General features: G+C 40.8%; 2 protein-coding genes across 8 annotated transcripts in view; both read left to right on the top strand.

The window, feature by feature from the left end:
- The first annotated feature begins 1,023 nt into the window (after nt 1-1,023).
- Nucleotides 1,024-57,380, top strand: atf7ip (activating transcription factor 7 interacting protein). 6 transcript variants are annotated; one of them, XM_036949369.1, is made up of 15 exons: nt 29,520-29,687; nt 33,980-34,024; nt 34,965-35,510; nt 35,718-36,222; nt 36,498-36,685; nt 36,855-36,992; nt 37,213-37,284; nt 37,797-37,855; nt 40,133-40,191; nt 40,367-40,987; nt 41,923-42,027; nt 42,217-42,312; nt 49,838-49,911; nt 52,734-52,831; nt 53,466-56,353. In XM_036949369.1, the coding sequence occupies exons 1-15, from the start codon at nt 29,523-29,525 to the stop codon at nt 53,632-53,634; spliced, it is 2,940 nt and encodes a 979-aa protein (XP_036805264.1). In that variant the 5' UTR covers nt 29,520-29,522; the 3' UTR covers nt 53,635-56,353. The 6 variants fall into 6 exon arrangements, with proteins under 6 accessions (XP_021423419.2, XP_036805264.1, XP_021423420.2 ...); XM_021567744.2 differs by lacking the exons at nt 29,520-29,687; nt 52,734-52,831; nt 53,466-56,353 and adding exons at nt 1,024-1,604; nt 56,363-57,380; XM_021567745.2 differs by lacking the exons at nt 52,734-52,831; nt 53,466-56,353 and adding an exon at nt 56,363-57,380.
- Nucleotides 57,381-62,378: 4,998 nt separating this feature from the next.
- The window catches only part of LOC110495101 (glutamate receptor ionotropic, NMDA 2B), a 119,680-nt gene continuing 109,969 nt past the window's right edge, over nt 62,379-72,089 (top strand). Inside the window, exons 1-2 of one of the 2 annotated variants that reach the window (XM_036949373.1) lie at nt 62,379-63,118; nt 70,912-71,413. In XM_036949373.1, coding sequence (XP_036805268.1) covers nt 71,405-71,413 — 9 coding nt within the window. In that variant the 5' untranslated portion in view covers nt 62,379-63,118; nt 70,912-71,404. Of the gene's footprint in view, nt 63,119-64,354; nt 64,658-70,911; nt 71,414-72,089 lie in introns of those variants that run through there. The other variant, XM_036949372.1, reaches the window with a different exon arrangement.

The raw sequence follows: 72,089 nt of genomic DNA on the forward strand, positions 1-72,089 counted from the left end.
GGTTGTGAATGTGCGAGACAGATTTTTAACATGGTGATTCAATCAAATAAATCACCCCCCCCCCAAAAAATAAAAATTAAGTGGTTCGCTATGGAAAGTGAATATAATCAATTCCAGAAAAACGCACAAACCAGGAGATTAACCGAACAAATTAAATACAGTGGCTACACAATAAAACGTGTTAATATGATAAATAAAATTCCAGACATTTCAGGCATAAACATTTTAATCACATATATATTTTTAAAGACCTCTATTGGTCATTGGTGGAACTACAGTGGCACAAGCAGACATTTTAATTGAGAAAGAGTTTGCCTGCAGAGGGGCCAGTGAGTCAAAATGGCCGACCTGAAAATAGCTCATAGGATGTGCGAAAATAAGTAAATGTCAGTAAATGTAATTTTTCTCAATGATGAATAAGTTTGCATATGTTATTTTGGCTCTGGATGTGTTTATTGATCACCTACATTGTACATATAGTCCTACTAAATCACTTTAACCTATGACCAGAACAATTTAGCACTTGAAGCAGTTGAGCATCTTTTTTGTTCAGTCTGGCCTAAAACGAGTCTTACCTTTACGATTTAGATCCTACATTTGAAGCCACAAAACTAACAAATCACCACTATCTATAGACAATTACATTTTTAGACACTTATGTTGCTATGCTACTATGAAAAATTATAGCTTTTGAACAGTTTAAATGCTTAACAGCTACCAAGAGAGCCCACAGATCACAAGCACTGGAGTTTCAGATGAAACTTTTCTAGGACGTGGGATGAATTTAAAAAAAAAGTACAATACATAATTTCCACCAAAGATGTAATACTTTACTATAATTATAAGCTATTATAAGTATACTTGTGTTGCCAATGTTCTTAAACAGACTCCTCCCACTTATGAATTCCACCCCTGCTCCCTTCATACTTCCCTCACCCTTCCCCCATCAGAAAAGACCACACCCCATCCCCCTCTTCTTGCCATGTCAGAAAACAGTCTTTAGCTTTAGCTCTTCCCCTATGGCAGTCTTGTGACTAATACTGTCTATTCTCCTAGTAGAGCAGGTAGTCTGTGAAAGTCTACACAAGACTTTCTTACCCTCACAGATCTAAGAAAATCACGTTAGACCTGGTTCTGTTCTCTCTTCAACATATATAATTTCCTTCAACTTCTACTTACCTTGTTGAATTTTTAAAAAACTTCATAGACGACAGTATTCATACTGTACCTGATTTTTTTTAAAAAGCTACTCCTACCAGCTTTCACGTTGTTTTCTGTCATGGACGACATCTAGTAGGAGGTGCCTAGACTGCTCTCACGCACTCAACCCCCTCCCCTTGACTACGAAGGAGGAGGAGCTGGCAACACAGTGGTGGATGACTGACTGTTGTCGCTGAGAACAGTCTGCATGCACAGGTTTTGTTTTGGTGTTGTTTCTAGCCAGTGTGTCCGCGTCACTATCACGCACATATTTACGTTTTTCCCCTTGGTTCAGTTTGCGATCCTCTGCACATTATAAACCGATATTGTGAGCGAGGAGCACATTCGGCTCGTGCGGATACCGGCTATATTTCGCGGGAAACAGGCAGAATTCAGAAGCATCGGTGAGTTAGCTAGCATGCTAGCTGTCTGAACTGTTTTTACAGATCATTCCAACAGTTTTGTTTTTGTCTATTTAAAATGTGTCACTTTCTCTATAAAATAGACTTAAAAATGTTTTAAACATTTTTTTTCTGTCATGTTCTTGAACGAGTAAGTGTAAAACATTAGCTTGCGATGTAGACTGGTCTTGGCAGGGACATGGACTAGAAAAAAAATTGAGGTGGGGTGAAGGGGGGCGCTAGCTAGCTAACGTTAACTGTTAGCAAAATCATTTTAGATTTTTGCCTATTGAGTAGAGAACTACAATTGTTTGTTTATATATATTTAAAGATATATATATATGTATGTGTGTTTATATATCTACCAAAATATATATATTTAAAAAAATGTGTGTGTGTTTATATACACACACACGCACACATTTTTAATATATATATATATTTTTTTAAGTGTGTGTGTGTGTGTGTGTGTGTGTGACACACACACATTTTTAAAATATATATATTTTGGTAGATATATATTTTTAATGTCTGTCTATACACACACTTTAATAATAATATATGTATGGGTGCGTGTGTGTGTGTGTGTATATATCTACCCAAAAATAGCTGCAAATGTAATCATATTTAGTATTTCTTATATATGCTTTGTATTTGGCTGTACATTTTTTGTTGTTGCCCAAAATGTTATGTTTCTTTGAAGACCAAAATGTGCTTTCATCGAAAAACATGTATCAAGTACAAGTGAATGTTGCAAGCCTAGGCAGCTAAAGCGGTTTGTTTCACAGCGTAGCTTGTTGGCACGCTAACTACCATACTTTATATTATTTGGTGTCAAAATTTGGAAATGCACACGCCATCTACAGGTTATAGTCCATCATAACCTAGCCCAGTGATTCTCAATTGATAGGTCGTGACCCAAGGAGGTTTTGAGTGTGTCGCGGATGTCTGTGGAGTATTAAAAAAAAAACACCTCTTGACTTAAACCAGGTAGAACATGTGTAGTATAGCAACACTATTTTGGTTGATTTTGTGATCTAAAGCCAGTGGGTTTATTAACATTCTTAATCAAGGACATTGTCAAAGTTGTATTATTGAAAATGAAAGCTGTGGGAATGTTGTTTCCTTGTCATATAATTACTGCATTTACTATCAATATAGCATACAAAATTGTTTTTCAGATTGTGTTTTGGCAATGCGAATATTGGGTCCCAACTGAGACAACCGTCCTGGGGAAAAAACAGTTGAGAACCACTGATTCAGCCTATGTCGATGCACTCAGAATCTAGACAACCCCATTGGTTGAGATGATGTGATCCCCTTCAACCTTGACAACTTCTTTATTTATGGTGGCCGTCATTTAACCATGACGGCCACCAAACATTGACAAAGTTGTGAGTGCGAGTCACTGGGGCTATAACAATAAATGTTGCTTCTTGCTATATAAATTGGAATTGTCAATGATAGTAAATTAAAAGATGTATACAATTTTTGCAGGGAAGCATGGAAGAAGCCTATGTAGGATCGGGTGATGCTGGAGGGTGTCAGTTGAGATGTTGCAGTATTACAATGAAAGGGGTTATCTGGCTTAAATCATTTTAGTAATCAGACTGATAGCCTCTTTTCAAGATCAGAATATTTGCAAATATTGTCAAGTTTGTAAATAGCCATCCACCATTTCAGTTTCAAAACTAGCATCCAAACAAAGAGCTAGTAATGTCTAACTACCATGAGATATTGAGACAAAGTATTGGTACAGACACTATGGAAACACAGACACAACATTGAATGACAAAAGGGAAGAAATGGACAAGACTGGTCAGGATCTTTTCTTTAGAGCCACTGTATGAGGAGTCTCGCAATAACATGTCTAATGTATGAGTAGGGCATAAATACATTTAGCATATGTCTAATTCACCACCAGTAGGAACTTTAGGAAACAACCTTAATGTGACTGCAAAGTATTTCCTGACATTGTTACAAATTGGGGATCAAGCACATGGAAAAAACCTAGCTAACAGCAACTATGGTGGCCATTTTGAGTTGCTGCAATAATAAGTGGCACCGTCAGAAAATGTGGCAGCGCAGTGTTTGTGTGTGGGGGAGGGGAAGGGATAGTGAATAGTTAGCACTCAGCTAGCTGCATTAGCCTCCCAGGAAACACACAATAATTATGAACATAACTACATGAAAACATTTTAGACAATCTGTTACTTTCAAAGTCTTGGGTCTTTGAAGAATACTGCCATTTTTGTTCTTGTTGGCTGTGTATAAGGCATTTTCAATATCTGCTCCCAATGTGCTCTCTATTGCAATTGGAACATTCTTTCGTCTCAGGTCTACGGAAATAGAAATGATGGTGAACAGACACAATTACTTTCCGTAACACGTTTTCATTACATTGGAAAGATTATTATCAGATTAGATGTGGGCATAGGCCTAGAATTAGCTTTTCTCCTTCTGTTTCCACACAGTCCTAAAATGAACAGTTTTGTAAACTGTGACTTACATAGAGGGCAGACATCTCTCTTGGGGACATATTTTGCGCTGGAATTGGAATGCTCGTCTCACTGTATTTACTAGCATACGTGAAAGGCTGTTCATGCTTGAAGAAACCTAGTGCACCCCTGGAAGCATCGTTTCAGGTAGGCCTAGATGTTTTTTACGCAAATTGTAATGAGTTTGGAACCACATTGGTTTTGAGGTAGTCTGTCTACTAGTGTAACGTAAGGCGTACGTAGAATTACAGAATTAATAGGCAATCTCCTTTAACGTGAACTATTTCAAGTTGTTTTTGATAAATATTGAAACACCTATTATTGGTTTAGTTTCTTATATATTTTTTTCTTTTTGAACGTAAAAAAACATGTTTTTAATGTTCTAGCATTACTCTCCCCTCTTGTCTTGTTATTTGATCTCAACCCCCCCCTGGCTTCTTAAAGTGGTACGGCCCTGGTTTGCTGTACTTTTCCACTCAGTACACAGTCTGTCTGTGAGTGACTGTGTTAGTGAGGGGGAGGGGTGTTGCAACTTCTCCTGTGTAGACCAATCGTTTACCGGATAGGTGTGCGTTTTTGTTTTGTATATTTGATCTATTGGTGCAACTTTCTGCGTGTGTGTTTTAGGCAAATTTGGGCTTTAAAAATAAGTTATTTCAGGCACACTGGTGAGTTAGTTTATGTTAATTTGTGTAGAAACTGAGATTGCATTTGTTCTGGGGGTTTTTCAGTTCCCTAGTGTAAAGTAGTTTATTACCTTGAACGTTTCATTGTAAATATGAGTACCAGTAGTTCCAGTTTGTTCACACCAAGTGTGTGTGCCCCCTCATCCACTTTAGTCTCCCCTCTGAGGAAGATGGTACAGTCCTGCAGACAGTTATCCCTCCCCCATTGCTTTTCCAGGCTTCCATATGCCTGCGGTTTCGGGGCTAGCTGAAAAGGAGGCAGAACTCAGGACAAAAGCTAGGCTTAGCCTACCTGTCCTTGCGGTTGTCATAGACTATGTTAATATTTTATATTGACTAGTTAATAGCTATTAGGCGATTCCATGCCAGCGGGAGCGAAAAATATTTTTGTTTTCTCTGATTGTTTTGGCAATTCTCACATAGAAACTTCATTGGGAGGAAGGATGTTTGACATGTTTTTTTACATTTGTATCACAAATCATATGGTGAAAGTGTACATTTAAGGCCTTTTTTTTAGACCTATACATGTTTCCTGTAAGACTATGATCTATGAACCATACATGATACTTCGGAATGTACACATACTCCATATTTGAGAGAACAATATAAGGAGGAAGATGTTGTCTGGATAATGCACGGTTCACAAATCATCGTGTCTTACAGGAGGCGTGTATTGGTCTAAAAAGGGCCTAAATTGGCCATTTTAATCATGATTTTTCTCAAAAATGGTTAGTGATACAAATGTTAAAAGTATTTTCAAACATCTTTAATCCCAATGAAGTTCTATGTGAGAATTACCAGAAAAATCTAATGTACCCAAAATATTTTTCGCTGATGTGGAATCGCCCTATTGCTAGATTAACTACCTTTGTAATAATACATCATTGTTGAATAATTACCTAATGTTAATAAACCATATGCACATTTTTGTAAGAAAAAACAGGTAAGTGTTCTTGTGTCAAGAAGAGACATTGTCGTGTCATCCTAGTTTCAGATAAATAACTTTGTAGAAATGACTGTTGTAAGTTTTTCATATATAACGATAGCATGGCGAGTTTCTCCACATAGACACTATTTTGAATTTGGTTAACGAAGGCGTTGTTGAGTTTATTTTGGTTAATTTTTCAATCTGGTTCAACAAGACAGTTAACTGTTTGTGGTAGTATTGGACTGTAACTGGTTCGAAACAATCCCTCTTTCACCGTCTGTCAAACCAAGATGTCTGCCTCAAGCGACCTCACCAACCCTGATCAGTCATACCCAACCTGTCTCGGGATCCAGCGTATGATCTAGCCTTATAATAATATATACCATTTAGCAGACTTTTATCCAAAGTGATTTACAACAGTGTGTGCATACATTTTAATGTGGATGGCCCTAGAGGGAATCAAACCCACAACCCTGCGACACTCCTTGATCAACCAGTTTCAGAATCGAACAGCCAGTCAGTCTATGGATGAACTATAGAGATCAGCTGGAGATAATCGCTGGCAGAACATAACCCAAGGGAGGGACTGACACCAATGCAGCACAAATATGAGAAATGTGCAATCAGTTCTGTGTGGGCAATCAGTAGCAAAGCAAGGAACCCCTGTCTGGCCTGGGAGGAAAACAGTCTCCAGATACTCACTTCATCAGTGCTTTGTTGTACAGTTAAGGCCTTCAAATTTTACAGACATTACAATAATCGGAATACCATTCAGATGCCTGTATTCTGTGATTCCATTTGTTTTTTTGCATCGTGGAAGGTATTTAGTTCAGAAGTATGAAAGCTCAGAATACCAGTTGTGTGCGTAGTATTTGAAAATATGTGTTATGTACTTCATCTCAATCCGGAAATATTTAGGCTAGTGAGTGAGGTTGGACCACTTGAAGACTGCTTCTACGTTGTGACTGTTGCTGTGAGTCGCTACAGAACTGTCGTGTGGGGGATGGGCAGCATAAAAAACGAGAGCAACATTTCACTCAAGATAGCCTACACTTTACAGGATTTGTGGAGTAACATTTGTGTGAAGGCCTACAGGTCAAGTCTATAACAGAACTATAAGGTGCAGCCACTCCACCCCACCCTTGAACGTTTTACCCGTTCATGTGATAGACATCTTTAATGGTACTTTACATAACAGAAATATAGACCTAACACCAGCATAACGTCCTAGCCTAATCCCATTTGTGGTCAGTTAGCAATGTAGGCTAGTCACTTACATATATTTATCTAATATGCATGTAGGCTAATGTAGGAAACGTATGCCATATATCACTCCTTGTTCTGGATCCCCGGGGCTATTCATGCCAGAGTTCTTCAAAACTGAAGGTCGGAGTTAACACTGTAAAGTAGGAAGTAGAGTATTGAATGATTCTTCCCTTGTCTAAATAACATTGCTTAAACTGGTTTCAGCAGGTTCTAGCTGGTTCCTTTTACACTGCCTCTGGATTGGCTAACGACCTGATTGAGAGAGCAGGGGGAGGAACGTGTTCCCAATGTGGTCTTGAGTCAATATTTATGTTAGTCTTTGGTGCTTTGGACATTTCATGAATAATTTATTGTTTTATATCCCAAGGTCATTTAAACAGGTGGTTATTTAAATACTTACAATTTTTTTATGTATGTGTGTGTCAAAATGTCTGATGTACAAACTTGAGAGAAATGATGTGTTTATTGTCAGCGAGGAACGCATGAACCAACCTACAGTATGGACGACAATCAGGTCTAATTATAATTACAACAATTATTATTCTGCTTATCACAGGAGTCATTCACATAAAGCCATGCACTGCTATTGAATAAAATACTTCATGGCACTCATTAGACCTGTAAAGAATATTATGTACAGTCTTGCAGATCTATAATAAGTGTCTATAATAAAAGTGTTCACAGAACCCCCAGGGTGTAATGCAGCGGTATATGTACTGTGTTGCTCGGGTCTAATGATTGCACCACTATCAGTTACTAGTATAGGGCCCTATAGAATCTGCATTGAGGAGAACAAGGACAGAATCACGGAATCCAGATATTAAAACAGAATTTATCAATACTCAAAAATATATTGAACTTAGTAGGAAATCAACTAAATGTATTGAACTTATTAGAAAATCCATTAAATTGCCCAAATTAATCATAAAACATTTCCTGTACTTTCTGAAAAGATACAGGAATGCCCCTCTGTATGTGTGTGTGTGGTGCGTGCATATGTCTACACTTTGTGTTGCAATTAGCGATGATGCTAATGATAACCTTCTTCTGATAGCGATGGAAAGGCTTTCCTAAAAAAAACAACTAAATGTTAACTACAAAGTAATATGCCTACCTGGCAGAATGATATCATGATTATTTGCATCAATCCAGTGGCCATTTTGTTTTGCACGCACTGCAAAGTGCTAGAGAAATATTGCTAACCAAACAAAGGTCTCTTGCTGGTGCATTAATGGGTAACTACACCCCAAAATCAAAATGTCTTCTATTTTTCTCAGACCTCGAGTGGTCTCCTGATGAGGTTTAAGCATAATTGTGGACTTAGAATATCCAATTTTTTGTTTTTCTATAAATAAATGTGTGATTTTTGAGAGCGAAAACCTGGATAATCGCCGTGGGGGGGAAACTGAATTTGGGAAAAAACTAAATGAATCGGGCAAAAAATAAAACATATTTTATAGTGCCCTATGTCTGTAGGCTACTTCGACATATTGTTTTTGTGGTAGCTGGTTAGCAAGGAATTTTAGACAGATTGGGTAGTTCAACTTGGAATAGAACAACCTTGTGGATAAAGATGCCAGGGATTTTTTGGGGTTTGGCAGGGTTATAGATCTAAATTACACATCACAAAATCTAATTTGCGACAAGATTACACATCAATCTTATTTGCCTTGACGATACTTGAGGAACTCTCGTTGTTTTTTAAAATCCACGATCGACAAGAGGGAGACTGAAATAAATCAAGCCCAAGGCATTTTTTATGACAATATAGGTCAGTTGTTTGTATTGGTTCAGACAAGACTAAATGAGACCTAGTTACATAAGGCTTGTTATGTTGTCAGCTTTATGTAAAAACAAAAACAGTGATCCACAGGGTGCCATGCGTCAAAAATGTGTTGCTAGATGTGACCAATGTTCTCGCTAAGCTGCCCTCTTGCACTCAGTATTTCGTACTTGCACACAGTATTTCTGGCAGTGCCGCACACGGGAAAGAGAAGCCTGTGCAGATCCACGCATGGTGTATCATGCCAATGGGATTCGATCTTGCAACCTTTCTTTGTCCAACGCTCTAACCACTAAGCTATCTGCCGCCCCACCGTTCTGACCCTGAACAAGGCAGTTAATCCGTCAATTGAAAATAAGAATTTGTTCCTAACTGACTTGCCTAGTTAAATAAAGGTTAAAAAAACCCAAATGCAACTCCCATCTGGTTGAACATTCACTTAAGGTCACCCAGCCTTTTGGACAGCTCTCAATTGCATTTTTTTTATTGAATTTAATTCTTAATTTAACCAGGTAGGCCAGTTGAGAACAAGTTCTCATTTACAACTGCGACCTGGCCAAGATAAAGCAAAGCATTGAGTATTGTCTTTGTCACAAAGCACCTAATCAGAGGGAACATTAGACCGACAGGGACTTGGGCTTTCCTACAAACCCAGAATTTGTGAACAATCTTATTGTGTGAACAATTCGGACAGCTGTCATTAATTTAGCCCTTCTTTAACTACTAGAATATAGAGTATCAATTCCAAGCTTGACTGAATTCTAGAGGCACTCTGAGGTCAATGGTTAAGTTCTAAGGAGAACCCCAATGGTGAAAAAGAGGACACAAAGCTCAGTGAGTAAGATACTGGAGTAGGTCTGTAAACTGCATGAGAGCTGAAAAAGCATGGAACGTCTCTGTTCAAATCAGTATCTCAACCAAAGAGTCAGCAATCTTTCGGTTTCATTGTTAGCGATAGGTTATGAATTGCGATCTTTCGGTACAATCCCCATTGTATGTATAATTATGGTAAGAATAAAATTATACCTTAAAGTAGGAGGAGTTTAATCTCTAGTCCTCCTGCACAAGTGAATGTTTCAGCCAACAGCTGCCAAGTGCTAAACCTGGCTGTGCACAGCAGCAGCACTGGCAGACATTTTGAGTTTCTGCTGGCAGTCCTCAGGCAGTCTATGAAAGAGGAAGGGAGTGGGGGATGGGCATACTACGCAGTGAGCTATTAGCTGGCTAGTGTTCTACTGAATAACTGTAATATCAGCAGCATTTTTAAATTATCTATTTTAGGTTTCATCTTGTAATCCAATAAATATGCAGGAAACAGAACATAGTTTACTCCTTCTTGAGAGTCAGGACTATCATAATTTTTTATGCATGTTCGCTTTATCATTGTATTGCTATTGCTATTAGTGATTTATAGTCCTTTTTAATTAAGTAAAAGTTATTTCTATATTTTTATACTTATCACTTCTCAGATTGTGTTTTCACCTGTGTTACTTGTGTATCTTTTCTATCTATAGTATGCTCAGCTGCCATAATATTCCATACTGGTGTTCAGGTACAAGGAACATGATTGATCCCTGTATTGATTGATATTTGTCAAATTGTACAACTCGTAAACATTGATACATTTGATTATGGTGTCTAAGGTTATGTACTCTCTCAGGCTTTTTTTGAACATAACAGTTAAAGGTCCTTATTTTCATTTGCGTTCTTATTTTAGGACAGAAGTAGTCTAGATATCTAGTGGTTAATTAAACAGTCCTCTCTAGCACCCTCTCTAGTTGGAGAAAAATCTTCTCCCCCTTCCTCTGTCAGAATGGTTTAGTCCTAGCTAGGCTGTAATTTTCCATGTAGCTACAGACTGCTAGTGTGGGGGAGGGGTGGTGCTAAGTGTGTCAGGCTGTGCACTCTAGTACTGACTGCGCTGCTAGCCTGTTTTTTTGCGTGCCAAAAACCAAGCTCTGTGCTGCATGCTTCTGCCAAAGTTACAAAAAAATATATATTTACTTTTGTTTTAATAACTTAAGATGGCCACCCTGGGGTAAATCCCAAAGGGAGAAAATCCTTTTGTTTCCATCCTTTTGTTCTGAGTGTGTTACACTGTGCAGTTTCTCAGCCTGTGCTGGGTCAGTGTTGCCTGTGCTGGCTGTCTTGAGGCTGAGGTTGATGGTTTCACTGTGCGCACAGCCTTGCACAAGAACACTCTATGCTGAAACAGATGGAACAGTCCAACCTTAGCCCCCCTCACCCTCCTGCTTTTTTCTTCCTCCCTCTGCTGTTGCTAGTACAATCAACACAGCCAATCGAATCACGCGTACGACCACTGTCCAACGGAAGGCCTTCTTCTCCATACTACTCCTGTTCAAGGTTTACTTGAATTTCTTAATTTTTTTAAAGACTGTTGTACAGCTATAATGATGTTGCTCGGTTCTGACTATGATTTTTGGCCTATTTTTTTAACGTTAAGTAGTGTTATGCTAACCACGATTCCGAAACGTAGATCTAATAAGTTCTGTTTACAGAAGTGCTGTATTTGTGTTTTGTATTAGTAGAAAATATTTGTATATATTTACTGTAGTAAAAAAGTATAATTTTTGGCATTTAGATTGTCATGCCCTGCTATTTACGTGTGAGAACATGAGAGGGTTGGGGGAGAATGCTAGAAGCCTTAAGTATTGTATTAGCAGCAATGCTTTGCAACCAGTCCGAATGTGTAAAAATCTTTGTCTGACAAGTGAAAAAGGTCTTGAATCATCATTGGCACCGGAATAAGAACAGGAGCTTTAACAGGGATGTAATATCTTTATATCTACCAATATTCTCTCATATTGTTTTTTTGGCCAATGGATTCTTATGGGAATCTATAAAAATAAAAAAGCGACCAGACCACAAACTGGCTCTGATCAATACTGGGATATGAACACTGATCAAAGTTCATGTTGCGCTGGCTCCTCCCGCCTTACCACTAATTGAAAAACACACCTGGGGTTTGAAAGGTATAGGGGCGGCAGGTAGCCTTGTGGTTAGGGTGTTGGGTCAGTAACTGAAAGGTTGCTGGTTCAAATCCCAGAGCTGACAAGGTAAACATCTGTCGTTTTGCCCCTGAACAAGTCGGTTAACCCGCTGTTCCCTGGTACGCCTTCATTGTAAATAAAAAATGGTTTTTAACTGACTTCCCTAGTTAAATAAACGTTCAAAACGAAATGTAAAATCATCTTGGATCGAGTCCAATTAACAAAGGTTTCATTATTCAGATGCTGCTGTTTGGCCACACACCCCTCTAGAATTGTTATGAGCTATGAACAGAACACAGTAGTAGTCAAGTACTACTAGCCTAGTAAATCACTAGTGTTGGTCAGAGGAGACAAACATTACCAAAGGAATAGAAGCAAGGACAAAATGGTGATGATGGAGTCTTTTTTTTACTCCAGTTTGGAGGTATACAGTGGACAGTTTATAGCTATTGCAGACCAGAAACCAATCATCTATGGCCCACATCAATCAGTAAATGCTGTAGTATATAGTACAGTGGAGGACTAGCTTGAACCGCATAATGGTAGCTTCAGGAGAAAATATACCCAAACTAAATACATTTAACCTAATTGATCAGCATAAATTAACACAAAATGATGTGGGATGGATGAGGAAGTAGATCATAACTACTTTGAAAAAGAAACTTAACCTACTTTTTACACAAATAAAAACGAATGAAACAGCCTGTGCAAATATGGCAAACAGAGCAGATAACATATGAACATATAGTTGATGTAACTTGATACACTGTTGTACTACAGTGGATTGGATAAGTGTTCAGTTAGCAGTGTGTGATGGCTCAGTCTAGCTGGCTGTTCAAACAGCAGAGTTGGCGGACATTTTGTTTTTTCTGCAGTGAATCCGGAACGCGTGTAATGAAAGAGGAATGGTGAGGGAAAGCCTACGCACAGTTTGCAGTAACATTGGAATGTTAACAGAGCTGTTGTAACATAGCAGTGATTTTATTCGTTTTGTATCAAGGAAACTCATATCAGAGATGAAAAAATAACATGTTAATAATTATTATAGTAAAGTTATGAGGCAAAATGTTACCGAACATATTATTTTTCATCTTCCATTCAAAGGACATTTTGGTCAAATAAGTATCTCAATCAAAGTGTCAGCGTTCTTTTGATTTCTTTGTTCGCAATAGGAGTCCATAGAACACACAAAGAATGTCATAAATTGCGATCGTTCGATACATTCCCTATTGTATGTATAATCATGCAAAGAGTAAAATGATACCTAAAAGTAGGAGGAGTTTAAACTCTCGTCCTCTTGCTCAAGTTGATGTTTCAGTCAACAGCTGCCAAGTGCTAAACCTGATTGTCCACTGCACCAGCACTGGCAGACATTTTGAGTTTCTGCAGGCAGTCTTCTCACAATCTATGAAAGAGGAAGGGAGTGGGGGATGGGCATACTACGCAGTGAGCTATTAGCTGGCTAGTGTTCTACTGAATAACTGTAATATCAGCAGCATTTTAAAATTATCTAATTTTGGTTTCGTCTCATAATCCAGGCACTATGAAAGATACAGAAAACAGGTTAGACCTGCCTCTCAAGAATGATGTTTTTATTGGTGTTTACTTTATCATAGTATTGACATTGCCATTAGTGATTATAGGCCTATTAACTAATTAAAAATACTTATTTCTAAACAATTATCATCTCACTTTCTTCTCAGAAATTCAAATGACATTTTATTTGTCACATGCACCGAATACACCAGGTGTATACCTTACAGTGAAATGCTTACTTACAAGCCCTTAACCAACAATGCTTTAAGAAGTTTTAAGAAAAATAAGGATTAAGTAAAAAATGTAAAATATAAGTAACAAATAATTAAACAGCAGCAGTAAAATAACAATAGCGAGGCTATATACAGGGGGTACCAGTACAGAGTCAATGTGCGGGGGCACCGGCTAGTCGAGGTAATATGTACATGTAGGTAGCATTAAAGTGACTATGCATTGATAATAAACAGATAGTAGTAGTAGTAGTAGTAATAGTAGCAGCAGTGTAAAAGAGGGGTCTGGGTAGCGCTTTCATTAGCTGTTCAGGAGTCTTATGGCTTGGGGGTAGAAGCTTTTTAAGAAGCGTTTTGCACCAAGACTTGGCGCTCCGGTATCGTTTGCTGTGCGGTTGCAGAGAGAACAGTCAATGACTAGGGTGGCTAAAGTCTTTGACAGTTTTTAGGGCCTCCCTCAGACACCGCCTGGTATAGAGGTCCTGGATGGCAGGAAGCTTGGTCCCAGTGATGTACTGTGCCGTACGCACTACCCTCTGTAGTGTCTTGCAGGTCGGAGACCGAGCAGTTGCCATACCAGGCAGTGACTCAACCAGTCTCGATGGTGCAGCTGTAGAACGTTTTGAGTTTCTGAGGACCCATGCCAAATCTTTTCTGTCTCCTGAGGGGGAATAGGTTTTGTCGTGCCCTCTTCACGACTGTCTTAGTGTGTTTAGACCATGATAGTTTGTTGGTGATGTGGACGCCAAGGAACTTGAAGCTTTCAACCTGCTCCACTACAGCCCTGTCGATGAGAATGGGGGAATGCTCGGTCCTCCTTTTCCTGTAGTCCACAATCATCTCCTTTGTCTTGATCACGTTGAGTGAGAGATTGTTGTCCTGGCACCACACGGCCAGGTCTTTGACCTCCTCCCTATAGGCTGTCTCATCATTGCCAGTGATCAACACTGTTGTGTTGTCTGCAAACTTAATGATGGTGTTGGAGTTGTGCCTTGCCGTGCAGTCATTAGTGAACAGGGAGTACAGGAGGGGACTAAGCACGCACCCCTGTGGGGCCCCCGCGTTGAGGATCAGCATGGAAATGTGTTGTTACCTACCCTTACCACGTGGGGCAGCCCACCAGGAAGTCCAGGATCCAGTTCCAGAGGGAGGTGTTTAGTCCCAGGGTCCTTCGCTTAGTGATGAGCTTTGAAGGTACTATGGTATTGAACGCTGAGCTGTAGTCAATGAATAGCATTCTCACCTAGGTGTTCCTTTTGTCCAGGTGGGAAAGGATAGTGTTGAGTGCAATAGAGTTTGCGTCATCTGTTGGGGCGGTATGCAAATTGGAGTCGGTCTAGGTTTCTGGAATAATGGTGTTGATGTGAGCCATGACCAGCCTTTCAAATCACGTCATGCCTACAGATGTGAGTGCTACAGGTCGGTAGTCATTTAGGCATGTTACCTTAGTGTTCTTGGGAACATGGACTATGATCTGCTTGCAAATGTTTGCATTACAGACGGTCAGGGACAGGTTGAAAATGTCAGTGAAGACATTTGCCAGTTGGTCAGCGCATGCTTGTTAACGCAGATTAAAAACACACAACAGGTTAACATTCACAAGGCCGGAAGGAGAGTGAAGGACAGTGCCGGGTGCCAGATCACACACCTTGAATCTGAGCAGAGGCGGTCAGCATTTTGAAACTATTTAACCATAAATGTAATTGTCTAAAATTTGGAAGTTTTATGTGTCATATTAGTAACCAATGCTAGTTGATGCATCTTTAGATCTCCCCTCTTTCTTAATTTCTAACGGATATTTTCATCTCTGTCACATGAAACCACTTGGTATTTTCCTGCTAATTGCATTTGAGAACATTTGATGTATTGTTTATTCTCCCAGGGACGACAGGACGAGCCTTGGAGGCAATTATTTTCTAAAGACATAAAAAGTATTTGGTTGTAATTGTAATGTTGCAATATTTTATTGGCTACGGAAAATGGCCAACCATCCTCCAGAAGAGCCTTAAAGTTGTATTTTGAGACAGGCTTGAATGTGCAAAGAAGCCATTAGGCTGAGTGTGGCCAACATTTTTGTCTGATTCTCTATGGTAAAAAAAGGTTCCTTGCGTCATACAATGATATAAAAATTGTGTCACAGACCTTTTTTTTTGGAACAAGTGTTTGAGCTTTTTGACAAGTAAAAAATGGAGGCACATGGAGAATAATTGATCCCTGTAATATTGATATCTGTCCAATTTTACAACTCGTAAACATTGATACATTCGACTATGGTGTCTAAGGTTATTAGCGTTCTCATTTTAGGACAGAAGTAGTCTAGATTTCTGGTGTTTTAATTAAATGGTTTTATCTCTCCAGCTCCCTCTCTAGTTGTAAAAAAATAAAATAAAATCCTCCCCCTACCTCTGTCAGAATGGTTTAGTCCTAGCTAGGCTGTAATTTTCCATGCTGCTGCAGGCTGCTAGGGTGGGTGAGGGGTGGCCGCTAAGCTTGTCAGGCTGTGCGCTTTAGCACTGACTGTGCTGTTAGCCTGTTTTTTTGCGGGCAAAAAGAAGTCTCTGTGCTGCATGCTTCTGCCAAAGTTACTAAATAAGTAGTCTATTTTGCTTTTGTAGTAACTTTTAAGATGGCCATTCTGAGGTAAATCCTAAAGGCAGAAAACCTTTTTGTTCTGAGGGTGTTACATTGTGCAGTCAGTCAGCCTGTGCTGGATCAGTGTTGCCTGTGCTGGTCATGTTTAGCGATGAGGCTGAGACTGTGATGGTTTCACTGTGCGCACGTGTGCACAACCTTGCAAAAGAACACACTATGCTGAAACAGATGGCACAGTCCGACCTCAGCCCCCCCTCACCCTCCCGCTTTTTTCTTCCTTCCTCTGCTGTTGCTAGTTCCCTCAACACAAACTAATCACGCGTACGACCTCTGTCCAACGGAAGGCCTACTTCTCCAGACTATTCCCTTTCAAGGTTTACTTGAATTTCTTATATATTTTTAAAACACCTATACCCAAGTTACACTATTTTGACTAGTATCTACACTTCAGTATTTAACTTAGCTACTGTTCTATTTGTTTGTTTGTTGGCTAAAGAGTGCTACGTTAACAGTGCTTCCAAAACGTAGATAATGCGTTTAAAAGAAATACGTATTTATGTAACACTAATGCCGTTTTATTTGGTCATTGTGTGTTTTGTCTTAGGAACATTTGTATTTATTTTTTTGTATAAAAAAATATGCAAATTTTTGGCATTTAGATATTCATGTCCAGCTATTTGTTTGATAGAGGTGAGAGGGTCTGAACAGTTGGGGGACAATACTAGAAACCTTAAGTATTGTGATAGCAGCAATGCTTTGCCACAATTTTGCCTGACAAGTGGAAAAGGTATTGAATCATCGTTGGCACAAGAACAGGAGCTTGAACAGGAAAGTGATACCTTCATATCTACCAATATTTTCTCCTTAGTTTCCCGGCTAATTGAGTCAAATGAGGATCTTGGAAAATTAACTGTAAAAGGCGACAAAACCACAAACTGTCTTTGATCAACACTGGGATATGAACACTGATCAAAGCTCATGTTGTGTGGCTCCTCCCGCCTTGCCACTAATTGAAAAACACACCTGAGGATTGAAAGGTAGAGATCATCTTGGATCTAGTCCAATTAACAAAAGTCTAATTATTCAGAGGCTGTCAAGTCATTTGTCCTTGTCGAGGCAGTGAAAAGTAAGTGGAGAAATTCTTTAAGATTTCTGCAGACCACCCACCTCAGCCAAATCAGTTGTGAATGTAAAATTCAACGTACAATGTTTACTCAACATTGCTGAGACTGATCGCCTACCTTGTGTATTGGGAGAGGTCTAAAAGGGGAGGGAATTTTCACAGAAATTGTAATCTGAAAGGAGTTTCTGAAATGTATGCCGGCAGCCAGAGGATGCAGCTCACATAGGTCTAGCAACAGAACATTAGAGCACTCTGCACTTGGATCAGGGCCTTATTTAACAGGAGAGAACATTCACTAAATAAAACTGTATCTTGGACTAGGCTTGAAGCCCAGCCCGTCTCTGCTAACTTTTTGGTTTGACCATATCCTCTCACTGCTGTGTAGCAAGACAGGCGAGTTGTATTTATTCCCTTTTTACTTTGTATTGCCCTATGCTAATGCTAATGATTGACAGATCAGCAGTATTTTACAATGACAAATGAGAGGACTTGCCTTCCTGTATACCTTGCATAGTTTTTTAAAGTAATTTTCAGATGTTTGCCAGTGCCTGTGTTTTCATACGGATGAATTCAGGAATGGGCAGATCGCTTGAAATATATTTATAATGCGCTCCAATCACAGATGTGGCCATGAATTTAAGCCTTTCCCTGATTTTACACATCTGTGAATTATTGTGCTGCTGTGTAGCCACATATCCATCTGGAATTGTTGTGAGCTATGAACAGAACACAGTACTAGTCAAGTACTACTAGCCTAGTAAATCACTAAGGTTGGTCAGAGGAGACAAACATTACCAAAGGAATAGAAGCAAGGACAAAATGGGGATGAGGAGTCTTTTTTTTACTCCAGTTTGGAGGTATACAGTGGACAGTTTACAGCTATTGCAGACCAGAAACCAATAATCTATGGCCCACATCAATCAGTAAATGCTGTAGTATATAGCAGAGGATTAGCTTGAACCGCATAATGGGAGCTTCAGGAGAAAATATACCCAAACGAAATACATTTAACCTAATTGATCGGCATAACCAAACAGAAAATGGTGTGGGATGGATGAGGAAGTAAAAAGCAAACTTAACCTAAACCTTAACCTAAAAAGCAAACTTAACCTACTTTTTATACAAATAAAAACGAACGAAACCAAACTTAACCCACTTTTTATACAAATAAAAACAAATGAAACCATCTATGTAAAATTGGCATACAGAGGAAATCATTTAACATGAAGGTGATGTAAGTTGATGCACTGTTGTTCTCCAGTGGATCGGATATGTGTTTAGTTAGTAGCGTGTGAGGGCTCAGCCTGGCAGTGCACATAGCAGAACTGGCGGACATTTTGTTTTTTTCTGCAGTGAATCCAGTTTTTTCTGCAGTGAATGAAAGAGGAGTGGGGAGGGGAAACGACGCGCACTGTGCAATAACATTGGAATGTGAATAGCGCCACATAACAGGATGTGATTTCACCTTATTCTTTTTATATCACGGAAACTCAGAGATTAGAAAATAACATGTTAATAATTCTTATTGTAAAGTTTAGGAACAATTTTTCATCATCCATTCGAAGACATTTGGGTAAAATCAGTATTGCAATCAGAGAGTCAGCAACCTTTTGGTTTCTTTGTTAGCAATAGGAGTCCATACAAGAGACAAATAATGTTATAATTATCAATCTTTCGGTAGAATCAAAAATATGAATTCAACATATGAAGTGTTGGTCTCATGTTTCATGAGCTGAACTAAAAGATCCCAGAAATGTTCCATATGCACTAAAAGCTTATTTTTCTCATCTTGTTGACCAATTTGTTTACATCCCTGTTAGTGAGCATTTCTCCTTTGTCAAGATAATCCATCCACCTGACAGGTGTGGCATATCAAGAAGCTGATTAAACATCATGCTAATTACACAGGTGCACCTTCTGCTGGGGACAATAAAATGCCACTCTAAAATGTGCATTTTTGACACAACACAATGCCACATGTCTCAAGTTGAGGGAGTGTGCAATTGGCACGCTGACTGCAGGAATGTCCAACAGAGCTGTTGCCAGAAAATGGAATATTAATTTCTCTACCATAAGCCGCTCCGGCATCGTTTTAGAGAATTTGGCAGTACATCCAACTGGTCTCACAGCCGCAGACCACTTTTTAACCATGCCAGCCCAGGACCTCCACATCCGGCTTCTTCACCTGTGAGATCGTCGATGAGACCAGCCACCCGGACAGCTGATGAAACTGGGTTTGCACAACTAAAGAATTTCTGCACAAACTGCCAGAAACAGTCTCGGGAAGCTCATCTGCGTGCTCGTTGTCTTCACCCGTGTCTTGACCTGACTGCAGTTTTGCGTCGTAACTGATTTCAGTGGGAAAAGGCTCCATTCGATGGCCACTGGCACGCTGCAGAAGTGTGCTCTTCACGGATGAATCCCGATTTCAACTGTATTGGACAGATGGCAGAGAGCGTAGAGTGTATGGCGTCGTTTGGGCGAGCGGTTTGCTGATGTCAAAGTTGTGAACAGAGTGCCCCAGGGTGCCATTGGGGTTATGGTATGGGCAGGCATAAGCTACACACAACGAACACAATTGCATTTTATAATTTGCGATTTGAATGCACAAAGATCTGCCGCCATCACCTCATGTTTCAGCATGATAATGCACAGCCCCATGTCTCAAAGATCTGTACACAATTTCTGGAAGCTGAAAATGTCCCAGTTCTTCCATGGCCTGCATACTCACAAGACATGTCACCAATTGAGCATGTTTGGGATGCTCTGGATCAATGTGTACAACAGCGTGGTCCACATCCCTCCGATATCCAGCAACTTTGCACAGCCATTGAAAAGGAGTGGGACAACATTCCACAGGCCACAATCAACAGCCTGATCATCTCTATGCGAAGGAGATGCAGTCGTGCTGCATGACGCTAATTGGTGTTCACACCAGATACTGACTGGTTTTCTGATCAATGCCCCTACCTCTTTTTTTAAAGAAATATGTGACCAACAGATGCATATCTGTATTCCCAGTCATGTAAAATCCATAGACGAGGGCCTAAATAATTAATTTAAATTGACTCATTTACTTATATGAACTGTAACTCAAGTTAAATCTTTGACATTTTTGCTTGTTTTTGTTGTGTATAATTATGTGAAGTGTAAAATGATACCAAAAAGTAGGAGGAGTTTAAACTCTCGTCCTCCTGCACAAGTGAATGTTTCAGCCAACAGCTGCCAAGTGCTAAACCTGGCTGTGCACAGCAGCAGAACTGGTGGACATTTTGAGTTTCTGCTGGCAGTCCTCGCGCAGTCTATGAAAGAGGAAGGGAGTGGGGGATGGGCATACTACGCAGTGAGCTATTAGCTGGCTAGTGTTCGACTGAATAACTAATATCAGCAGCATTTTTAAATTATCTATTTTTGGTTTCACCTTGTAATCCAAGAACTATGCAGGAAACAGAAAACATAGTCCTGACTCTCAAGAAGGAGTAAACTATCAACTACCATCTTTTTTTATGCATGTTTGCTTTATCATTGTATTGCTATTGCCATTAGTGATATTCGGCCTTTTTAATTAATAAAAATACTTATTTCTAAACAATTATCACACTTCTCAGAAATTGTGTTACACCTGTGTTACTTGTGTACCTTTTCTATCTATATTCCATAATGGTGTTCAGGTACAAGGAACATGATTGATCCCTGTATTGATTGATATTTGTCAAGTTTTACAACTCGTAAACATTAATACAGTTAACTATGGTGTCTAAGATTGTGTGTTTTTTAATTTTTTTTTACATTAAACCAAAGGATCTTATATTCATTTGCGTCCTTATTTTAGGACAGAAGTAGTTTAGATTTCTGGTGGTTAATTAAACAAATGGTTCTCTCTCTCTACCTCCCTCTCCAGTTATATAAAAAATCCTCCCCCTACTTCTACCTGAATGGTTTAGTCCTAGCTAGGCTGTAGTTTTCCATGCAGCTGCAGACTGCTAGGGTGGGGGAGGGGTGGTACTAAGTGTGTCAGGCTGTGCACTTTAGTACTGACTGTGTTGCTAACCTTGTTTTTTGCAGGCAAAAATATGTCAGTTCTGCATGCTTCTGCTAAATTTACTAAAAATATTTACATTTATTGTTGTGGCTTTTAATATGGCTACCCTGAGGTAAATCCCAAAGGGAGAAAATCCTTTTTCTATATGTTTTGTTCTGAGGGTGTTACATTGTGCAATTTGTCAGCCTGTGCTGGGTCAGTGTTGCCTGTGTTGAGCCATGAGGCTGAGACTACGGTGGTTTCACAGTGCGCACAACTTTGCACAAGGACACTCTATGCTGAAACAGATGGAACAGTCCAACCTTAGCCCCCCTCACCCTCCTGCTTTGTTTCTTCCTCCCTCTGCTGTTGCTAGTTCCCTCAATCAACACAGCCAAATGAATCACGTGTACGATTTCTGTCCAACGGAAGTCCTTCTCCAGACTTCTCCGGTTCAAGGTTTACTTGAATTTCTTTATTTTTTTGAAGAATGTTGTACACCTATAATGGTGTTGCTCTATTCTGACTAGTATCTTGGGCGACATTTTAGTATTGAACTTGGATATTGTTCTATTTTTTGTTCCGTGAAGGAGTGCTGTGCTAACCCCAATTCCGAAATGTAGATGTTTTTTATGAAGTGTTCTTTTTTTAATAATATTTTTTACAATAGCGCTGTATTTATGTTTGTATTAGGAAAAAGTATTTTTATTTATTTTCTGTAGTAAAAGAGTAGTAGCTTTGACATTTAGATTGTCCATGCACTGCTATTTGTGGACAAGGAAGTGAGAGGGTCAGAACAGTTGGGGGGGAATGCTGGAAGTCTGAAGTAGTGTGTTAGCAGCAATGCTTTTCAACCAGTCCGAATGTGTAAAAATCTTTGTCTGACAATTGAAAAAGGTCTTGAATCATCATTGGCACTGGAATAAGAACAGGAGCTTTAACAGGAAGTTGATATCTCTATATCTACCAATATTTTCTCATATTGGTTTCCTGGCTAATGGAGTTCTATGGGGATGTTAGGAAAAAAATAATTTACGCTACAAGCTGTCTCTGATCAACACTGGGATATGAACACTGATCAAAGCTTGTGTTGCGTGGTTCCTCCCGCCTTGCCACTAATTGAAAAACACACCTAAGGTTTGAAAGGTAGAAATGAGCTTGCATCAAGTCCAATTAACAAACGCTCCATTATTCAGAGCTGTCAACAGTAATTTGTTCTTGTCGAGGCAGTGAAAAGTAAGAGCAGGAATTCTTGAAGATTTCTGTAGACCACCTACGTCAGCCAAATCAGTTGTTAAATTCAACATACAATGTTTCATCAACATTGCTGAGACTGATCGCCTACCTTTGCCTGTGTCTTGGGAGAGATCTGAAAGCGGAGGGAATTTTCACAGAAATTATAATCTGAAAGGAGTTCCTAAAATATATGCCATCAGCCTGAGGATGCAGCTCACATAGGCCTAGCAACAGAACATGAGGGCACTCATTTAACAGGAAAAAACATTCACTAAATAAAATGTAGCATGGACTACGGCTTGGAGCCCATCCCAACTCTGCTCAATTTTTGGTTTAACCAAACCTGCAAGGCAGGTTTTTTTCTTCGTATTGCCCGATGCTAATGATTTTAAAGATCAGCAGTGTTTTATAATGACAAATGAGAAGAATTGGCTTCCTGAATAACCAAAACGTTTTTAAAAGTAATTTTAAGATGTTAGCCGGTGCCTGAGTTGTCATACGGATGAATTCAGGAATGGGCAGATTACTGGAAAGATATTTATAATGCGCTGCAATCAGAGATATGCTGATAAATTGTCAAGTCTTTCCTTGATTTTACACATCTGAATTGTTTTGCTGCTGTTTGGCCACATCCCTCTGGAATTGTTGAGAGCTATGAACAGAACACAGAGTACTAGTCAAGTATTACTAGCCTTGTAAATCACTAGTGTTGGTCAGAGGAGACAAACATTACCAAAGGAATAGAAGCAAGGACAAGATGGTGATGAGGAGTGTTTTTTTCCCCTCCAGTTTGGAGGTATACAGTGGATAGTTTACACCTATTGCAGACCAGAAACCAATCATCTATGGCCCACATCAATCAGTAATTGCTGCAGTATATAGTACAGCGGAGGACTAGCTTGAATCCCATCATGGGAGCTTCAGGAGAAAATATACCCAAACGGGAACACTAAAATAACACATCCTAGATCTGAATGAATGAAATATTCTTTACAAAGTTGAATGTGCTGACAACAAAATCACACAAAAATGATCAATGGAAATCAAATTTATCAACCCATGGAGGTCTGGATTTGGAGTCACACTCAAAATTAAAGTGGAAAACAACACTACAGGCTGATCCAACTTTGATGTAATGTCCTTAAAACAAGTCAAAATGAGGCTCAGTAGTGTGTGTGGTCTCCACATGCCTGTATGACCTCCCTACCATGCCTGGGCATGCTCCTGATGAGGTGGCGGATGGTCTCCTGAAGGATCTCCTCCCAGACCTGGACTAAAGCATCCGCCAACTCCTGGACAGTCTGTGGTGCAACAGATGGATGGAGCGAGACATGATGTCCCAGATGTGCTCAATTGGATTCAGGTCTGGGGAACGGGCGGGCAGTCCATAGCATCAATGCCTTCCTCTTGCAGGAACTGCTGACACACTCCAGCCACATGAGGTGTAGCATTGTCTTGCATTAGGAGGAACCCAGGGCCAACCGCACCAGCATATGGTCTCACAAGGGGTCTGAGGATCTCATCTCGGTACCTAATGGCAGTCAGGCTACCTGGCCCCCCAAAGAAATGCCACCCCACACCATGACTGACCCACCGCCAAACCGGTCATGCTCGGGGATGCTGCAGGCAGCAGAGCGTTCTCCACGGCGTCTCCAGACTCTGTCACGTCTGTCACATGTGCTCAGTGTGAACCTGTGAATCTGTGAAGAGCACAGGGCAGGGCGCCAGTGGCGAATTTGCCAATCTTGGTGTTCTCTGGCAAATGCCAAACGTCCTGCACGGTGTTGAGCTGTAAGCACAACCCCCACCTGTGGGAGTCGGGCCCTCATACCACCCTCATGGAGTCTGTTTCTGACCGTTTGAGCAGACACATGCACAATTGTGGCCTGCTGGAGGTCATTTTGCAGGGCTCTGGCAGTGCTCCTCCTGCTCCTCCTTGCACAGGTAGAGGTTGCGGTCCTGCTGCTGGGTTGTTGCCCTCCTACGGCCTCCTCCACGTCTCCTGATGTACTGGCCTGTCTCCTGGTAGCGCCTCCATGCTCTGGACACTACGCTGACAGACACAGCAAACCTTCTTGCCACAGCTCGCATTGATGTGCCATCCTGGATGAGCTGCACTACCTGAGCCACTTGTGTGGGTTGTAGACAAACAACATTGTGTTGTTTAAGTGTTCCCTTTATTTTTTTGAGCAGTGTACATTTAACCTAATTGATCAGCATAACCAAACAGAAAATGGTGTGGAATGGAGGAGGAAGTACATAATAACTACTTTGATTTTTGTTTTTTTGTACAAAGCAAACTTAACCTACTTTTTATACAAATACATAACAAATGAAAACGACTATGCAAAATTGGCATACAGAGCAAATACTTTATTAACATGGAGGTGATGTAACTTGATACAGTGGATTGAATATGTGTTCAGTTAGTAGCCTGTGAGGGCTCAGCCTGAATGGCTGTGCACACAGCAGAGCTGGTGGCCATTTTGTTTTTTTCTGCAGTGAATCCAGAACACGGGTAATGAAAGAGTGGGGGAGGGGAGGACTACGAGCACTGTGCAATAACATTGGAATGTGAACAGCGCTGTTGTAACATAACAGGATGTGATTTCACCTTTTTTAGTTTTTTTAACAAGGAAACTAAAATTAGAAAATAACATGTTAATCATTTGTATTGTGAAGTTATGAGGAAAAATGTTACTGAACATATTGTTTTTCATCATCCATTCGGAGGACATTTTGGTCAAATCAGTATTTCCATCAGTCAGTGATCTTTTAGTTTCTTTGTTACTAATAGGATTCAATACATGAGACAAATTATGTTACAAATTGCGATATTTCGGTACAATCCCCATTGTATGTATACTGAAGAAAAATATGAACACAACATGTAAGGTGTTGGTCACATGTTTCCTGAGCTGAAATAATAGATCCCAGACATTTTCCATATGCACAAAAAGCTTATTTCTCTAAATTTGTGCACAAATTTGTTTACATACCTGTTAGTGAGCATTTCTCTTTTACCAAGATAATCCATCCACCTGACAGGTGTGGCATATCAGGAAGCTGATTAAACAGCATGATCATTAACAGGCCACTCTAAAATGTGCATTTTTGTCACACAACATGTGTCTCAAGTCACGTGTCATTTTTCAGTTTTTGATTTGTTAAAAAAGTTTGAAATATCCAATAAATGTCGTTCCACTTCATGATTGTGTCCCACTTGTTGTTGATTCTTCACAAAAAAATACAGTTTTATATCTTTATGTTTGAAGCCTGAAATGTGGCAAAAGGTCGCAAAGTTCAAGGGGGCCGAATACTTTCGCAAGGCACTGTACATTTTTTTTTATACCATAAGCCGTTTCCAACGTTGTTTTAGATTGTAGTACGTCCAACAGGCATCACAACCGCAGTCCACGTGTAACCACGCCAGCCTAGGACCTCCACATCCAGCTTCTTCACCTGTGGGATCCTCGATGAGACCAGTCACCCGGACAGCTGATAAAACTGTGGGTTTGCACAACCAAAGAATTTCTGCACAAACTGTCAGAAACAGTCTCGGGAAGCTCATCTGCATGCTCGTTGTCCTTACCAGGGTCTTGACCTGACTGCAGTTTTGCGTCATAACGGATTTCAGTGGGAAAAGCCTCCCTTCGATGGCCACTGGCACGCTGCAGAAGTGTGCTCTTCACGGATGAATCCCGATTTCAACTGTACCTTACAGATTGCAGACAGTGTAGCGTGTATGTGTGGGCGAGCGGTTTGCTGATGTCAACGTTATGAACAGAGTACCCCATGGTGGCGTTGGGGTTATGTTATGAGCAGGCATAAGCTATGAACACAATTGCATTTTATCGTTTGCGATTTGAATGCACGAATATCTGCCGGCATCACGTCTTGTTTCAGCATGATAATGCACAGCCCCAGTTCTTCCATGGCCTGTATACTCACCAGACAGGTCACCCACATGTTTGGGATGCTCTGGATCGACGTGTACAACCGTGTGATCCAGATCCCACAGGCCACAATCAACAGCCTGATAACCTTTATGCGAAGGAGATGTTGCGCTGCATGAGGCAAATGGTGGTCACACCAGATACAGACTGGTTTTCTGATCTATGCCCCTGCCTCTTTTTTTTTTTTTAAGGTTTCAGATGCATATCCGTATTCCCTGTCATGTGAAATCCATAGATTAGGGCCCAATTAATTTATTTCAATTGACTCATTTCCTTATATGAATAATATGTTTAGAGTAAAATTATACCTAAAAGTAGGAGGAGTTTAAACTCTCGTCCTCCTGCACAAGTGAATGTTTCAGCCAACAGCTGCCAAGTGCTAAACCTGGCTGTGCACAGCAGCAGAACTGGTGGACATTTTGAGTTTCTGCAGGCAGTCCTCACGCAGTCTATGAAAGAGGAAGGGAGTGGGGGATGGGCATACTACGCAGTGAGCTATTAGCTGGCTAGTGTTCTACTGAATAACTAATATCAGCAGCATTTTTAAATGATCTATTTTTGGTTTCATCATGTAATCCAAGAACATGTAATCCAAGCACATCATGTCATCCAAGCACATAAAACAGTTTAGTCCTGACTCTCAACAATGAGTAAAAAACAATTAACAACCATCTTTTTCTGTACATGTTCACTTTATCATTGTATTGCTATTGCCATTAGTGATTATAGGCTTGTTAAGTAAAATCCTTATTTCTGAACAATTTTATCACACTTTCTTCTCAGAAATGGTATGTTTTCACCTGTGTTATCTTTGTATCTTTTCTATCTACGGTGCCTTCGGAAAGTATTTAGGTTACAGCCTTATTCTAAAATGGATTAAATTGTTTTTTCTCTTCATGAATCTACACACAATACCCCGTAATGACAAAGCAAAAACAGGTTATTTGATTTTTTTTCCCACATGTACATAACTATTCCGAGCCTTTACTCAGTGCTTTGTTGAAGCACCTTTGGTAGCAATTACAGCCTCGAGTCTTATTGGGTCTTATTGGGTATGACGCTATGAGCTTGACACACCTGTATTTGGGGAGTTTCTCCCGTTCTTCTCTGCAGAACTTCTCTAGCTCTGTGATGTTGGATGGGGAGCGTCGCTGCACAGCTATTTTCAGTTCTCTCCAGAGATGTTCGATCGGGTTCAGTTCCGGGCTCTGGCTGGGCCACTCAAGGACATTCAGAGACTTGTCCCGAAGCCACTCCTGCGCTCTGTGCTTAGGGTTGTTGTCCTGTTGGAAGGTGAACCTTCGCCCCCACTCTGAGGCCCTGAGCACTCTGCAGCAGGTTTTCATCAAGGATCTCTGTAATTTGCTCCATTCATCTTTCCCTTGATGCTGACTACTCTCCCAGTCCCTGCTGCTGGAAAAACATCCCCACAGCATGATGCTGCCACCACCATGCTTCACCGTAGAAATGGTGCAAGGTTTCCTTCAGATGTGACGGTGGCATTCAGGCCGAATAATTCAATCTTGGTTTCATCCTACCAGGGAATCTTGTTTTTCATGGTCTGTGAGTCCTTTAGGTGCCTTTTGGCAAACTCCAAGTGGGCTGTCATGTGTCTTTTACTGTGGAGTGGCTTCGGTCTGGCCACTCTACCATAAAGTCCTGATTGGTGGAGTGCTGCAGAGATGGTGGTCCTTCTGGAAGGTTCTCCCATCTCCACAGAGGAATCTGGAGCTCTGTCAGAGTCACCATCGGGTTCTTGGTCACCTCCCTGACCAAAGCCTTTCTCCCCCGATTGCTCAGTTTGCCCGGGCGTTCAGCTCTTGGAAGAGTCTTGGTGGTTCCAACTTCTTCCATTTAATAATGATGGAGGCCACTTTGTTATTGAGGACCTTCAGTGCTGCAGAAATGTTTTGGTTCCCTTCCCCAGATCTGTGCCTCGACACAATCCTGTTTCAGAGCTCTACGTACAATTCCTTCGACCTCATGGCTTTGTTTTTACTCTAACATGCGCTGCCAACTGTAGGACCTTATATAGACAGGTATGTGCCTTTCCAAATCCTGTCCAATCAATTGAATTTACCACGTGTACTCCAATCAAGTTGTAGAAACATCTCAAGGATGATCACTGAAACAGGATGCACCGGAGTTAAATGTTGAGTCTCATAGCAAATGCTCTGAATACTTATGTAACTAAGGTATTTCTGTACGCAAAAAATCTAAACCTGTTTTCGCTTTGTCATTATGGAGTATTGTTTGTAGATTGCTGAGGATTTGTTATATAATCCATTTTAGAATAAGGCTGTAATGTGGAACAAGTCAAGGGGTCTGAATACTTTCCGAAGGCAGTGTATAGTGTGCTCCGCTGCCCTAATATTCCATACTGGTGTTCAGGTACAAGGAACATGATTGATCCCTAATCGATTGATATTTGTCAAATTGTACAACTCGTAAACCTTGGTACTGATAATTTGATTATGGTGTCTAAGGTTATGTACTCTCTCAGGATTTTTAAAATCATTACAGTGAAAGGTCCTTATTTTCATTTGCATTCTTATTTGAGGACAGAAGTAGTTTAGATTTCTGATGGTTAATTCAACAGTTCTATCTCTCTCCCACCCTCTCTAGTTAGAAACAAATATTTCCCCCCTACTTCTTTCAGAATGGTTTAGTCCTAGCTAGGCTGTAATTTTCCATGCAGCGTTAAACTGTGCTTGTGTGGGGGATGGGTGGTACTAAGTGTGTCAGGCTTGTGCACTCTAGTACTGACTACGCTTCTAGCCTGAGTTTTTTTTGCGGCAAAAAGCAGTCTCTGTGCTGCATGCTTCTGCCAAAGTTACCAAAAAGGTATATTTTGCATTTGTTTTACTAGGTGTTAGTATGGCCACTCTGATGTAAATCCTAAAGGGGAGAATCCTTTTGTTTCCATCCTTTTGTTCTGAAGGTGTTACATTGTGTAGTTTGTCAGCCTGTGCTCGGTCAGTTTTTCCTGGTTTGAGCCATTAGGCTGAGACTATGACGGTTTCACTGTGCGCACAACCTTGCACAAGAACACTCTATGCTGAAACAGATGGAACAGTCCAACCTTAGTCCCCCTCACCCTCCTGCTTTTTTCTTCCTCCCTCTGCTGTTGCTAGTTCCCTCAATCAACACAGCCGAAAAAATAGCGCGCAAGACCTCTGTCCAACGGAAGGCCTACTTCTCCAGACTACTCCTGTTCAAGGTTTACTTGAATTTTAGATTTTAAAGAATCTTGTACACCTATACCCATGTTGCTCTATTCTGACTAGTATATTGGACTACATTTCAGAATTTAACTTGGCTACTGTTGAAATTAGTTTTTTTTTGCTAAAGAGTGCTACAGTAACCACGATTCCGAAACGTAGATAATATACCGTTTTTTTGTGTGTGTTATTTTTAAATACTATTTTGTGCAATGGGGCTGTTTGTTTTGTATTAGGATAAATATTTGTATATATTTTCTGTATTTGTAAAGTAGCATTTTTGGCATTTAGATTTTCATGCCCTGCTATTTGTGAGAGGAAGTGAGAGGGTCAGAACAGTTTGGAGAGAATGCTGGAAGCCTTAAGCATTATGTTAGCAGCAATGCTTTGCAATCAGTCCGAATATGTAAAAAACTTTTGTCTGACAAGTGAAAACTGTATTGAATAATCATTGGCACCGGAACAAGAACAGAAGCTTAAACAGGAAGGTGATATCTTCATATCCACCAAAATGTTCTCCTATTGGTTTCCTGGCAAATGGAGTTCTATTGGGATCTTAGAAAATAAAACTGTAAATGTGACAAATATCCAAACTAGGTCTGATCAACGCTAATCAAAACTCATGTTGCATGACTCCTCCCGCCTTGCTACTGATTGAAAACACACATGGGGTATGAAAGGTACAGATCATCTTGGATCGAGTCCAGTTAACAAGCGTCTCATTATTCTGAGGCTGTCATTAGTCTTTGAGGCAGTGAAAAGTAAGTTGAGAAATTCTTGAAGATTTCTGCAGACCACCTAGGTCAGTATACCTGCATACTTTTTAAACACAGCCATGCAATCTCCATAGACAAACATTGGCAGTAGAAGGGCCTTACTGAAGCTCTCAGTGACTTTCATCTTGGCACAGTCATAGGATGCCACCTTTCCAACAAATCAGTTGGTAAAATGTTGGTAAAATGTCTGCCCTGCTAGAGCTGCCCCAGTCAACTGTAAGTGCTGTTATTGTGAAGTGGAAGTGGAAACGTCTAGGAGCAACAATGGCCCCAGCCGCGAAGTGATAGGCCACACAAGCTCACAGAATGTGACCGCCGAGTGCTGAAGCACGTAGCATGTAAAAATTGTCTGTCCTCCGTTGCAACACTCACTTCCGAGTTTCAAACTGCTTACGGAAGCAACTTGGAAGCTATGGAAGCAACTTCAGCACAAGAACTGTTCGCCGGGAGCGGCATGAAATGGGTTTCCATGGCCGAGCATCCGCACACAAGCTTAAGATCACCATAAGCAATGCCAAGCATCGGCTGGAGTGGTGTAAAGCTCGCCACCATTGGACTCTGGAGCAGTGAAAACGCATTCTCTGGAGTGACAAATCACATTTCACCATCTGGCAGTCTGACGGATGAATCTGGGCTTGGTGGATGCCAGGAGAACGCTACATGCCTGAATGCATAGTTTCAACTCAAGTTTGGTGGAGGAATAATGGTCTGGGGCTGTTCATGGTTCGGGCTTGGCCCCTTAGTTCCAGTGAAAGGAAATCTTAATGCTACAGCATACAATTACATTCCAGACGATTCTGTGCTTCCAACTTTGTGGCAACAGTTTGGGGAAGGCCCTTTCCTATTTCAGCATGGCAATGCCCCTGTGTACAAAGCAAGGTTTATACAGAAATGGTTTGTAGAGATTGGTGTGGAAGAACTTGACTGGCCTGCACAGAGCCCTAACCTCAACCCCATAAAACACCTTTGGAGTGAATTGGAACGCCAACTACGAGCCAGGCCTAATCGCCCAACATCAGTGCCTGACCTCACTAATGCTCTTGTGGCTTGTGGCTGAATGAAAGCAAGTTCCCGCAGCAATGTTCCAGCATCTAGTGGAAAGCCTTCCCAGAAGAGTGTAGGCTGGTTTATCAGCAAAGGGGGGATCATTTTGGAATGAGATGTTTGACAAGCAGGTGTCCACATACAATTCCACATCTGGAATTGTTGAGAGCTATGAACAGAACATAGAGTACTAGTCAAGTACTACTAGCCTAGTAAATCACTACCAAAGGAATAGAAGCAAGGACAAGATGGTGATGAAGAGTGTTTTTTTTCCCCTCCAGTTTGGAGGTATACAGTGGATAGTTTACACCTATTGCAGACCAGAAACCAATCATCTATGGCCCACATCAATCAGTAATTGCTGCAGTATATAGTACAGCGGAGGACTAGCTTGAATCCCATCATGGGAGCTTCAGGAGAAAATATATCCAAACGATATACATTTTATTGATCAGCATAATTGATCAGCATAAATTAACACAAAATGATGTGGGATTGATGAGGAACTACATCATAACTACATGGTTTTTTACTAAAAAAAATTTTTTTTCAATCTTAAACTAACCCTTTATACAAATAATTTACGAAACCTTATTATTAACATGGATGTGACTTGATACACTATTGTACTACTGTGGATTGGATGCGTGTTCAGGTAGCAGCGTGTGAGGACTCAGCTTGGCTGGCTGCGCACACATCAGAGCTGGTGGCCATTTTGTTTTTTCTGCTGTGAATCCAGAACGCGGGTAATGACAGAGTGGGGGAGGGGAAGACTGCGCAGTGTGCAATAACATTGGAATGTGAGTCGTTGTAACATAATAGAATGTGATTTCACCTTATTAGTTTTATATCAAGGAAGCTCATATCAGGGGTGAGAAAATCATATGATAATAGTTTATATAGTAAATGAATGAGGCAAAATGTTATGGAACGTATTATTTTTCATCATCCATTCTAAAGCCATTTTTTAAGTCGAAGGACATAATAAAAATGTTTGATTAAATGATCAAACTCAAAATAGAACTCGAAAACCCCCCTTATCTGTATTGATATGAGGGGTAGCTGTGCGCTTAGTTGTAACAGAGTGTCATTGGTATGTAGGCTAGCGTAGCCTGCAGCTCTGTCTGCCTAGAGCTGTAACTTAGTTTGCACAGTCTGTGTAAAGGACGTGCTCTCTCTGTGTGTAGGTTGCTTAACGGAAGTTGTAAAATTTCTGTGACTGTTTGTCATGTAATACCAGGCTGCACATTGAAGTCAAAGGCACATGGGGTGGGGCCACCAGCACCAGCTATTTATATAGCTGTAAGCAGTCTACTGCAGTCTGTCTAGGCAGCAATGCAGCAACAATGCAGTAGACTGTTGTACCTGGAACTGATACAATAATGCAGTTTCTTGGGCCTGGAATTTATTGAGTTTACAGGGCCAAACTAAAGCACCTGATGACCTAGCTCAATTTAATATGCTGGGTGAAAATCAATTGGTTCGGATAGCAGTATCTGCCAATTTCTGAGAAACATTTAGAAAAAATAACCTACTCCTCACCTCAACAATATCATGGTTATTTTGTTGTTTCGCAGATGTGTTTGTTATTTGGAAACCACTGCATTTTGATGAGTGGTAATGTCATTCAGTGACGTGCGTAACCTGTCCCTATGGAAAGTAAAATGTCACTAGGGATCAGACAGCAATGCTAGGTAACGGTTTCACTACGTCAACTAGAATGGTGTATCGTAACTAGAGCAATAGGCCTTTAGCCTATGTCTAGGTTGCTATGACCAAATAGTTTGAATATTTTTGTATAGTATTAGTTAGTTTTTATTTTTATGTATACTTTTTATATTATTTTACAGTTTCTCTGACTGCTGTCTGTTTCTGCTCATATTTGGAGTGTTCAGGCGAGGCAGATGGCTAATCATCTTCCATTATTCACACTAGTTTGTCTGTGCCTTTAGCTTGGAATTCATTATTTTTATGTTTTATCTCTGTATTGATCCTATGGAGCCTTCTGCACAAACTGATCAGTTATGTACCGAAAATGTACTTTCAATGCTTCATTTTGTTGTCATCCTCTGTGTGAAGCCTGTTGTGCAAGTGTGTCTATGTGTTTTGGTGGTTGTTCTAGAAAATTGTGAAAAAATGATCTGGACATTTCAAGGAGTATCTTGAAGCACAGAAGCCTAAGTAATAATAGTAAATCTCATTTGTGAAGACTAGCCTACCCTTTTTTGGCTGGTTTTTGGCCATTGTGAAATATCCTACTTGTAAAACGTCAAACTGTCAGGAGCTTTGCAACACCCGCGGCCTGTTCTATTATTAATTATTACGGCCACCATCTCTTGACTAGTAAAACATGTCTGCAACTTGTTTTTTTATGATGTACTTATTAATGAATGGCTCTATATGTTGCTGAAATGTGCTTTAAGTCGTTACATTGAACTAATAATAAATATATTTTCCCCCTCCCCCTCTAGGTTATTGGATCCTTTGGTGTCAAATCCATGATCGGAAACCTCCAGGTGAGATATTATTTTAAATCTAATATAATATAGGACCACTGACACCCCTAGGTCACATTTGGCTAAATACAAAAATCCATATGAATGTCATATTTTGTATATTGGCCTATTGTTCTTAAATATTGTGTCAATGTCACTGTTACTATGAGAAAATGACTGTCAGCGGAATATAAACTCCATAAGCACAAATTGGAACCTAGCCCCGACGCTGGAATGCGTTCGACAATTGGAACTGTATAAGGTAAATCATGCAGTCCTTGCATAACCCTTCCTCCCTGTTGCCAACGGAGCCTGTATCTAGGGGCCCTGATTGGCTGAGGAAAAGGACCAATAAGAGCGAAGGGGAGGGACAAAAGCAAGTAATGTTGCTGCCATCCTCTGGGATAATGTCATATCCATGCAGACTGGACCGGCTGTGTTGGAATTGACAACGCAAAAGCTTGTCAGCCAATTGAAGAGAGGGATAGTGTTCTTACAGTGAAAGGTATAGTCTTATGTCATGTTAGTGTGTTCATCACCCCTGGACCACATGGCATCTCAAGATCGCAATCCTGAGGACAAAAAGTTGTGAGCGAACATGCGGGACTAAACTTCAGTGGAGAGGAAGCTGGACTTGAGACCATTTTGATAGACTTCTGCTGAGTCACTCTTTCTGCTGAAATTGACTCTTGTATAGAATGGTTCTGTATGCTGAGCTCACAGGGAAAAAGAACCTTCTAGAATAGAACAAAGAGGGGAAAAACATACCAACAGGGTTCTACAGTGACCCCTAGTGGTGTCCCAGAACACTGCATCGGTTTGGCCTTAAAGATAGCTCATCTGTACCCATTGTAGTGGGTAGAAGCTAGGTGGGTGGCGCAGGCGCTGTTAGCATTCCCGAGGAGGATTCTTTCGTGACCCGTTCCAACTAACATCCCCATCCTTCCTTGTCACTCCTCAGGTTAAAATGGAAGTTGCTGTGGCAGAAGAGAAGAAGAAGATATTCCGAGCCAGGAAAACCATGAAGATAAGCGACCGCCAGCAACTGGAGTCTCTCCACAGCACATTGTCGTCCCCCGTCCCGCCCCTGTCCAATTCCAATTCCAGCTCTCCCCCTCCCCGTAGCCCACTGACGAACGGTACGCACACAGAGGATGCACAGAGGGGGGCAGACAGAGAGCAAAACGACGTTGCGGTGACGTCTCGTTCCACAACCCCAGTCCCCCCTACCTCCCTGACCTCTCCATCCCCTCCCCTTGCTCTGTCCCTATCGTTGTCTCCCTCCCCACCAACCTCCGAAAGCCCCAAAGCCAAGGAAGATGCCACTCCCTCCCCCTCATCGCCATTCCACAACCTTAACGACGTGCTGAAAAAGATGGAGGAAGAGGGAAAGAAAAAGGAGTGTTCCACGGCCCCTTCCAATAAGGACAAGGAAGGAAAGGATACAGAGATGGAGGTGGCAAAGACGGACGAGAAAGAAGAGAAAGCACCTGAGACAGAGAAAGAGGTTTGTATGAGAACGAGTGAGAGGAGCTGAAATATGGATAAATGGGAAACATTGGAAGTTAAGGAAAATGGGGGTTATAGTTGGAAAGTGTTGAAGTTGGCATTGTTAGGGGTCCAAGCACCGCGAGTAGGATTTCTTTTTTTTCTCCATGTGTTTGTTGAGTTTGGCGGCTAAAATACAAACTTACCTGGATGTTCTCTTCTCCAGGAGACCTGCACTACAACTGGAAAGAGCCATGAGGACCAAGCCCCTATGGATCAGTATCCTCTGGACTCTCCGTTCTCTCCCGTCTCGCTCGCCACGTCTGACAAAGAGTCTGGGAAGGAAAAGAGGACAGAGCAGAAAGAAGACACCGTGGCCATGGAAACGGAAACGGATACAGACAAGGACCATACAGAGACCAAGGCCTCTGAGACCTCCACTTCCACGGAAGAGAGACCTTCCTCCCCCAAGGCCGCTACCATGGCCTCCCCTGTCCGCACCCCCTCCCCCTCTGCTGCCCCTGAGCCGGATCAGGACATCAAAGAAGAGGTGGTGAAGAAGGGAGAGAAGAAGAAAGACAATAGTCAGAAAGAGAAGGAAGGAGTAATGAAGGAGGAAAAGATGGAGGTAGTTTCTGTGAAAAAGGAGGTGAAAAAGGAGAAACAGAATTCTGACGGGTGTTCTACCTCATCTCTTGCCTCCTCCACCTCTACATCCACAAGTGACAAAGGTATGAAATGATAGAATCTGCAAGACCTGAAAAATCATCCTGAGTTGACTGATAGTAGTAGGCACTACTATGCCAGCTATGTTTCATTTTCAACCTTTTGGGGATTTATAACTAAATATATAATCTGGGAATACTTGTATTTTACAAATAAAACAACACAGGAAAAAAATCTAAAATGAATAACATACACACAAGCATACTGCACAGGAAATTATCACATGACCATTAACCAAAATAATCTGATTAAACTAAACCAGAACACTTTGTCTCAACAGGGGTGAAGGTGAAGGAGGAAAAGAGCTCCTCTTCTGGACAGAAGCGTCCCCTGTTGGAAGGTGACGAGAAGGATGGAGGGAAGGTTGAAAGAGACGGGAAGAGGCAGAAGGTGCAGGGCGTGGAGTTGGAAGCTCAGCTCGAGTTGAAAATCACTGCGAAAGGTGGCAGTCGCCTAAAACTTGAAAAGGTTGGTCTGGCATGAATTGATGATACCTGTTCTCACGTATTAGCATTTTACCCCCAGGTTTAAGACTTTACCCCCAGTCAGGTATAAAGTAACTCTCAAACAAAATTGCCCCACACTATCTAGCCCTACATTGCATCTTGAACTCATCCTACGTTTCTATTCTTCTCAGGTTCTGCAGAAAATGGTTGAGGAGCGGTTGAGGGCGCTGCAGCTCACCGTCTTCGACCAAGGTTTACAGGAGCTAAAAGACCGGGTAGAAAAGATTGATTGTGCCACAAAACACCAGAGCACCCTTAACACACTACAGGTAAGCTAGCTACATGTTAAACTACTAGCAACGGGTCTGTTACAAGTCGATTTGACAATAGTCACAACAGTCAGAAATAGTCGTCAATGGTTATAGTCAGCAATAGTAATAGTTTTCAATAGTCACAAAATTAAGCAATGCTAATTAAAATCCTTACAATTTTTTTTTAAATTTATTTGGAAAGTCTCACAGGTTCTCACTGTTTCTTACCCTTTTTCAGGCCAAGATTGCTAGATTAGCAAAGAAATTCGGAGAAGCCAACCAGGCCTCGGAGAACAAAAGAAAACAGGAGGTAAGAAATGTTGTTAATTTATGGGACCCCAGTGTCTCAGATATATTTTTGTAAGTCATCTACTACTCATCGATATTAGTTAAAGCTGCAATATGTAACTTTTTGGGTGACCTGACCAAATTCACATAAAATTGTGAGTTATAGAGATCTGTCATTCTCATTGAAAACAAGTCTAAGAAGCGGTAGTTCTGTTTATTTCTATACTTCCCGCTCTAAATATTTGTTTTGCGTCTTTTGCTTTCGGTTTTATACACCAGCTTCAAACAGCTGAAAATACAATATTTTTGGTTATGGAAAATATTTTTCACAGTAGTTTAAATGGTACAATGATTCTCTACACTATACTTGCTTGTTTTGTCACATACACTAAAATTAGGTGAACAATTAGAATTTTAGCAACCAGGAAATGGCGGAACGAATTCTGCATATTGCACATTTAACATCAAATAGACAATTAAATAAAAATTGCTGAGGGTGTTGGCTAAAGGTGTCACCATGGCGTGTGTTCACAGGCGCTAACGTCCCCTGTTGCCAAGACTGCACCTGCTACAAACACCATTCCGACACAACGGTAAGAGTTCGGTCCTACTGCCAATGTACTACTTCCTCATTTAGAAAAGCTTTTAGTCATTTGAATGCATTTCCTCCTGTGAATCACAGGTGAACATTAATCATAAACAGGGGATTGCATTGCCTCTAGTCTTATGAAGATGTTGGATTCAATCATTATTTTCGTTTGTTTGCAGTCTTGTGTTAATCACCATTGGCAATCATGGATGACAATTCCAAAACTTTTCACATATTCCATAGTTTCCTTTTTTTCCATCTCTTGTGACAGCACATTCCCATTGCTTGTATTTTCCAGCATAAAAATGTATTTTATGGATTTGTAATTCAAATCATGCAGAAGGAAAGCTGTGTATTAGTCATTGCATGGGGCTATACTAGCTATCATTGTGCCTTTGTATCAACGTGACAATACCGGCCTGAAGCCAATGAATGCCACACGTGGAGTCAATCACAACGTGTGATTGAATGTGTGGTGACTCTGCACAGGATCGTTGTCAATAATACTGAGGCTGGATTAAATTCTCGGGGAGATTGGATTAAAAAGCAACAACATCCGCTAAAAACCATAATAACGGGAAACAAAGATGATACCTTTCGAGGGTATTCTCTGATGTACAAGACTGACTTCTCTTTTGATCGCTTAGTGCCTACCCGTCAGGCATTTTCAAACCAAAACCCCACATGAAATCAATCATCATTTTGTTTTGGATTAAACAAACAAACAGCGGTTCGGTTTTTGCGTCTTTTCTTTTGCACACCACCATGGTTCCAGGTCCTGAGTCTTGTGACGTTATACAATGCGCCAAAGCTTAAGAAAACAAGCTTTTAAAAGCTGTGCAGACAGTGTTCACAGCACCCGATCCAACTGCACCTCTCCTCTCAACAGCGTGCTCCGAATGCATCCAAAGCTGGAGCTGCAGTCTGAAGAGGGGGCATGGCAGAGAGGGGAGCTGGCGACCTCTATTGGTTGGATTAAGAAGGAAGTGACGGAGGATGAAGAATCCGAAGAAGAGTATGAAGAGATATCTGAGGAAGAAGAATTTGAGAAGCCTTCATTCAACCTAAGACACCAGCCTGCTAGAAGAGATGGGTCACAGCCGCAGTCTCCACAGCAACCCAGCGGAGGAACTAGGGTTCGTTCAGACATAATGCTGCGTCCCATCTCCACGGACAAGGAGAGACAGCTTTACCTGCGTTCTAAGAATGCTGCAAGGAAGGCCAGATCCGATCGTTACGCAGTATTCCTGTTCCGGAACCTGGTCTCGTACGAGAACTACGTGAAGTGGGTCACCACGGTGAACTACGTCGGAACGTTGGGCAAAGATGCGCTGCCTGTTAACCTGCGCGAAACCATGAAGAAATATTTGGAACAAAGGTTCAACAAACTGTATGCCAGAGACTGGAAAAAGATCAGGGACTCCATCAATGAGATCCTGAGAGTGAAGAGACTACAGTTCTTCTTTGAATCAGACTTTAATTTGACTTAAACATGTTTGATTGGGAAGGTGCCATTTTCCACAGTAGTCGTGTTGCACTTTTATGTTTTGTATGGAATTATGGAAACGACATAGTCTTGAGATAGTTGCAATCGTCACTTTTATTTTTATTTGACCAATGTTAATAGTAATATAATTGCATTCTTGCCCCCATGAAACATTTTATTTGTTCATAATATTCCCAGTTCCTAATGTACTGAACTAAATAAAGGTCTGGATTACAATATAAAAAAAAAACATGTTATATATCATTACAACACAAATGTATACCAAAATGTTTTATTTAATGTACAGTACCAAAAATATTAAACGACCTGCAAACACTTCATGATTTTCATGACAGAATACCATAAACAACTCAAGAATGATACCTATACACTAAACAAGTCCTAAAGGAATCAACACTTTTTACCCCCTTTTTTGTGATAAAGATTTTTTTTAAATGTGTCGTTCTTTTTTTGGTTGAATTCGTCAAATTCAATGCAAAGAAGAACAAACAGCAAAATACACATAACAAACACCCAATTTAAATTTTTTTAAAATCTGTAAACTCAATGTTAAAAACACAGGGGGGAAACAGAAGAAGACCGAGCCAGAAGACAGAATAATAGTAAACTGACAAAGTAAAGTGTGGCAAAGAGGTTGCCAAATTACAGGAAGACTTTCAATATGATCTCTGACCTATTTTTAAACAAGCCAACTGAATGCAAATCACATCTCTTTCAATTACCTTTTTTTATTTTTTTATTAAACTCAATGCAAACACACATCTTTTCCAACAGGCCAGTAGCAGCTGTCGTAAAGCAGCCCATGACCAGCCCAGTCTCTACCAACCATACACGTAAGATCTCCCTTCTCCTTCACCTTCTCCCTTACCTGTCAATAGGATGTTTCACTTATCATGGGGATTGAACGACCCTGAGATCAAGTTACAAGATAAAGAACGACACCAACTGCGTTCTGACCAGTCAGGAATAAACTCACCATTCCTTTCCTCTCTCCTGTTGTCTTTCCAGTTTCTCCGGTGAAGCAGGCCAAACCTGTCCCCACTACCACTACGGCCACTGCCATGGTAACACAGGGCTCCATTCTGCAGCTGATCCCCACCTCCTCTAGCTCCGCCTCCCTGTGCACCGTCACCTCCCAAAGCGGCCCCACCGGCACCCTGCTCCTCAAGACCACCTCGGGCTCCAACGTGGTGGGCCAGAATGGCCAGCCGCTCCTCATCCAGCTGCCTCTCTCTGCCATGGCCAACGGCGGGGCGGGAACCCTGGTCAACATCCCTGTGTCCTCCTTCGCCGCAGCCAACTCGCTCAACAAGGCCAAGACCACTACTCCCACCACTACCTATATCCTCAAGGCCGGCCCCACCACCTCCACCATGGCCGGCCCCACCACCTCCACCATGGCCTTGCAGCCCATCTCCTCCACCACACAGCTCTCCCCAGCCATGTCCCCAGCCCAGATGACCCTGGCTCGGGCTGTGTACCAGGGGGGCACTGGGGGGATCAGTACGCCCAGTGCTGGGATGTCAGTGACCACAGCCAGGGTCCCTGTTCAGGCGTCCTCTGGTCCAGCCGCTACGGGCTCGGCAGCTCCAGGACCTCCTTCGGGGACGGCTATGACGTCAAAGACAGGTGAGTTTTCTAGCAACAGGCCTGATAACAACATCCTATACTGTATGTGGACAAGAATAATAATTGCATTTATATATATATATAGTTGAAGTTGGAAGTTTACATAAACTTTAGCCAAATACATTTAAACTCAGTTTTTCACAATTCCTGACATTTAATCCTAGTAAAAATTCCCTGTCTTAGGTCAGTTAGGATCACCACTTCATTTTATGAATGTGCAATGTCAGAATAATAGTAGAGATAATGATTTATTTCAGCATGTATTTATTTCATCACATTCCCAGTGGGTCAGATGTTTACATACACTCAATTAGTATTTGGTAGCATTGCTTTTAAATTGTTTAACTTGGGTCAAACGTTTCGGGTAGCCTTCCACAAGCTTCCGACAATAAGTTGGGTGAATTTTGGCCCGTTCTCCCTGACAGAACTGGTGTAACTGAGTCAGGTTTGTAGGCGGCCTTGCTTGCACACGCTTTTTCAGTTCTGTCCACAAATTTTCTATAGGATTGAGGTCAGGGCTTTGTGATGGCCACCCCAATACCTTGACTTTGTTGTCCTTAACCTGTTGTGACACCCCATCCCGTGAACGGGACCGTTGTCATCATCTGACACTAATTAGCATAACGCAACGGACATAAATCTTCCTAGAAAATATTCCTATTCATGAAAATCACAAGTGAAATAAATTGGAACACAGCTTAGCCTTTTGTTAATCACCCTGTCATCTCAGATTTTCAAAATATGCTTTGCAGCCAACGCTAGACAAGCATTTGTGTAAGTTTATCATAGCCTAGCATAGCATTATGCCTTGCTAGCAGCAGGCAACCTTGTCACGGAAATCAGAAAAGCAATCAAATTAAATCGATCAAAAACCTGTTGTGAAAGAGAATATTATCTAACTGTTTTCTCTCCTATGTCTGTTCCATCCCTTTCAGATAACCAAGCAACAAGCTCTACTCCAACCAAAACGGGGGCTCGACCCAAAGGCTCCTTCATAGACCTCACTGAGGAGGAGGAGGAGGAGGATGATGATGTGCTAGGTGAGAATGAATCCCAAAACATCTCCAAATTCCTCCCTCTCAACTCCAGAGAGGTCCAATAAATGATTGATTTATGTCCTATAAAACAGTGACCTATGTTGCTAATGATGTGAACGATTCTGGATAAATAAATATTAATTGAATTCCCTCTTCTGTCCTCTTCTTTAATCCTTCTCTTTAATTCTGCAGTGACTGGTGTGAGGAAGGCCATTACGACTGCGGTATCGTCCTCTTCAGTTACCCAGCGATCTACTGGACCTCCTCCGCTGATCAGCACTCCTAGTGGTGAGACCTGCATGTTACATAATCATTGATATTGACAATATACACAGGCAGTTAGGAAAGCTAAGGCTAGCTTTTTCAAACAGAAATTTGCATCCTGTAGCACAAACTCAAAAAAGTTCTGGGACACTGTAAAGTCCATGGAGAATAAGAGCACCTCCTCAGCTGCCCACTGCACTGAGGCTAGGAAACATTGTCACCACTGATAAATCCACTATAATTGAGCATTTCAATAAGTATTTTTCTACGGCTGGCCATGCTTTCCACCTGGCTAGCCCTACCCCGGTTAACTGCCCGCCCAAGCCTCTCCGATTCCTTCTTCACCCAAATCCAGATAGCTGATGTTCTGAAAGAGCTGCAAAATCTGGACAAATCAGCCGGCTAGACAATCTGGACCCTCTCTTTCTAAAATGATCTGCCGAAATTGTTGCAACCCCTATTACTAGCCTGTTCAACCTCTCTTTCATATCGTCTGAGATTCCCAAAGATTGGAAAGCTGCCGCGATCATCCCCCTCTTCAAAGGGGGAGACACTCTAGACCCAAACTGCTACGGAACTATATCTATCCTACCCTGCCTTTCTAAAGTCTTCGAAAGCCAAGTTAACAAACAGCTTGTCGACCATATCGAATCCCACCGTACCTTCTCCGCTATGCAATCTGGTTTCAGAGCTGGTCATGGGTGCACCTCAGCCATCCTCAAGGTCCTAAACAATATCATAACCGCCATCGATAAGAGACATTACTGTGCAGCCATATTCATCGACCTGGCCAAGGCTTTCGACTCTGTCAATCACCACATTCTTATCGGCAGACTAAACAGCCTTGGTTTCTCAAATGACTGCCTCGCCTTGTTTACCAACTACTTCTCTGTGCAGTGTGTCAAATCGGAGGTCCTGTTATCCGGACCTCTGGCAGTCTCTATGGGGGTGCCACAGGGCTCAAGTCTCGGGCCGACTCTCTTCTCTGTATACATCAATGATGTCGCTCTTGCTGCTTGTGATTCTCTGATCCACTTCTACGCAGACGACACCATTATGTATCTTCTGGCCCTTCTTTGGACACTGTATTAACTAACCTCCAGACGAGCTTTGATGCCGTACAACTCTCCTTCTGTTGCCTCCAACTGCTCTTAAATGCAAGTAAAACTAAATGCATACTCTTCAACCGATCGCTGCCCGCCCGTCCAGCATCACTACTCTGGGCGGTTCTGACTTAGAATATGTGGACAACTACAAAATACCTAGGTGTCTGGTTAGACTGTAAACTCTGCTTTCAGACTCACATTAAGCATCTCCAATCCAAAAATAAATCTAGAATCAGCTTCCTATTTCGAAACAAAGCATCCTTCACTTATGCTGCCAAACATACCCTCGTAAAACTGACCATCCTACCGATCCTTGACTTCGGCGATGTCATTTACAAAATAGCCTCCAACACTTTACTCAACAAATTGGATGCAGTCTATCACAGTGACATCCGTTTTGTCACCAAAGCCCCATACACCACCCACCATTGCGACCTGTACGCTCTCATTGGCTGGCCCTGGCTTCATACTCGACGCCAAACTCACTGGCTCCAGGTCATCTACAAGTCTCTGCTAGGTAAAGCCCTGCCTTATCTCAGCTCACTGGTCACCATAGCAGCACCCAACAGTAGCACGCGCCCCAGCAGGTATATCTCACTGTTCGCCCCCTAAGCCAATTCCTCCTTTGGCCGTCTTTACTTCCAGTTCTCTGCTGCCAATGACCAGAACGAACAGCAAAAATCATTCCGAACCGTTCCGTATTTTATCTAATGGGTGGCATCCATAAGACTAAATATTGCTGTTACATTGCACAACCTTCAATGTTATGCCATAATTATGTAACATTCTGGCAAATTAGTTACGGTCTTTGTTAGGAAGATATGGTCTTCACACAGTTCGCAACGAGCCAGGCGGCCCAAACTGCTGCATATACCCTGACTCTGCTTGCACAGAACGCAAGAGAAGTGACACAATTTCCATAGTTAAAATAAATTAATGTTAGCAGGCAATATTAACTAAGTATGCAGGTTTAAAAATATATACTTGTGTATTGATTTTAAGAAAGGCACTGATCTTTATGGTTAGGTACACATTGGTGCAACGACAGTGCTTTTTTCGCGAATGCGCTTGTTATATCACCCGTTTGGCGAAGTAGGCTGTGATTCAACGATAAATTAACAGACACTGCATCGATTATATGCACCACAGGACAAGCTAGATAAACTAGTAATATCATCAACCAAGATCATTTTACTGCTAGCTAGCACCTTACTTTGTCTCCTTGCTGCACTCGCATAACAGGTGGTCAGTCTGCCACGCAGTCTCCTCCTGGAGTGCAATGCAGGTGTCCAAAAATGCCGATTTACAGATTGTTATGAAAACTTGAAATCGGCCCTAATTAATCGGCCATTACGATTAATCGGTCAACCTCTACTGGAGACTCATATCTCCCTCACTAGTTTTAAGCACCAGCTGTCAGAGCAGCTCAGAGATCACTGCACCAGTACATAGCCCATCTGTAAATAGCCCATCCAACTACCTCACCCCATACTGTATTTATTTATCTTGCTCCTTTGCACCCCAGTATCTCTACTTGCACATTCATCTTCTGCACATCAATCACTCTAGTGTTTAATTTGTATATTGTAATCACTTTGCCAACATGGCTTATTTATTGCCCTACCTCCCTTATCTTACCTCATTTGCACACACTGTATATAGTCTTTCTGACAGTATTATTGACTGTATGTTTGTTTATTCCATGTGTAACTCTCTGTTGTTGTATGTGTTGAACTGCTTTGCTTTATTCAGGTCGCAATTGTAAATGATAACTTGTTCTCAACTTGCCTACCTGGTTAAATAAAGGTGAAATAAAAAAATATTACCATAAACTTTTTCTCTGCTGGCTAGTGTGCATATAGTGACGTAATGCTAGTGGACGCAGCATGTAATGACTTAATGCTAATGGTTGTTGTACTGTTACAAGTACCCTCAATGGCAGTGGGTACGGCTGTGTAGTTACTGCAGTCCGCAGATGGATATTATTGCTTGAAAGGAGCTCACGTCTTCACTTTTCTGAGGAGATTTTGTTCGTGTTTGTGGGTGCGTAGCCAGATGTGATCAGAGGTAAGTTGCACTTTAATTACCTTCTGCCTTTTGTAATATTATATCCTTCCCGGAGTAAGACAAGTATTTCTCAGATAAAAACCTGCTGTTGAGATTCTGTTTTGAGGGAGAGTGCAAATGAAATGGCAAGGTAGCTAGCTAACTGTCTGGCTTTGGCTCACCCATTCCATTGTCATTGAATGTGACAGACGAAGTTTCAGCTTCCCATAAATGATTTATTGTTGGCTATCTAGATAGCCACCTAGTCAATAGCATAAAGAGCGAACAGATTGATCAGATGTGTGTGGTAATAGCTAACTACTATCAAATTAGCAAGCTAAACTGGCTAGCTAAGCTAGCTCCAGTGTTAGCCATGTAGCTTGCTAGACTTCACCTCAGATTGATTCATACCTGTTTCAATAGCTAACGTTAGGTCTACATTGTGATTAATACTTGATTGAATGATATACAATCAGGCTAACATTAATCCATTCTTTTTGAGAATGAGCCAAACTTATTTTTCATGTCTTTTTCATTGGAGGAGCTGTGTGCCATGGTGAATGTCCCTTTTGAAGAGGCCAGAGTTTTGCAGTCAGAGATGGAGAGTGCTAGCGATAGCTCAGACGAGGAAAGTGATCATGAGGAAAATGCCAGTGACACCTCAGGATTTCTTTGTGAAAAAGCATACCTTTTACCTATAATAATAGCTAGCTAAATGTACATTGTTTTTAGGAAAATGGCAATGCTAAAATACTGAAATCTGCTGAACATTCTACGCTGAATGATGTAGCTAATATATTTCAAATTATTGTATTTGAAATGTTTAAGACAACACGCATAAAAGAGTAGAGCAAACAACGGCAGACCAATCAATTGCTACCAATCAAGGGTTGGCAGGACAGAGGAAGGTCAACAACAGAAGGGGAGGTGAAGAGAAAGCCATGCAATATGGGACCAGGATGTGTGTCAGAGGGATGTCGAAGGTCTTCCAAATGCTCCTGCGATGCAATGTGTGATGAGGACAGAGAGAAGATTTTCCAGTACTTCTGGCAAACGTTAGACTGGAATGAGAGGAAAGTGTATGTGTGTGGTTTTGTTGACTGCACTGCAGTGCAGCGATGCAGGTCTGAGAATATGAGCCCTAGAAAGACACCCACATTGGCATACCATCTTGAAGTTTATGGTGAGAAGAAGAGAGTATGTGAACACTTGTTGGCTGAATGGTCTGTGCTACACTGGGTGCAAGCGAAGGAGCTTGAGGAGACCATCAGATTAACACCTGTGAGGAATGAGGCACAAAACGATGACACCATTTCTGTGCGACTTACTGATAGTACCATCACACTACTGCACGTCATCCTCCTCTAAGCAGTACCTGGAGCCTGTTTTCCAGTCCGTGTCAGAGCTACAGCTGTCAATGTGAGGAGGATGGGAAACTCCTCAGTCCCGCCAGGTGTTCACACTAACATGATTTCTTTGACTATGACAGTTGATATCTGCACTGTTTGATTATTTATTATTTACATGATTCTTACTGGAATACCTACCTTGATTTGATGTTGAATTCCTTGCTGAAATGTGCCTTGATGATATTTCCATACTTGTAACATGATTGATAGTGAAATGTTGATACTGACTGTTTTAATACTTATACTTTGAGTAAAAAATTCAACATCACGCTTGGTGGAAATCTTTTGTACACATTCACCATAACATGTACTTTAAGAGATATTGTGATATTGTCGTTTAAATTATTCCAATGTCTCAAAAGTCATATTTCCCGTTCTATTCAATGATAAGAACAACTTACCTCCACATATAATGTGTGCAAAAATTGTAACTCCATTCAAAATTTTTTTTTTGTAAAATAGAAATTGATAACTGACGTAGATTTTTTTCTTCTTCTTCACTATCTGATTTCTTTTTTGATACGATGATTTCATCCGATATTGACAATATGCTTGTTACAGACCAAGCGGAACAAATGTAAACCTTGAATTTGGAGGTTTAAAATATCTCTCTATTGGCAAAGTTATTTTATGAAATCCCATCGGTTGTCTTCAGAAAGTTTTTAGTTAGACCCCTTGACTTTTTCCACATTTTGTTGTGTTTCAGCCTGAATTTAAAATGTATTCAATTGAGATGTTTCGTCACTGGCCTACACACAAGACCTCATAATGTCAGAGTGTAATTTTTTGGTATGTTTACAAATTAATACAAAATGTAAAGCTAAAATGTCTCGAGTCAATAAGTATTCAACCCCTTTGTTACGGCAAGCCTAATTAAGTTCAGGAGTAAAAATGTGCTTAAGTCAAATAAGAAGTTGCATGGACAGTAATAGTGTTTAACATTATTTTTTATTGACTACCTCATCTCTGTACCTCACAAATACAATGATTTGTAAGGTCCCTCAGTCGAATTTCAAACACAAGTACGACCACAAAGACCAGGGAGATTTTTCAATGCACTGCAAAGAAGGCCATCTATCGGTAGATGGGAAAAAATCTGACATTGAATATACCTTTTGAGCATGGTGAAGTTATTAATTGCACTTTGGATGGTGTATAAATACACCGTCACTACGAAGATACAGATGTCCTTCCTAACACATTTGCCGGAGAGGAAGGAAACCTCTCAGCGATTTCACCATGGGGCCAATGGTGACTTTAAAACAGTTAGTTTAATGGCTGTGATAGGAGAAAACTTAGGATGGATCAACAACATTGTAGTTACTTCACAATACTAACCTAGTGAAAAGAAGGAAGCCTGTACAGAATAAACATATTCCAAAACATGCATCCTGTTTGCAATTAAAACTGCAAAAAATGTGGCAAAGAAATTAACTTTATTTCCTGAATACAAAGTGTTATTTTGGGGGCAAATCCAACACAACATATCACTGAGTACCACTTTTCATATACTGAACAAAAATATAAATGCAACAATTTAAGATTTTGTGGAGTTACAGTTCAAATGAGGAAATCAGTCAATTGAAATAAATTCATTAGGCCTTAATCTATGGATTTCACATGCTGGAAATACAGATATGCATCTGTTGGTCACAGATACCTTAACAGTGGGTCTCAGGATCTCTTCACAGTATTACTGTCCATTCAAATGACCATCAATAAAATGTAATTGTGTTCGTTGTCCGTAGCTTATGCCTGCCCATACCATATCCCCACTGCCACCATGGGGCACTCTGTTCACAACATTGACATGAGCAAACAGCTCGCCCACACAACGCCATAAACATGGTCTGCGGTTGTGAGGCCGGTAGGACATACTGCAAAATCTCTAAAACGACGATGAGAGAAATTACCATTACATTCTCTGGCAACAGTTCTGGTGGACATTCCTGCAGGCAGCATGCCAATTGCACACTCCCTCAACTTGAGACATCTGTGACATTGTGTTTTGTGACAAAACTGCACATTGCGTGAATGGGAATTTTTGGGCTCTTTTATTTTCGCTCATGAACCATGGGACTAACACTTTACAAGTTGCGTTTTTATATGTTTTTTCTGTATATGATTATGATGGTCATAATGCTCCTTGACAGGGTCATAAGCAAGCATAGTGGTGGGGCTGGCTGCATCATGCTGTGAGTATGCTTGTCATTGGCAAGGACTAGGGAATTTTTTATAAATCCTTAGAGGAAAACCTTGTCCAGTCTGCTTTTCAACAGACACTGGGAGACTGTCACTTTCAGCAGGACAATAACCTAAAACAAGGCCCAATATACACTGGAGTTGCTTACCAAGACAACGTTGAATGTTCCTGAGTGGTCTAGTTTCAGTTTTGACTTAAATCGGCTTGAATATCTATGGCAGGACTTGAAAATGGCTGTCTAGCAATAATCAACAACCAACTTGACAGAGCTTAAAGAATTGTAATAATAAAATAATGTGCAAAGCTCTTAGACTTACCCAGAAATAGTCACAGCTGTAATCTCTGCCAAAGGTAATTCTAACTCAAGGGGGTTGAATACTCTAATCAAGAAATGTTTTCTTTTTCATATTTTTTATTACAAATATTAGAATTTTACTTTCACATTTAGTATTTTGTGTAGTTTGTTGACAAAAAAATGACAATGAAATCTATTTTAATCACACTTTTTAATACAATTAGATTCTAATCTTAATTGCTGGATGTTTTATGATTGTGGTCAGTCAGTTGACACAATTTAATATAATTCCAAGGATGTCTATTAGCCTAGCCATGCCTGTTATTCAATGTGTTATAAGTCAGCTCTATGTCTATTTGCTCTGTAAAAGTGGTTCTGAGTAAAAGTTTGCATATAGTTTCTTTACTCAAAGAATCTTGTGATCAATGCAGATTTGAGGAGGGGATGCTTATTATGTTATCTAATTTGACATATTGTCCTCTCTTTACAGGCACAACATCAAGAGCATCTCCTCAACAGTCAGTTGGTGGTCCTCATCTGACAGTTCACTACCGCCCCCCTCTGGTGAGTTTGTTACCCCTGAATCTATTTCACATGTTCATATTTTTATTTGATTAATTTGAGTTCCTATAAGATTATTTTAATGCATTAATTTCTCAACATTTTAATGAATACGAAACAAACACAACACAATGAAATACAAATAGGCAGCTCCTTGGCCACCTATATAAAGTAATGATTATCCTTACTTTTCATATTTAATATAGATTTTGTAAAATAACAAAAGTATATTTTCTGTTGTACTGAAGGACATGTGTTTTTGTTACAAATGTTACTAGAGGGTGAAAGGTGAAATCATCAAATATTTCAGAGATATTTACTCACCTCATCACATTGATAGATTATCTCCAATGGGTCTTCTTTGTGATGTCACACACTGTCACATGATTACCATAATGTGTTATGCTTTAAAATGGCTTTTTACCTTTGTTATACTGAATGACATTGATGAAGCGCTAAAGTCCGGACAAAAGTTATTCACGTTTTATTTTTTTGATACGGTATGTCGCCCATTACTCTATATATTGCTGCAAACACTAACACACAGGAAATAAGATGGCGCCGACAGATGGTCGCCTTGCTTCAAGTCCTTAGGAAACTGCAGTAATTTTGTTTTTTATGTATTAATTCTTACATTGTTAGCCCAGAAAATCTCAAGTCTTATTACATACAGCCGGGGAGAACTATTGGATATAAGAGCGACGTCAATTTACCAACATGACGACCAGCAATACGCCTTTCCCGAAGCAAATCCTTTGTTCGGACCTCCACCCATTGGATATAATCCCAGAGGCCAACCCAAAACAACATTGTCACTACAGGAGAGGCAGATGGAGCGGCCTCCTGGTTAGACTTAGAATGGCGAGCACACCACCCACCGCTTCCGAGCATATTAGTCGCCAATGTCCAGTCTCTAGACAACAATGTGGACAGAATTAGGGCATGAGTTGCCTTCCAGAGAGACATCAGAGATTTTAACATTCTCTGTTTCACGGAAACATGGCTCTCGGGATATGTTGTCAGAGTCGATACAGCCACCAGGTTTCTTCATGCATCACGCCAACGGAAACAAACATCTCTCTGGTAAGAAGAAGGGCGGGGATGTATGCCTCATGATTAACGACTCATGGTGTAACAATAACAACATACAGTAACTCAAGTCCTTTTGTTCACCTGAACTAGAATTCCTTACAATCAAATGCCGACTGCATTATCTCCCAAGAGAATTATCTTCGATTATAGTCACAGCCGTGTATATCCCCCCCAAGCAGATACCTCGAAGGCCCTGAAAGAACTTCACTGGACTCTATGTAAACTGGAAACCATATAGCTGGGGATTTTAACAAAGCTAATTTGAGAACAATGCTATCTAAATTCTACCAGCACATTGACTTTAGCACCCGCTCGAGCAAAACACTGAACCACTGCTATTCTAACTTCCATGATGCATACAAGGCCCTCCCCCGTCCTCCCTTCGGCAAATCCAACTATGACTCCATCTTGCTCGTACCGTCCAATAGGCAGAACCTCAAATAGGGTGACGAGAACCATTCAACGCTGGTCTGACCAATCGGAATCCACACTTCAAGAGTGGGCTGGAAAATGTTCCGGGAAGCCTCAGGCAATAACATATATTTATATGCCGACTCGGTGAGCAAATTTATTAGGAAGTGCATTGGAGATGTTGTACGCACTGTGACTATTAAAACCTACCCCAACCAGAAACCGTGGATAGATGGCAGCAATCACGCAAAACTTAAAGCACAAACCACCGCATTCAACCATGGAAAGAGGTCGGGGAATATGGCCGAATATAAACAGTCTATTTTTTCCCTCCACAAGGCAATTAAACAAGCGAAATGTCGGTATAGGGACAAAATGGAGTCGCAGTTCAACGGCCCAGACACGAGACGTATGTAGCAGGCAATTAGACTACAAAAAGAAAACCAGCCACGTCACGGACACCGATGTCTTGCTTCCAGACAAGCTAAACACCTTTGCCTGCTTTGAGGATAATACAGTGCCACCAACTCAGCCCGCTACCAAGGACTGCGGGCCCCCCTCTCCTTCTCCGTGGCTGACGTAAGACATTTAAATGTGTTAACCCTCGCAAGGCTGCTGGCCCAGATTCATATTCCATCCCTTTACATTTGTGTGTATAAGGTAGTTGTTGTGAATTTGTTATATTACTTACTTAGATATTACTGCACTGTCGGAACTAGAAGCACAAGCATTTTGCTACACTCGCATTAACATCTGCTAACCATGTGTATGTGACCTGATTTGATTTGAATTATGCTATGGGTGTTCATTTATATTTTTACGATTAATTTCTACATTTTAAAATCACTTTTGTCATTAGAATTTTAACTCGGACAGTTACACTGAAGGACATTTTGACACTTTAGAGCTCAATAACTCCCTTAATTTAATAGTTTGCAACACAAATATTTCTGGGTCAAAAGAAGGGTAAGAGTTGAGTGATTTTAATATTATATTTATACATATTTATCTTATGTAAAATGAATGGCCTTCGGACACCAAATTTACACGTCTCGTCTTTGACCCATATAAGTTTATGTATGAAATCCGTCCTTCAGTATCACGCTTTTTTTGTCCTTTGGCACAACAAAAGTTTCATGTTATACCACAATGTCACCCATTATGCTGAATGACAGTAGTTTTGTTATCCCATGTTTTCACTAGTTTACAAAATGTAATCATGCAATTCATATTTACTTGTTGTATGAATACTGAATATTATAATTGTAAACTATTTTATGGCATTTTAAGGTATTTCAAGGAACATTATCTTTATACTGTAGATGCCATTGTCTAATAAGGAGAGGGCTGCACGGCACAGACAAAAGATTAACGCAGATCCAGTTGCTAGGGAGGAAAGACTAGCCAGAAGAAAAGCAAGGTATTGTTTTCATGGCTTCATGCTACTGTCAGCAACAGAATAGGATATAATAGGATATAAAGCTGGGTGGGTAACACTTAACATTAAGTTGCATTATTACACTGTAGTTAATGTCTTATTGCACTGCAGTTAAGGTATAACTGATGAATTATATTAGTTAATATAATATTGCACACACACACACACATATGGATAATGAATTATATTAGTTAAATGCTGCTTCACATTTGGGGCACTTTATGAAAAATTGAGACTGTACAAGTTTGAATTGAAGTAGTTTGATGGGCATTTTATCTATCTATTTTGTGTAGGTATGTTGAAATTGCATTTGTGTACCTGCATTGGATATACATTTACCAGTTACAGTGTAACAATGCATAATACTTAACTATCATGTAATAATGCAACCAAATGCAATATAAAGTGTGTGCCGCAGGCTCAAATTATAGTAAAGTGATTATTATTAACATTAGCAGTGAAATGGTAACAAAACATGTTTGGGAGAGGGAGTTGATTTAACTCTGATTAAGTGTTATCATTGTATAGCCTACTATTAATAGACTACTAATAACATTTAATGGATGTGAATCCTATTCTGCGCCAGTGTCATAACTATAACATTTTCGTTTTTTAGCTATCAGAGAAGAAAGAAGGATGTCAATCCTGATCATCCACCGATCCATACAATGACACAATCTGATGCTGAAAAAAAGAGGGAAAAATTGAGATTAAATCAGAGGAGGCGGCGTGAAAAAAATAGAACAAATTATTGTGGTGATGAATTTAACTCCAGTGTCCACTGAAGGAAACTATTTTGAGCAGCCCCCTGAACAACTTGTACAAGTACAACATGAACCTGCACCTCCAGAGCTGTAACAACCATCCTTGACTCCAGAACCTTGAGCCTCAATCTCAAACACTGGAGCAACCACTTGCTTCCTCTACTCCAGAAAAAGTGAAAAGGGTATCATAGTGTTGCAAGCGGCTGCAAAAGGAAAAACGAGAACTAATGAAGAAAATTCTCCAACTGGAAATGCAACTAAAACGATCGCTACAAAAAAGTGACAAATTACGAAAGGGCATGCAAAGGTCAAATAAATTCAAATGCAATCTAACTGAAAAATACAGGCCACGAGGGAAAAAGAAAATGTCTTCAGTGAGGAAAACACTGGTCATTGCATTTCTCAATAGAGATGAAAATAGTGGCCTTTTCTCAGGGAAGAAAGACACGGTCATGCAAAAGAAGGTTTATAGGTGCATACTCATGAAATCTCTAAAATAACTCCATGCAGAGTACAATTCAGGTGGATGGGACACATTTGCTGTCATTCAGAACGTTTTTACGACTGTGGCCATTTTACATTACAGAGCCGAAGGCACATGACCTCAACACCTGTGCGTGTCTTAATCACGAGAATGTGAAACTTCTAGTTGACAGGTTGAGCCAAAGCGGGTTGCTGAAAACCTCAAGAGTTTCCGAGTTACTGTCTTCCATTGTCTGTGATCACAAGAACAAGCAATGTTTGTGCAAAGTTATGCTATGATGAAATAGAGCTGGCCCTACCTGAAGAGAATGCACAAATTTCCTGGCAACAGTGGCAAAGGGAGAAATCGAGCAATGGAGAAAGGTCCTTCTCAAATTTTGTGGGAAAAAAAACAGATGGGCATGGGGCTCGATCTGGTTAAAAACTTAAACAAGTAACTGGATGCTATTGCGAGGCACCAGTTTAACTGGCTGCACCAAGTTAAGCAGTGCTGAAACTTAAAAGACACACTTAAGGAACACAATGTTGTAATCCACATGTATTTTTCTGAAAATTATGCATGTCAGCTGCATAAAGAGGTTCAGGCTTTTCATTTTGGGGGCGGCCGTAAGAAGGCAACTATACACACAAGTGTTGTGTACACACCACAGGAATGCCAATCCTATGCCTCCATATCAGAGTCCCTCCGGCATGACGAGCGTGCCGTGTGGGCTCATCTGAAGCCTGTCTTGGATGATATAGGAAGGGAAAAAAACATCCCCGACCACACTACATGCATGAGTGATGGCCCCGTCACGCAATATAGAAATAAAAATAGTTTTTACCTCCTGAGCACGGTGTCATTTCTCATGAGTTCAAAGAGGTAATTTTTCTGAGAAGTCCCACGGAAAAGGTGCACTCGATGGGGTTGGTGGTTCGGTTAAACGTTGTGCAGATGAGTTTGTCAAAAAGGGCGGTGACCTCCAGAGCCCAAAGGAGCTCTACACCATGCTGGAGAAAATGCAGTCAAGCGTAAAGTACTTCAGGACATCACATATTACTTCAAGTCGGATGTCCAAGCAGTGATCTCCGAACCAGAGCCATGTACTACAAAACGAAGGATTTCAAAACTCTGCAACTCGGACTGGGAAAAGTATACAGAGCTTTATTAGTCCAAATTCCAAGTTACACACCAGTTAGGCTACAGAATACTACATAGGCCTACACAAGAAAACGACATACACAAGCAATCTAAAAATAAATCCATGTTTTAAAGATGTTATTGAATGATGGGTTCAGTTTGAGAACGTCGATGTGTTCCATTTGATGTTCAAACAATGGATTTGGTTAATATTCTGATGTTCAGAATACAGAAATGTTTTGTTTTGATGTTGGTGGAATAATTGTTTATGCATTTTCTTTCAAATGCCTGATGTAATGTCATGACTACTTTGAGAAAGATATCCACTATTTCGTGATGATTTTAAGCAAAACTACATTTTTTTGCCCAATGTTTATGGAATGTTTTTTAATTAATGCTTTGTTTGAAATGTTCAATGCTGATTTAATCCTATGTGAATTAAATTGTACCTCGTGTCAGTTAAACTATGTTGTGTAGTAAAACCCAGGTTCTTTGTGTGTGTGGCGTATGGGTAATTTCTCTCTCTCTCTCTCTCTCTCTAGTATGGAAGAGATTTAAGTTCAGCTAGCCTGCACATTTTAAACATCTTATCCTGTTTTTTACTCAGTTTTATAACAACAAAAAATAGCTAAAAGAAAAATTATATTTCTGCTACTAATAATAGTTCATAGGATCATTATTTTTATTGCTTAAGGATCACATTTAATCAATATTTGTGAGCCGTAGTGATGTCATTCAGGGTAACAAAATATTGTCATACAGTATAACACCAGTTTTTATTCAAATACAATAACTTGCTTTTGTTGACTCAGACAGACAAAAACAAATCTCAAAGGATGAAGCGAAAGATATGTTCATAGATTTGAGCATTTATTTCAGTGTAAGGCAGGAGGTTTTGTAGAAAAAACCTTCAACAAATTGAGTTGTACCTGTGACACATCAAATATGTGGTATTCAAAATAAAAGAATGTCATTTTTTCTGGGTAGTTATATTTCTGCCAGCCTAAGCATGGATATATATATTTTTTCCTACTTTGAAAACCTCAAGTCTTTGACCTATATATTTTTATTTTTTGAAAGCTATACATGTTTTTCTGCATATTTCTTGCCCTAATTAATTTCCATCTCCTCTCGTTTCCCTCCCAGGACTCCCCATCCAAAGCACGCATGGGAAACAATACCACTCCAACCAAGCCCCCCCCTGTCACCCTGCCCCCGTTACCCTTGGCTCCCTTGCCTCCTGGCCGGCTACCCATGGAGGCCAACCAGACCACACCACCACAGCAGCCCCAACTGAAGTTGGCCAGGGTGCAAAACCAGAATGGCATCGTCCTGTCCTGGTGCGTGGCAGAGACTGACCTGACCTGTGCAGGGGTGGAAAGCTACCACCTGTACGCGTACCACCAGGACAACGCTGGGTCGGCCGGGAATGGCCCTGGAGCGGGGCAGCACTGGAAGAAGATTGGGGAGGTGAAGGCACTGCCACTGCCCATGGCCTGTACCCTCACCCAATTTGTTTCTGGATCTACGTATTACTTTGCTGTCCGGGCCCGGGATGTGTATGGGCGCTTCGGGACTTTCTGTGAGCCGCAGTGCACTGACGTCATCAGCGCGACGACTCCTAGCTGAGCCAACCAGGAATGGAAAAGGCATTTCATGTAACAGGAAGTTGATAGCATTCCACCTGCTTATTTTTTAAGGTGATCTGGAGAACCCTGACTGAGATTGCTTTAGTGTTAACACTTGTGAACGTACACAAACACACACTATGAGAAAACATCTAAATGTACACTGTTGGACTCCAGACTACTCTGATTGGAGAAAGGATATGGCAACGGTTATCGTTGTACCTATCGTTGTATATTCTTTGTGAGTTAAGCTATTGTACATAAGTGAATTGTTCCCCATGGCAGGTCAGATATTTATATGTTGACTTCTGTTACCCTTGTCCAGATGTTTTTATTATAATTTTTTTTTTTTTTTGGCTTTCTAAAAAATAAGTGAAAGAAAATACATTTTAACGTTCACAGAAATTGCACAGGAATGCAAAATCGGTGTTAGAACTTAAATGATGTTAGAACGATGATAGTAATTTTGTATGTATTGTCTGGTAACCAGACTTAATAGGAATGACAAATTCAATAAAACGTTTTATTGGAAAGTTTACAAGTGTTGAGATTCATTTTGTTAGCCTGAGTTTACACAGCTGTCCCCATAGCCAATCTTGTTGTCTGTTTTACATGTGACCCATATCATATTTGCTCGTTTTCACTGATGTAGCCTCTGAAATAGCCCACAGACGCAATGCTCATTTACTGCCACAGTTCCTTTACATTTTTGGGTGATTGTCTTGTCAGCATAGAAATTGTATATGAATTGAGAATAACATACGAATGTGGTAAGAATCTGAACAGATTCCATGTTTTTGCTGATGTTTACACAATCGGGAAAAGGTCAGATATGAATCGGATATGCCCATACATAAGAATTTGTTGTGCTGTGTAAACGAGGCAGATTTCATGCCTGTGTTTACACAGGCAGCCCAATTGTGTCAATTATTTGCAAAAAAGCTGATCTGGTCAAAAAAGTTGTTTTTTAAAAAAACAATTAGTGGAAAAATATCAGAATTGGTCTGCCTGTGTAAACGCAGCCATGGAATCTGATCTTTTGACTTCCAATTTATACCACCTCTATATGTGGATCTCAATCCTGATACAAACCATATCCTCCCCTCCATATGCAACCTCTGTCTGGAGGCTCAGATTCTTTTGATCTGAAGTGTTATTTTTGCACATGACCTGCCATTATCATGACAACCACCCCAAAAATGTAAAGGAACAGTGACAGGAAATGAGCATTGCATCTGTGTGCTATCCGGGATCCTTAAGAGGCTACATCAGTTTGAACGTGCAAATCGGATGTGGGTCACGTAAAACTGAGTAAACAAAAATAAAAATGATTGGATGTAGAAGGAAAGTCAGATTTGGGTTTTTAGAGTGGCTGTTAAAACACAGCCTTCGTGTCATAGCTTTATGTAGTGTACTGAAGTTGTCATTGATTGCTTTTATTACATACCGTTATGCAGTAAATTGATTCAGTATTAGTCAATGTTGCAAGGAATTACTTGCATTGCAGACCAATATTCATGTTTCTTTCTCTCCAGCCGACAATCTGACATTAGGCTAATCTTATTGCACCTGGAGGTACTTTTATAGACGTTTCCTGTCAGCAGCTAAAGAGATCCGGAGGGTGGCAGCCATTCAGAAACGCACCAATAAAGCTGTCATTATCCAACACTGACACCAGCTTCCATGACCACCCCTCTCCACACATGATCTACAAGAGTGGCACTTAAGGTATGAAAGGCTGACACTTGTGTGTTTCCCCCCTATTGTCCTGAATATGAACATGTGCTATGAATAAAGCACTGCACAACATGAGGATGTTCTATTCCAGAGGCATGATAAGATTCCACAGCTGGTGCTTTGGAGTGCTCAAAGAATTCTCAGACAAGCTGTGAAGTAGAGAGGTCAGGAATAAGGTGTTAATTAGGTTTTATATTTGTAAGCCTAGCTGTCTTTAGTAGGTATTTAACATAGAGATAGATAGAGGACTCATCTTTATATCTGTGCCATTTTAGCATCTGTGACAGCATGGGCAGAGCCATTGAGGCTACAACCCATAGGAATCCCCACCCAGTTGACTACTTTGACTACTTTAAGAAGGTGGAAGCCCTCAATGGCGGTGCCCATGCTAAAATGGCCTTTTGGCCACTAGAGACCTCTATCTTTCTCTATGGGCATTTACCCCCTTGTCACAGCTTTTATGTCTAGAGTCCAACAATAGGTTAGTTAGCCTACACAATCACAGTCCATAGCATATGACTAAGCTCAGCTGGGATAATATGGCAAATAAAGGTAGCATAGGCTATATTTACACAGGAAGCCCAATTCTGACATTTTGCCCAATTACTGGCAAAATATGTGATCTGATTGGTCAAAAGACCAATTAGTGTCAAAAGATCAGAATTGGGCTGCCTGTGTAAAGGCAGCCATAGATGGAGATCCATCTTAAATTGGCAAGAGGAAAAATGAGTCAATTACATAGGAAAATCTTGACCTACATTTTGACTGAAATCTTCTCATCAACTTCTTCTAAGCTTAACTGTCAGAATTCCTGCCATGATGAGCATACTAAGTCAAACAGCAAAAGCACAAAGCACTTTTAGATTGATCCCACAGACGTTTCTGCTGCAAAATTGTGCTTGGGAGCTTACGGATGTTGTAGTAAATTGATTCAGAAAACCTAATAATGACATTGTTTTAATTTCCCTTCGTCAACATCTTCAGTAAATATAGCTAGGTAAGTTAGTATTTCCATGATACTGGTGAGTTTACTGGTGTGTAGAGCACACATTTTCAGAAGTATTTAGCCTATTTCTCCTTTTGAACTTGCTAGCATATCTTCCATATTTCCAAAATATTTTTTATAATACAGTCCATGAGTACAGCAAAACACTAGCCTATTGTTGTTTTTACTTTGTGGTTTGACTTTTATTTCCAAGAGAGACAGTCCTCAAATGATGGTGAGTTCTCACCATTTAGGCCCATAGGCTACTTTGCCATGTCCACTTATCTCACTCCCGATCGTCAATGTTGTTCATCAAATGTTTTATTTATTTATTGAAACAAAGGCGTCATGCCCATAGAGGGCACAGGAGCACGTGCCCCCTCAGATTTGTCCTGTTTTAAAACGTTTCAATAAAAACATTTATACAAATATGTTTTTGTTTATTTCGTTGTTGTTGTTTCTCTGTAATACTGCCAGCCACCTAGCAATTTTATGAAGATGGCTTTATCTAGCTCAGATAAGTCAAAAATCTCTCAATCGCTCAACCTCATAACCAGCTACCAAGAAGCCATTTCAGGCTATCAATCGAGTTAGAGTAACTAGCTTGTCTAACTATCTTAACTGGCAAGCCTGCTGGCAAGTTTGGTAGACTTTAGAAAAGCAAGCAATTACTAAATGTACTGAATAAGACTCTGAATAAGATTTTTATCAGAGATGCAGAAAAGCATATTTAGTTTCTTTAAAAAAAAAGATCACCACCAGTCAGGAGTATCAGACAGCTCAGGAGTTATGCTTAGATATACAGAAAAATATACACTGCTCAAAAAAATAAAGGGAACAATTAAACAACACAATGTAACTCCAAGTCAATCACACTTCTGTGAAATCAAACTGTCCACTTAGAAAGCAACACTGATTGACAATAAATGTCACATGCTGTTGTACAAATGGAATAGACAACAGGTGGAAATTATAGGCAATTAGCAAGACACCCTCAATAAAGGAGTGGTTCTGCAGGTGGTAACCACAGACCACTTCTCAGTTCCTATGCTTCCTGGCTGATGTTTTGGTCACTTTTGAATGCTGGCGGTGCTTTCACTCTAGTGGTAGCATGAGGCGGAGTCTACAACCCACACAAGTGTCTCAGGTAGTGCAGCTCATCCAGGATGGCACATCAATGCGAGCTGTGGCAAGAAGGTTTGCTGTGTCTGTCAGCGTAGTGTCCAGAGCATGGAGGCGCTACCAGGAGACAGGCCAGTACATCAGCAGGACCGCTACCTCCGCCTTTGTGCAAGGAGGAGCAGGAGGAGCACTGCCAGAGCCCTGCAAAATGACCTCCAGAAGCCACAAATGTGCAGGTGTCTGCTCAAACGGTCAGAAACAGACTCCATGAGGGTGGTATGAGGGCCCGATGTCCACAGGTGGGGGTTGAGCTTACAGCCCAACACCGTGCAGGACGTTTGGCATTTGCCAGAGAACACCAAGATTGGCAAATTCGCCACTGGCACCCTGTGCTCTTCACAGTTGAAAGCAGGTTCACACTGAGCACGTGCCAGACGTGACAGTCTGGAGACGCCGTGGAGAACGTTCTGCTGCCTGCAACATCCTCCAGCGTGACCGGTTTGGCGGTGGGTCAGTAATGGTGTGGGGTGGCATTTCTTTGGGGGCCGCACAGTCCTCCATGTGCTTGCCAGAGGTAGCCTGACTGCCATTAGGTACTGAGATGAGATCCTCAGACCCCTTGTGAGACCATATGCTGGTGCGGTTGGCCCTGGGTTCCTCCTAATGCAAGACAATGCTACACCTCATGTGGCTTGAGTGTGTCAGCAGTTCCTGCAAGAGGAAGGCATTGATGCTATGGACTGGCCCGCCCGTTCCCCAGACCTGAATCCAATTGAGCACATCTGGGACATCATGCACCACAGACTGTCCAGGAGTTGGCGGATGCTTTAGTCCAGGTCTGGGAGGAGATCCCTCAGGAGACCATCCGCCACCTCATCAGGAGCATGCCCAGGCGTTGTAGGGTGGTCCTACAGGCACGTGGAGACCACACACACTACTGAGCCTCATTTTGACTTGTTTTAAGGACATTACATCAAAGTTGGATCAGCCTGTAGTGTGGTTTTCCACTTTAATTTTGAGTGTGACTCCAAATCCAGACCTCCATGGGTTGATCAATTTGATTTCCATTGATCATTTTTGTGTGATTTTGTTGTCAGCACATTCAACTATGTAAAGAAAAAAGTATTTAATAAGAATATTTCATTCATTCAGATCTAGGATGTGTTATTTTAGTGTTCCCTTTATTTTTTTGAGCAGTGTACATGTATTTTTTTTACATAGAAATAAGCATCATGATTAGGGCTCAGGAAAATGCTTTTTCAGGTGTGAGAAACAGCCTTCCTCACGTACTTTGTGCCCACACAGATTTTTGGGGTGCATGACGCCCCTGAACACGATGTTAGTTAAAAAAAAATGTCAGGTAGCATGTGTTCATTATTGACAATAGGGGGAGCCATTCTCCTTATTATATTAGATTTTCATAGACATTTGTTGCAAATGAGAACCTGCATCCCTTAAATTCAAAATCCTATAGAGGGACCCACCTCCACATACCCCTCTCTCTCTCTCTCTCTCTCTCTCTCTCTCTCTCTCTCTCTCTCTCTCTCTCTCTCTCTCTCTCTCTCTCTCTCTCCCCCTCCCTCCCTCTCCCTCCCTCTCCCTCTCCCTCCCTCTCCCCCCCCTCTCCCCCTCTCTGGTAGAGGAGGGGGTGGACAGAGAGTCAGCGCACTTTGAGTTCTACATTCTAAGGCAGATGGAGGTGCCAGTTGTACGTTGTCTCTAGCTCTGGGTAGTACCTCAGCATGCTGCCTGTTTGACACGTTTAACAGTTGTCCTGGAGAAGGCTTTACATCTTAAATAACCGGAAGGCTCCTGGTTTTTGGCGGAAAAGGAAGAGATGAAGAAGATTTGTAACAGTTGGAGAATTTACTGATAACCCTCCTCTCAGCTCACACAAACTGCCGAAACGGAAGGCTTTGGAGTATTTAATTTTTTTTCCCGTTGTATGTTTTTTCTCTTCCTTATCGTGGTGCTGGGAGGTGCTTCATCTTTTCATATATTCGCTCTCTCCATCATTTGCCTCCTCATTTATTTCTCCATCTACCTGCTGTACAATTTCCTCTATTTATGAGTGAGAGAGAGAGGAGGGGGAGTTTTTATTTTCATTTTGAGACTTTTTTTCTTTCCCTTGTCTCTTTCCTCTCTCCCTCCTCACCATTCCATCCCTTTCGATCCTTATTCCTTTCCTTCTCTCCTCTACCCTTTTCCACCAGTTCTCCAGAGCACATTCCTCTCCCTCTCTTTCTCTGTCTTTAAACTCAGATGTAAATTAACTTGGACTGAATTTTTTTTAAAGAAAGAGACAACTAAACAACAACTCTTCTTCAATGACTCCTTTTCCCCCATTTTCCTTCTCTTCCTCCTCTGGTCCTTCCTCACCCACATCCTATGCATCACAATTTTGCGGGGTTCTTAAATTGGTAACTCTAGGTAGGTTTACTATTGTTTAGTGTCTGTCTATCTGTCTGTCTGTGTGTGTATTTGTGTGTGCTTTACGTATACATAAAACACACATACACACACACTCACACACTAAACTATGGCGAAAAGGAGAGGGATTATATCTGGTACTCATAGTCAGTTGATCTTGGTCTCACAATTCTCCCATGCCCATTCTTTCGCCACATCAGTTCAGTCAAACTTAATCCATTTTTAATTGTTGTCTTTGAGGAATACAGTTATCTATCTTGGCGTTTTCTCTGTCTCGCCTTATACATTGCATTTCTCATATGTACCTGATGCCATTTTGAGTCTTAATTGGAACATTAGCACAAAATGATTACGTTTTGCCTGAAGTTTTGACTTGTGATTTAGCAAACTGTGTATTTGAACAGTAAACTTGAAAACTGCCAGTGTTGGGTAAGGTATCAATTTCTTTCATTCAGCTGGTCCATCACCTGTATTTAACTTGCCTCTCTCTCTCTCTCTCTCTCTCTCTCTCTCTCTCTCTCTCTCTCTCTCTCTCTCTCTCTCTCTCTCTCTCTCTCTCTCTCTCTCTCTCTCTCTCTCTCTCTCTCTCTCTCTCTCTCTCTCTCTCTCTCTCTCTCTCTCTCTCTCTCTCCCCCATCTCTCTCTCTCTCTCTCCATTAATTATTGACACGCACACATTACCCAAAAGTAATAAACGTCCCATACCAATTTCAATTCCATTTGTTTCTGCATCTTTCATTTAGCGGCCCCCTAATTATTTCGGTTTGATGTTTTTTCAACTAGAATGGACAATTCTCCATTAATTGTCTCTGGAGCTGTTTCTTCCCCTTCCTTGTATTCCACCTCTCTTGTATCTCAAAAGGCACGTAAATCAGGAAAGACTTCCGGGCTCAGTTGTTGAAAAGTAGATTAAAAAGCTTGTAAAGCCTTGGCTTGCGACACACCTGAAGAACACTGTTCACAGTGTGTGTGTAGGTTTGAAATAGTGACAGACTGATAGACAGATAAGAATAGAAATCAGTAGGAGAAGAATGTTGTTAATCTCTGCACTCCATCTCTCTCTGTCAAATTCCCCTCTTTTTTTCATGATGGTTCTTCTCAGCATCTGAGTTGTATGTCTTATGGGAGATCCCTTTTCAATCATCAACATCACCAGTTCATCCAAAATAAGTTATTAATGCAGCCCTTGTGTGTCCATAGGAAACACACACACACACACACACACACACACACACACACACACACACACACACACACACACACACACACACACACACACACAGAGTTTATGACAAACAATTTCAATCAATAGCATTCACATTTTCAACTTTTGTCTTTTTTCTTCTTCTTGTGGATTGAAAAGGGGGTTCAATTCAAACAAACGCCCCATGTTTATTGCTTTGAGCGGGATTTCACCATGAAGGACTAAGGAACCCACACCACATTTTGTGTTTTCAAGTGGCAGCTCTGTCTTTACTGTTGTCTCACTCCTCTGATCACCACTAAATTAATAATGAGTTACAGACAAGAGTTAAATAGGTGAGTAGTGGCTTGAACTGTGTGTGTACGTGCCTCTGCTTGCATGTATGGTGTGTGTGCTTGCATTCATGTGAGAAATAGTATAAGTGTATGTGCTTGCAGGCATGTGAGAGAGAGTATAAGTGTGTGTGTGTGTGTGTGTGTGTGTGTGTGTGTGTGTGTGTGTGTGTGCGTGCGCATGTGCGCACTAGCATGTAGGGTTGTCTGTGTGTGTATTCCGGATGAACTTTGATTAGTAGGTTGCGTTCTAACGGGGTGTACAGTATCTAGATCTCCCTTTTAGATCTATCCTCACCACACTGTCTTATCACAGCTTCTGATCTTAATAAGTGTTCTATACATTTACCCTCTACATGAACTGTACTGTATAGAACAGCTCATTGTGTCGTCCAGGGTTGCCCAACTGGTAGCCTGCAGGCCGAATTTGGCCTCCCAAGTGGTTTGATTTGAGCAAAAACACATAAAAGACTGTAAAAACAGTATTTTGGAACGCATTTCCCACGCATAGAAAGACACGTGATCATATATAAACGTAAGCAAGGTTTGAAAATATTATGTTTTAGTCAAATATTATATCTGTTTGAGCTTCTTGCGGTCAATTTGCTGTCTAGGAATGATTTGTAATTATGCCATCCGCTCAAGAATCGTCCCACGGCTGGATCTAGTTGATGATCACTGATGTGGTCTTTAGGCCTGCCCCTCCTCTCCTCTCCTCTCTCCATCTAAACACATTGTTTTGTGTCTATATATAACTCACTCAATTAGTACATCAAATCAAATGTTATTGGTCACATGCACAGTAGGCTACAATACAGAGTGATACTGTTCATGTATAGATGTAGGATCCTAATTTGATCACTTTTGTTGCTGAGAAGTATTGAGCTTTGTGATTTACATCAATTCACTGATAACCCACACTAACACAAAGTTATATACTTTTGTGCTATTGTACTTTTCATGTAGCTTGCTTTTGGCCAGCTAATAGCCTAACCACCGATCAAGCTACATTATGGACTAAACGTTAAATTAATTGAAAATCCACGCTGACAGTTTTATAAACAATATTGTACTTTTCATGTAGCCTGCTTTTGGCCAGTTTAATAGCCTAACCACCGGTCAAGCAACATTATGGACAAAACGTTCAAATCCTGTTGCTGTAGGATTATTTTGCTGTGGCAATATAGGTCAAATGAAGATCCCTGGTCTAGTATGGCTGCAATGTCTTGTTGGTTTGATCTATTTATCTTCATCTTCACCCGAGTTAAGTGCGTGTAAATTAACGTAATTCCATTTTTATGTACCTTTCTCTCTATTAAGCATGAGAATAGTGTGCTGTTTACCTGCTGTTCATTTTGGATGGAGATGGAAGGTGTCTACAGATACACCGTATTCTGACCTTGATTTAATTCCCTAATAATTCCACCACCTTTACGCATAAGGAAACCATGAATAAGGTCTAGCGAACCTATCAGTTCCAAGTGGAAAAAGCATCTACTTCATCCCCCCCCCCCCCCCAATAGAAATAACACCATTCTTCATGCACTGTAATTTACAATTTGATCAAATCTATTGATAAGAGTACAGTGCATTTGGGGGGCTCCCGAGTGGCGCAGCGGTCTAAGGCACTGCATCTCAGTGATAGAGGCGTCACTACAGACCCTGGTTCAATTCCAGTCTGTATAACAAAAGGCCGTGATTGGGAGTCCCATAGTGCTGCACACAATTGGCCAAGCATCGTCCGGGTCAGGGTGTGGTGCAGGCCGTCATTGTAAATAAGAATTTGTTCTTAACTGACTTGAATAGTTAAATAAAGGTAACAAACAAAAAAAGCACTGGATAGAGTTGTTTTCCCCCCTCAAATAACATTGGTTGGTTTGAGTTGGACTGCAGAGTGAAGGAAAAGCAGCAAACAAGTACTTAACATATGTGGGAACTCCTTCAAGACTTTTGGAAAAGCATTCCTGGTGATGCTGGTTGAGAAAATGGTACCTTTATTTAACTAGGCAAGTCAGTTAAGAACAAATTCTTATTTACATTGACGGCCTACACCGGCCAAACCCGGACGACGTTGGGGACAATTGTGTGCCGCTCCCAATCACGGCCGGTTGTGATACAGCCTGGATTTGAACCAGGACGTCTGTAGTGACGCCTCAAACACTGAGATGCGGTGCCTTAGACCGCTGTGCCGCTCGGGAGCCCCAAAATAATGCCAAGAGTGTGCAAAGTTGTCATCAAGGCAAAGGATGGCTACTTTGAAGAATCTTAAATATTAAATATATTTTGAATTGTTTAACACTTTTTTAGTTACTACATGATTCCATATGTATTATTTCATAGTTTGATGTCTTCACTATTATTCTACAATGTAGAAAATAGTAAAAATAAAGAAAAACCCTTGGAAGGAGTAGGTGTGTCCAAACCTTTGACTGGTTCTGTATATAATAAAGGACATGTAGGCTAATTAAATCGTTATGGAGCGGGCAGACCAAGCCTCGACATTTTGAACCCGACGCATTGTGCAATACTTGGCTGTGTCATCACACAGTTCCATGGTTAGTGCAGGCAGTAGATGAGGGTATAACCTACTATTGTGCAGTGTCCTCCCTATTATAATTCTATGTACAGTAATCTTCCAACATTACCATGGCTTCATGAACTGAATGTGGCAATTTTCAGAATGAATCAAACCACCGTTTTCTTTCTTTCGCTCATGAAGGCTCTCCAAACCATTTTTTTTACTGATTCATAAATACTTTCCTAAGTTAAATAATGTACAATATCAGAGCATTTTTAAATCTACAAATTGCATATATTTAGATGGCTTTCCTTCATTGATCCCTAATATTCTAAACCCGTTCGATATATTCTGTTGTGTCCGTCAACAAAATTCCAACTTAAAGCCGCGCCATATTTAAAGGCTTAAGATAAAGGTACTGACAACCCTATTGAATAAAAACTATACAAGAAACTCTGTTGGCCAGCAAGTGGGAGGGTTTTCCGCAGTTTAATAAAATGTATTGAGTGTGCGCAAGGGAACCACGCTTGCAAGCCCGTTACGCACCTTCATAAGGTAAGTCTGAATACCAAGTGCATAGGAAAGGCGTGCTTAACGAATACGTCATTTCCTAAGTCGGAATCGGGCCCATATAGCCTAGCCTATATCTGTTATGTACAATACAGAGTGTACAGGTCATTTGACTGTCCTTTTGCAATTGGGTCCGTTGTGGCTGCATTATGGCTTGTTTCGATTTGGTTTTAATTCAGTATCTCTATCTTATTATGATATTTTCAGATACTTAGCTATATTTCCTCCCATGTTTCCCCTTACATTCAACTGTCTGTGTGATGAATCTGTTTAAATGAGTGATACAATGAATCGTACACCAGCCAGGGCGTGCTTGGTCCTCTTTGAGGCCCCCTGAAGTGTTGATTTCAGGCTGCATCATAGGATTCCCGTGGTGGTTCACTGTAGGCTTGAGTGTCCTAATGCCGTTTGTTGTTTTTCTTTTCAATAGACCCCATATGCCTATTAGTAATTTCGGAGAAATTCACTTTAGCTTCTAATGGAGATGGGGTCTAAAATGGAGGTTGGTGCATGGTGAAAACTGTGCTTGTGAATGTAATTCATATTCCCCCAAAATGTGAAATTCTTGGCTTGCTTTTGTTTATTTTGATATTAGAGGCAGCATATATAACTGCCACAGCTCCTACATAGTCATTACCCAAGACCCAAGTATTGATCAACTAACTTTCATGTTATCTACAATTCTACAAAATGTCATTTAGTATCAAATCTGATTCTTATCTGAAGTGGTTGAAGTCAATCAGTTGCAAAGTTTAAGTCAATGTCAGATGTGAGATATAATTTTAAGTCCAGACTTTCCTTTACGAAGGCCTTGGATGAAGCTTTTTTAACTAATTCTCCTTCCTAGTCCTCCATCTCAATCATTAGAGTAAAAGTAGTCTCTCAAAGTTACAGCGCGTTGATGTTAATTGAGTATAGTGTACTGTGGACCCAAGCAGTCTGAATGATTTAGGTAGGCTTTTAACCCAGCACAGTGAGGAGGGATGACACTACGCTTGGAGAGTGAGCTCTTATTACTATTTATAATACACAATGTTCCTCCCAGGTACATTTTTTGACAATGTCTCAAATGGCACCCTGTTCCCTATATAGTACTCTACCTCTGACGAGGGCCCACAGGGGTTTGGCCGAAAGTAGTACACTGTATGGGTGATATGGTGCCATTCGGGACTCAGAAAATGTCTTCCTGTCTCTAACTCACAAAGGGCATCCATCCAGCCCTCCATCTCAGTTCTAAAGGATTAATGCTATATAAGCTGTGACGCATGGTGAGATTATGTTGCTGCATTTGAGAGACATGGCTAGCCTAGCTTATGTGACATTTTTGTGACATTTTTGGTCAATTCTGTAAAGACATGATACTGATTTGCATTTACTGTATGTAGGCTATAGACCTAGCACTTTTTTTTATTGAGTCTCAAAGTGATTTACATTGTATGCCAGTAACTCACATATTTCCTTTATCATATGCTATGCGTTCCATTTTTGAAGGGGGCAAAGGAAGTTATAATTATGTATTTAGCAAGGAGACTCCAATCTGCTGCCCTTTCCAGATAGATATTAATAATCAGTAGTATTGTTTAATCCATTTTACTCTCACCACAATATATCATATTGTATATTTCTGAATAATTGTCTTTGAAAGACGTTGTTTGATTGTAGTGAGGCTGGGGCTGGCCGGCTTACTTGCATGTGGTACAGTATTTAATTGCCGAAGTGTGTGTATGTTTCCTTGAGCCCAATACATCATTTGCAGTATTAATGTAATTTAAATACTACTGAAGGAGTTTGAGATAATTATTATTATTATTATAATTACAGTTAGGAAAGAGTCAGAGCGAAAGATGGGTTTTGGAAATAAAATGTGTTGAATACATAATTTATCACTCTGCCAGACAGGATAAAAATTCCTTACACAGTGATATCCTTTGACATTTTTTCCCAGGGCTAAAATGTGTGTACACACACACACATGCACACACACACACACTTCCTAGAGGGCAACATGGTAAAATTCAGCGGGGAAATGCAGGACACAACCCATCAACAAAAGTGGGAAGGGATGAAGGCAGGAAGAGAACATGAGAGAATGATGCATATATTACACGGACAAGATCAGAGACTAGTGGGTGTTAGGCCAAAGTTACTTCTTGAATACTTATCAAAATTGGCAAAGTGCTTCCTATTTGTTTAACCCATTTTATATGTCTGTTGTGTTTGGAACTTTTTCCAGAAATCTATTGTTGAATGTATTGAATGTTAGGCTCAAGTTAAATCTACCCATTACAAACCTTGAATACTCAAAGGTCCAATGCAGCCGTTTGTTTTTCAATATTAAATCATTTATTCGTAGCAATCTAGTACCTTACTGTGATTGTTGTGAATTAAAATAGCAAAAAACTAAACAAAAATAGCTTTTTAGCAAATATACATTTCTCAAGCAAGAATTTTGCTAGGACTGTTATTGGCAGAGAGGTTTGGAACTCTTTTCTTATTTGTCTATTAACTAATTTACTGCCTGGTGATAGGCAGGCCAAAACTCCATCCCACCAAAACAGACGGCCTTTCAAAAAGCTCTACACTTAAAGGGCATTATTGTAATTGTCACAATTTCTCAGTGTTATTCCAACCTCATATTGTGGAAATATACATAAAACACAGGATAATCAAGTTCTTGACTTCACTGGGCCTTTAATGTCAACATTGGCAAAGTGGTTACTATATGTTTTACACATTTCGTATGTCTGTCAATGTAAGATATGGGATATTTTCTGAAATTTGATTTAAAAAAAGTGGTATTTAATGTTAGGCCAGAGTTGAATCCAACCAACAGACAAAATGAACTAAGTACCATTTTTCTTTTGCACACATTTTGTACTGTCTGTCAATGTATAATATGGAACTTTTATGATATGTGATAAGGAGATAAATCACACTGCATAATTGTGTGTTGGCCAAGAGCCAATCCATAAGTCAGAATGGATTTGAATTCAGATTATGAAGTGAAAGGTAAAAAGCTGTGTTAAAAGCCTTGAACCTCTGAAGCAATTGACTTGTGTATACAAACGACACAAAAGCATTCACCATTAAGCAGAGAAACATTCGCCCTAACAGATCATGTCTGGTTATTGACCATCTCTCTGTCTCCCTCCTCTCCTCTCTCCCCCAGTCTTGACAAAGACCCAACGTACAGACCGATGATGGTGACTAAATAAACGAGGGGAGCGACAGAAGAAACAGAAGGAGGGAAGGAGGAAGACACGCTCTAATCTCCGCATTGCCACGGCAACCGTTGTTCACACACACGGAGTTGTCAGAGGAAACCTCGTCGCGCTGTATCATCCAGTGGAAGAAGACGGGAGGATGAGTCAGACGACAAGAGACGATTGAGAGAGCGCCTCGCCCCTCTCCATCTCTTTCTCCATTCGTCATTTCTCCATTTATTTTTTGAGTTCTCCTTACACACTCAAACTTGACACACGCACACTTGTTCAATCCCGGTGCTCATCCCTCACTCCATAAGCCCTCTTCACGTCTACTCCTCTCTGCACGGCTTCATCTGTTCATCCTTCCCTCCACCCGGTGCTATGAGAGGAGTAGTTGGGTCCCAGACCACACCACCATGCCAGTTCTGAAGAGTAGAGAGGAGATCTGGGCTGGCAATGTACAAGGTAGGACCCCCCAAGGCCTTTTACTCTGGACCTTTTCTCTCTGTTTCACAGATGCAGTCCATCAGTCTTAGGCCCGAAATTCAATCAAACCTGCAATGTTTATTACATGTACATTGTAGTCATTTGGCAGATGCTCTTATCCATTCATCTTAAGCTAGCTAGGTGGCACAACCAGTACATTTCCGCCCTATAAAGTAGCTATCAGCAAAGTCAGAGCTGGCAAGGGGGAGGAGAAAAAGCCAAGTGCGAGTGTTAGTTCACAAAAATGCATTTTAAAACATATAAAAACACATGTGAAGTGTATTCGATAATAAACTATTATCCGTGAACATACACACTTGTTATTGTGAAAACTGGACGCATCCACCCATGAGCGGAATGTACCTGGTAGTAGTGGTGGTTTTTGAATAAAAAGAGCTACTGCCTAAATATCACAATGCAGGTTTGATTGAAAAGCCTTCCGTTTGTTTATGTGTGATACAATATCCACATGAGGCTGAATGTGTAACTGTCTGCCTTTGAAAGGGCTTATTTACATGTCTTTTGTGAACAGTAATGATCTAATATGACCAGTAAAACCAAAGTCCCCTCTTTAGGCCGTTAGTAACCAATGTTGTTCCTTTTTGTACTCCATTTAGTACGCACAGACAGTCATTGCACATTTTCGGGTTTGTTA

The sequence above is a fragment of the Oncorhynchus mykiss genome, chromosome 17, assembly GCF_013265735.2.
Source record: "Oncorhynchus mykiss isolate Arlee chromosome 17, USDA_OmykA_1.1, whole genome shotgun sequence".
Classification (NCBI taxonomy): domain Eukaryota; kingdom Metazoa; phylum Chordata; class Actinopteri; order Salmoniformes; family Salmonidae; genus Oncorhynchus; species Oncorhynchus mykiss.

Bases quoted from the DNA above. Each gene is read 5' to 3' on its own strand.
- atf7ip (XM_021567745.2), top strand. From the start codon at position 29,523: ATGCTGAAACAGATGGAACAGTCCAACCTTAGTCCCCCTCACCCTCCT. The intron at 36,686-36,854 runs GTTGGTCTGGCA...TATTCTTCTCAG, and splicing joins GTCGCCTAAAACTTGAAAAG to GTTCTGCAGAAAATGGTTGA. The intron at 40,192-40,366 runs GTAAGATCTCCC...TTGTCTTTCCAG, and splicing joins AGTCTCTACCAACCATACAC to TTTCTCCGGTGAAGCAGGCC.